Source organism: Abramis brama (genome assembly GCF_963993115.1).
Source record: "Abramis brama genome assembly, chromosome: 1".
Classification (NCBI taxonomy): domain Eukaryota; kingdom Metazoa; phylum Chordata; class Actinopteri; order Cypriniformes; family Leuciscidae; genus Abramis; species Abramis brama.
This window is the reverse complement of record NC_139963.1, coordinates 19172848-19244936: the sequence shown is the minus strand read 5'-3', so window position 1 is coordinate 19244936 and position 72089 is coordinate 19172848. Positions and strand designations below refer to the sequence as shown.

Below are 72089 nucleotides of genomic sequence, written 5' to 3'. Positions count from 1 at the left end.
AGGCTGCACTCCGCTACTGGTTATTTCTGAGATTTTAGATGAGTGAGATTCAAGTGTTTTGTTATTGCCGGAGTATCAGAAGCTTTTTTGAGTGCATATTTTACATTTTATGGCATTTTAGACAGGCATGATTAATTATCATTGTTAAAGAAAAACCTTATCACACAATATATGGGGTATTTGCAGAAATATTAGATTGTTATTTATTTTTGTAAATATTATATAATTTAATAGTATAATATAAATAATTAATATTAAATGAATTCCTGTATCACTTAATGTTTTTGGGTATACCCCATATATTTTGTATGGTATGTTTTTTATACTGCGTAATACACACAAAATAAATATATTTATTAAAAACTACTATTAATAACAATTACACAAATCCCTTTGAATTGCTTTTAATTTGAATAGTACTCAACACTAATAGAACTCAAAATATTAGTTATAATCCGTATCATTTTTTGAGTTGCCTTTAGTTTAAATTCATTTTGAATTCAGAAATGGAATAGGAATATAAAAGGCAACCTAACACTGTACGTTATACTCAATACTGGTCATTTATTAAAAACCGTACAGTATCTAAAATTTCTATCTTGGAGTGAGAAGTAAGAACACAGTTCTGAAGACGTGAACCGAAAGACCTTGATAATTTATTATTTCAAACACTGAATGTTATACGTCCGTACCTCAGAGACCAAAGCCTCGACTGCAGTTCTATTATGATCTTAATCCTAACTCTGCCTTTTTGAGTATTATACCTGACCTGTTGATTATTATAGTTCCAGTGCTAGACTCTGCAGAATCATAGATTGATCCGCTATCAAGGTCCATGGGACCTGTAAAGTGCCAGCAAACAACCGGTGCATTTCAATGTTCTCGCAGACTCCGTAAGAGAGCTGTTATATATGTTATAGATTCTGGTCTGAAACACTTTACATCAAATTGAGGAAGGTGAAGCAGTCTCGCTGTCTCAGTGGTTACACATTGTGTTTTATACAGATGACTCCCATTAGAGGTAATGACATGACCATTCACGAAGGACGGCGATTCAAAGTCTGCTTCTTGTGAGTGATAAGGACACATTAAAAAGCGTTTGAAAATAGAAATGACAAATGATAGATGAAATTGAATAGGGTGGGTAGGCGCATGAAGAAAGGGAACAAAAGAAGTAAACATTTATTTTTTTCCCAATGCATTTTGTATTTTAATTCCTGCAGCAATGGCCATTCTTAAATCTGCTGATATTATTCAACGGCTTTTAATCGCTGAATTTTAAGTAGTTTATCCACATTTAAAATGCAATGAATTGTATAATTAAAATAGCTTAGAATGTAAATCAGTGAGCTGGAAAGGCGGTAGGTAATTAAACAGTTTTCCTAGTGGAATAAAGTCCAATTGTCTCAAAAAAAAAAAAAAAAAAACAAGTGAAGAAAAATATGTTGAACAGTAAGAAAACATGTTTCGGTGTGTTTCTTGATGCATAATTTGAGTCAGTAAAATAGCTTGCATATGCAAGTACGGTTCTCTGGTAAAATCATCATCCCATCATTACTGTAATAATTTTAAAGATGCAACCAATTGTTTCCTCATTAAAAAGTCCCTACGGGAATGAATAGGAAACGTTTGAGTGCACGTAATTTTAAACATGAGATGAAGACTAATAGCTAATAAAAGCTGTTTTGTTGTACATGGACCGGGACCCTCAAGGTGGGCTTTCATGTTGAGATCACGTGACCAGCCCAAAACTATTCGTTTGTTCTCTGCAACCCACTGATCCATTCTCATAGCGAACGCCACACTACAGCATTATTCACAATCAATTTCTCGAGTGCCGTAATGTTTGCTGTTTGATGGAGTGTCTGCGAGCTTCATGTAGTTTCCTCCGAAAACATGGGCTGCTTTGTGGTCTGAAGTTGCAATTAAGATTTAGCAGATGGAAGCCTCACAATTAGTTGGGAGTGGTAATCAATTTCTGCCATTTACTAAGGACTGGGATGCTGCCATGGAGAGAAAAAGCCTGTGTTTCGAGCAAGAACCGTAACGTGATCTTAATTCTCCTCCACTTCAGTATTCAGAGCTGTGCATGTCAACCATTTCTGATTGCTCTTGCACTGTACGAAATGCATTACCACATAAAAGAGGTGCAGTTTGAGGCGGCATTGCTCTTTTTTGTTTTTAAACCAAAACCATGTATATTGGAATAGCCATTTAAATGCTTATTATCAAACCATAACAACATCTGCTTTTGTGTTGATTGCTGTGCATTCAGCATATTGATTTCCAATTACACCATTTACAGGACGAGTATATGTCGAGTAAAGGACCGTGACGTTGTCTGAGGCACATATGGCGTGTGAATTGTGCATGAGTGCATCTGTGTGTGTCCACTGCTGATGAGCAGATGTTTATGCTGATGAGAAGAGCTTTGGGAATGTGGCTAGCCCTGCTCAAGATGAGATGAGATTGGCATGGCTTTCTCAGTCTTCCACTCACGGCTCCTATGGGCCACTTGATGCCGCAGACAAGAGCGCGTCAGCATTGAATGCTACGGCTTTGTGAATGAGGGACTTGCAAGATGAATGGCCGCCCACAGAGGAGTTGGTTTTCACCTTGAACATCTCATCACTCTTCCTGACTAATCCTCCGCGCTGCTTCTCTCAGGAAGAGCCAGGTGGCGCTTATTCAATGACACATGAGAACAGGAGTCGACCGCGCATACATCACCCGCCGTCAGTTTAACAGGCTTCTGCGTGCTCCTTTATCCCGCTGAAGTGTCACACCAGACCTGAGGGTGCGTCATTGTATCTGCAAAACAGCTTTTATGCAGTTACTGACCAATCCAACTCTGGCAAATATTGCCATCCTCCATAGTGTCAGAAAAACCTTTTTTGCCTTTGACTGAGAAAAAGGCAAGTCAGATTCGAACCTCTGTTGCCCACACACACAGTAATTGCCATTACATGTCGGAGCAAAAACTTGTATATGCAAGTATAGTTATCTAGTAATCATAATCCCATCATTATTGCAATTATTTTATCATGCAATTCTTTCTTCATTAGTCATAGTCTTGCCATTACATGTCGGAGCATATGAACTTTTATATTGTAACTCTTTGGAGAAGTGTGTGTTTGGACACACTTTAAAAATGGTAATATTTTTGATGGAAATGATGGAAAGACATGGAATGTAACACTGTTAACTGTAATTTACCTCACTATATACAGTGAAAAAGTAAAAATTTATGAGTAATCATATCATTTTAATGGTTAAAATATATAATAATTTCAGCAAGAAACTGCATGTACTTTAAAAGTAAAATATTGTTGTCATCTTATAATTTATGGTGAAAAACATTAAAAGGGCATCCTCGTCCAGTGTTATTACCACAGTAAATTCGCAGTGAATTTCTGGCAACTAGCCTGCACTTCTTATCTCTTTCCACGCCAGCGTTTGTACGAATATCTGAACTTCAAAAGAAAGAGCAGAGCCACTGCTTTTACATTTACATTTACATTTAGTCATTTAGCATACACTTTTATCCAAAGCGACTTACAAACTAGGACTAGATTAAGCGAGTCATCATGAAGAGGCAAAAACAAAAACAACGCAAGAAGTGCTCAAGATACGAAGTTCAGGCATTATTCAGAGTAGCATAAGCCCGATAAGTGAGGTTTTAGAGGGAAAGGGGAGGTTTTTTTTAAGTGCTCACGGAAGAGATGGGTTTTCAGCTGTCTTTTGAAGGTTGTCAGGGATTCTGCATTCCGGATGAGGGTGGGGAGAGCGTTCCACCAGCATGGAACTGTGAATGAGAATGTTCTGGAAAGTGATTTTGTGGGTCTCTGTGATGGAACCACGAGACGTCGCTCGTTGACCGATCGTAGGCTTCTGGTAGGGATGTAGGCTCGTAGTAGTGAGTGAAAGTAGGAGGGAGCTGAGCCTGTGATAGATCTGTAAGAAAGCGTCAATGCTTTGAACTTGATGCGAGCAGCGAGTGGTAGCCAGTGCAGAGAGATGAACAGAGGAGTGACGTGGGCCCTCTTGGGCTCGTTGAAGACGAGACGAGCTGCAGCGTTCTGGATCATCTGTAGAGGTTTGGTTGCACATGATGGAAGTCCAGTCAGAAGAGCATTGCAGTAGTCAAGCCTAGAGATGACCAGGGCCTGGACGAGAAGTTGTGTTGCATGCTCAGTTAGGAAAGGCCTGATCTTCCTGATGTTGTACAGTGCAAACCTGCATGATCGAGCTGTCTTTGAAATGTGATCTGTGAAGGTCAGCTGGTCATCAAACGTTACTCCAAGATTTCTGACCGACCTTGATGGGGTGATTGATGATGAATCTAGCTGGATAGTGAAGTCTAGCTGGATAGTTAAAAGTCGTGCTTTTAAACGTAAAATGTTTTATTCTAGATTTATGCATTCTTTTATCAACACTTGATTGTGGGTAAGTTTCATTTAAAAAAAAAAAAAGCAACATTTTGAACAAAAATGTGAGAAAATCGCATTTTCTGTCAAAGACTACGCCTGGATTGGATTCAGAACGATGGTCAAAACATTGATCAAGAAAGTCGAGTCCATCAACATCTCCAAAGCTTCAGAGTCATTTCCTCTTCCTGGATCAACATTTAATTTGGAAATGTTAGGCAGATTTGGTTTATATGCTGTTTAACATTTCATGATCGTGTTATTTTACATGTAAGCAATGCTTCTATCGCTTGTTTCTGCTCCTTCTTCGGCTGTGTTTTAATCCAGACATTCTGTACTATTTCAGAATATGCGTGATAGTGCCCCCTACCATAGTACAGTGAAAACACAGATTGCCTAAATATTCTGTCACTGGAGGGGAAATAGTTAACAGAATATTTTTATAGCGTAGCAAATGCATATTTACGCAGAAACTAACCTAAAATATGGGTAGATGTTGTTGACCCAGTAAGGATGCATGTGTTTAAAGGGGTGGTTGATTATAATTTCACTTTTCTAACTTTAGCTAGTGTGTAATGTTGCTGTTAAACCACATCTGCAAAGTTACAACGCTCAAAGTTCAAAGCAAAGGGAGATATTTGCTTTTAAAGAAATCGCTTTTTAAGGACTACAACAAACGGCTGGTAGGGACTACACGACATTCCTCCCGGGTTAGTGATATCACTAACCCTAAAATTTACATAAACCCCGCCCCCGGGACACGATTTATAGATTATCAAGACAGAATATGCTAATCAATGACTAGAAGATAACTACACATCAGCTGCTACCTCTTCTTGAGTCTCTCCATCATTGTCTGACTCCGGTTTGAACATAAAAGGCTAAAAGTTTTTGAAATTTTCAGTGCATGTCTGTGTGAGGTAAAAGGACACAAGCTCTTGAAGCTCCGCCCCCTGTGCCGGGAGCAGCAGCTCATTTGCATTTAAAGGGACAGACACAAAAACGGTGCGTTTTTGCTCACTCTCAAAAAGTGACAATTTTAACATGCTATATAAAAATATCTGTGGGGTATTTTGAGCTAAAACTTCACATACACACTCTGGGGACATCAGAGACTTATTTTACATCTTGTGAAAAGGGCATTATACCACCCCTTTAAATTGTTTGGTCATTTTCAAATCCAATCTGACATATCAGGATCTGACATGAGGTGGATAAAGACACACATCACTTACATGAGCCCCAAGACTCAATGTGCAGAAATAGCATGCAAACTATTAGGCCACGCCTCCAACCTCTCACACATTCTTTCTGAGATTTTTTTTTACTATTTTCTCCTCACATGCTTCAACATCTGTTCCGTTCAATTTACTCTTTCCTTCATCTTTTTTTGAATCTGCATTCAACAAGGAGAGATAAAGGTAAGATGGGACTGAACATCGTCAAAGCGTTCATGGTGACTGTACGGCACCTGAAAAACCATAATTGGTATTCCAGATAGGTTGAAAATGGTTTTCTGCAGTCCGTCTCTAGTGGTCTCTCGGTTTTGTTTAATTTTTTTCGCCCTTTTCCCATTCTTCATTCTATCAGTTTGAGAGCAGGGGAGGCGCGGAGGAAGTGTGCTTAAAAGGAAATCCTCTCTGCTTTGTGGCAGAAGTCACAGACTCAGGCTGGCTGACGGAATGACAGGACAAAGCAGATATCCAGAGCGTGTCTCTTACCATGGCAATTGCTGCAACTTCGCGGCACTCCGTGTCATCGCATTTGCGAGTGCAGCGTGGTGTGACAGTAGAGAGATGAGTGTCTGAGGTGTTACCTTTTTTTTCAATCATATAGTAGATAGGGTGAATACAAAGCTCTGCAGAGTCTGAAATCCAGACAGAGTGAAACTGCTGAATTTGAGCTTGGGAGAGCAGAAGGTAATGTTTTCCCTCAAAAACTCGGTGGGTTTCTTATCTCAGCCACGAAAATTGATAGAACCCAGGCCGACTCCCACCGCTACCAGTATAGGCGGCAGTGATTTCTTCTAAAGTTGTCTAAACTCAGCAAGACTTTATTACAATGAGCAGCAGACGTACGTTTGGTCTTGAAGGCCAGTGTGTGTACTGCAACGTGGCTGATACACTTTTTGGCAGGGCACTTTGGGTCTGAGCAAGTGTGGAGTGCTGATAACAGGCAAAGTAGCTGCCAATCGGAGATTGCACGATTAATCCAGATGAAAAGAGAACTATGGATGGCAGTGGACGACGTAGAGCAGGGCTTCAATCGTTTGGAGGTGATAGTTTAAGCCACTCTTAACTGGTGGGATGTGATAGCGACAGCAGTGATAAAAAAAAATAAAAATGCTACATTCTAATATATAAATAATATAAAAATAAAATAAAATGTGAATTATGAAACTTTGACACAGAGATGAACCCGCAAATGCTCCACTGATTTGCACAGGCTAGCTTAGCTTGTTAGCTTCTGTCTTTTTCCCCAATTTTCCTATGCGGTCATGTTTATAATGTTGTATATTACTGCACAGCATTTTTTTCTTTTGTCAAATCAACTTAGATCATTTATGTGGTTCACATAACATAATATTTATAGTTTCTACTGATGAAACCAATCTGCTTCATTGTTTTAACTCAAATTTTTAATTTCAATGAACTCAACATTTTAAAGCCTCGCTGTGGTGAAAATCAAGCTTTTAATGTTGTTTATATGTCTATGTGGTGTTATTAATATGCTTTAAGACAAACCATGTACAAATTCATAAGTCAACACCAAAAGAGTATTTTCTCTCAGCAGTGAACCAAAGACAGTCTCAAAAAGGCGGTTTGAAATCGCTGATGTTTCTGACGTCACAAACTAAATTGTAACCAATCAGGTCAATGAGTGGATCTCTGAGCTGGTGCGAGTAAGTGGAGGCGGGACTAATTTTCATATTCATAAAACCACATATACTAAATGAGGCAAGGGTGTAGAGTTACATTCAAGCTATTTGAAGTCATTTTTGTTCACCTTTGTCTGATTTTGGTTGTTTTGCCGCCTTAAATGTAACAAACAACAACCTGAAACAAAATCAGTTGACAACCACAAGCATTAATATACATAATTTAAATATTTTTCTTATTGATCTTTCAAGTCTCGTCTGATGGCTGGGAATCACATGAACGCGTGGTTAGCATGCTTCAAAACATGTCATCTCGTGTAAAGGTCATACGACTACCTCCACTGAAATTTTAATTCACATCCCCGTCCACCCACTACCTGTTTTTCCCATCTTTACGCCTGTCCATGAAGCGCATAGTTTACTTGTATCGAATGAGCTCCGCAGCCTAACAAGATCTGACTTCTGTTGACATTCAAGTTTTGAGTTTATGCAAATCCAGCTGGCAGGGACAGACAGCGCAGGAGGTGTGCCATCCCTCAGAGCATCTGCAACCTTGTGTTTCCACAATATGTTTTTTTACAATTACAATTATCAGCTCCCTGTTACAGTTACAGCTCCCAGATCCAATTAGAGTAGTGGTTCTCAACAGGGGAATTCAGAGATCAACGGGGGGCGTTGAAAGTAAGATTTTTGAAAGTGGGGCGTTCAGGTGTTAATGGGGGGTGTTCACGAGTTTAAATATATAACGCAAATTTTTGTTCATTTACTTTTATTCATTTTAAGCATTTAGTCATTTATTTGTAATAAACACTTTAAGTAGGCTATTTAAAAAGTCTTAGGACTATGTATATGTTAAGAGCTTCAAAACAGAAATGAGAATTGGGTGAGTGACTAGTTTGAATGTTGTTCCCAGCTAGTTAGTGCTGGTGTAGTCTCATCTCCAGATGGCACACATTTACTAACCACCTAATGCATTTAGTGCACACAAAAAACTCTTTCAGGACCCAGACCTTGAAATACTGATGACTTCAAATGTACTGGAGAAATCCTGTCCAATTAAGAGGCTGTTTACATGACACCGTTTTCAACTAAAAACGTAAAACTTTTTTGACGCCATTCGACAATGGCGTTTTGGGTTTCTGAAAATGCAAAGTTCAAGTTCAAGTTTCAAAGCGCAAGTTTTTGAAAACGGTCTCCGTATAAACAACAAAAACGCGAATCCGTGAAGACGATGACGTCATGCACATGCGTATTACGTGTTCAGCCTATAGTGTTTCATCGCCATCTAATGGCCTGGCATCAGAATACAGAGTTTTTAGTCATTTTCGTGGATCTGTGTGAATGGGGATCGTTTTGACAATGGTGTCGCCTATTCGCGGAAAACTCAAAGGAAAAACTTCATTACTGAAATATATGACAGGCTTAACTTCAGCCTAGTAATCCTGGACACATTGATTAGCTAGTAAAGGTGTGTTTAATTATGGTTGGAGCTAAATTCTCCAGGATACTGGACCTCCAGGGGCAGGATTGGACACCCCTGGCATAGGTGTTTTCAAAAAGTAAACTAGAGAGAGGCTTTGGCAAGTTTTTCACTTAGACAGGTAGAGCATGCAAACAAACATATTCAGGGTTGAGTTGGAATAAAGCCCAAGCTCCAAGAGCATTCATTATCGGACAAAGCGGATGCCGCTTTAATGAGATTACTCCCGCAGACTACGCTCCAGAGACAAAGCAATCTCTGCATCGGTTGTCTTGTTTACAGCTAATGGTAACATTTCACAGGCCCTTCAGACGGACAGCTCCAGTGCATTATTGCAGTAATCGATCAGGGCCTCGACACACACATGAAAGGCCCATTCATCGCTCCTGGACCACCCGATTTCACTCACACTTCACAACAGCCCACCTCTCGGCGTTTAAAGAACCGCAAAAACAAGCCTGTCCATGCTGTGTGATCATTTCCTTCTCACCTTAGGCGTGAGGGTTTGACATCTGTCTGTCGATTCGATGTCTGGGGCAGCCCCTGTCAGTATCTCTGAGGCTGCCCCGTCAGGTCTGCCAGGGGTCAATGTGGTCAGATGAAAGTGTGCCATGGAAAGGTTAGGCCCGGAGCAACACTCTCATTTTGATTAATGGACCTCTCTGTACCCCTGAGTGAGCAATTATCAGAGGATCGGCGCACTCGTTCATCACTGTAACAGAACAGCGACACGGCCCGTGCTGCGCAACCGTACCCGAACTGCCTCCAAACAACACCACCCCACCGGTTCGGGCCAAGAGAAGAGCGGAAGAGGGGAGTTTAGTGGAGTGGAAAGCAGAGTAGATAAGGTTTCCCTCGAGGAATAACTCGGCAGGCTCTTGGATTTGCTCTCTGGCTGCGGCGTGAGCTTATAACCAAGCCTGGTGCTTTCATCTATCCTTGCGAACGTAGCGGTTCGCACCTCATTTCAGAATGCCCAAACACTATCGTCTTCATGATGCAAGAGCCCATTAGCGCAGTGTTCTTCCCAACACACCAGGTTTAGGTTACGCTGCGACCTACTTCAAAATAATCATCATCTTCACAGGGCGAGAACATGTGTCGGTGCTACAAAATGAGTCTGTTAGCGGCAGTACGCAGTGGTTGTCCTCGAGACTGTTTTGTACTGATACTGTCACATTGAGAAAAAGCTCATTATGTTAATCTGCAGATCTATTGAGGACATCTGGCAGATGACATGCATCTTTTACTCACACTGCCAAACATATTGACATTAAATGCATTATTACATTAGAAGCCAGCAATCAAATACACACTGACACTTGATCAATATGTAATTTGCAGATGTATTATTCCCCTGGCCGAGTAACACATCATCGATGAGCCCGTTTGAATAGGTTCACTTAGACAGCCCTCAGTAATTCGCTCAGACTTATCCATTGCCACATAGCAAATGCTCCGATCTGATTGGCTGCCTTTCTTCTGGGAGTAAAAGTACACAGGTTTTTTTTTTTTTCGCCTGGAAACCATGTCAGGTTTACAAATGATTGGGTTGATACAATCAGATAAGCAATGGATCTGCCAAAATTTGACAGGTTTTAATTGAATTCTGTTTCTAGCAACTGACAGCAAGCTCAACTGTATTTTCTGCATTGTTTTGAGTTTTTGTACATATTACTTTTGGACCCGCAGAAAGTCTAATCACAGAGTCTATACATTTTTCCTCTGTTTTTCCAGCATATATTGTAGGGTGAGGAAAACCGTGGAAAAATACATTTTATGATTGACCACCCTTGCCCTTAAAGTATCAGGAAATAAACAAATTTAGCTGTCATTAATAATGACCAGTATCTGCCAGTAGACCAGTAGACACATCTCTATAAAGAATATTAATCACAGAAAAACATCACAAACAGTAGAATGTTTTTAAATGATTATGGTATAAGTTAGAAAAATATGTATATAAATCTCACTTAATTATTTGTGAGAGCTTGTTTTCCCTTACGAAAAATACGTTTATTCAAGTGTCCTATTAGTATACTTCTTTTAAACTAAAAATAAGAAAGTATAGCCTACTTTCAGTCTACATTTTATATACTTCTCAAAAATATACTTTATGTACTTCTCAGAAATATACTTAAAATTACACTTCAGTGTACTTGACTTATACTGAGAGAAAAGTCCAAGTATATTTGGCCCGTACTTGTACTCAATCTTTTGATCAAGATATACTTAAAAATATAATTAAGTATTCAAAGTATACTTGGCTTGTAGTTGTGTTAACTCTTTTGATCAAGTAGCCTATTAAATATACATTTACATATATTTTCATATACAGTCTTCTGAAAGTTACATTGTTTGAAAATATTGATTAGAATATTGATATAAAACAGATGTGTTTCTAATTCTGTCATCATCTGTTTAGCTCGCCTCTGGCCCGCCTATATCAGATAACCCGATGTGATTGGTGCAGCTCGGATACAAGGGCATATTTAATGAGCATCATTACTCGACCCCAGAGTAACTCGCTGAGCAGATTCAATTTGTGCTCTCGCGAGAACTCTGGATTTCCAGGGTACTTTTCCAATAGACAGTAAGACTTTTCCCCACCATTGACTGAATTTTCCAGCTATCCATGTTTTCACTGTTATACGGTAGGGGGCGCTGTGACTAGGGGTGTGACGAGACGCTTACTCCACGAGACGAGACGAGACACGAGATTGGGTTCACGAGAACGAGACAAGACGAGATTTTTACACAATTTTTAAGAAATCCTCAATGATGAAATATATGAATGGAAAATAGTCTTTTATTCAACTGAAAATCACAAAATGCAAAACAATTTAGGTGCATTTTGAAATCAACTTGTAATGAATGTTATTTTACTTCTATTTTAATTAATTCTATGCAGTAAAGGACATGCAAACACTGCAAAATGTTTTGCTATAAACTCTACCGTCTGGCTTCTCCCCTGTACGATTTCATATGAGAAATCTAACTCCTTTCCACAAATCGAACATAAAAAAAAATAAAACAGTATAAATAAAATAAATATAAATAACTGAAATAACACTTTAAATGCAAACAGTAAGTGTGTATCCATACTCAAAGTACTGCTCTCTCAAAACTACAAGTTCAAACAGAAACAATTTTTTTCTTCAAGCATGAAAAAGAGATAAATTAACTACACAGAACAGACTAAGATTATGGTCATGTTCTTTTTCAAGAATATAAGCATGTCGACGATTTCTGGCAGCAGTTGAGACCTTTGGGCAGTAACTAGGGCTGCACGATATGAGGAAAAGCTGCGATGTGCTGACATTGTTTAATATTGCGATGTCGATATGACTTGTGATATGTGAATGTTAGCTATACTGTTCCCATGTCTTAGTGCTTTAATAGGTTCTTTGCGCGATAGGTCAAATGTTTATTACCTGCCTGGTTCAGATTACACTATTTTAGCGCGATTTTGGCACGATCCGTTTCGTGGAGATTCGTAAAGGACAACGGGCGTCGGGACGCAAGATTCGATCGTTTCATTTCGTATAGTGTGTCATAGTGGGCGACAACCTACGCGTCTGCGATGCTTCAGGACATCACGACAGAAAGACTAGCATGTTTAATTTTAACGGTCCTCCACGACGGGTTGAGTGTGTGCGAGAGTGAGTGTGCGCGAGTGAGTGAGAGTGCGAGCAACAGTGAGTGTGCGCGCGCGGGAGTGAGCGTGTGTGTGTGTGCGTGCGCGAGTGAGTGAGTGAGCGAGGGACAGTGATTGTGTGTGTGTGCGCGGAGTGTGTGTGTGATTGGCCCGGCACACAAATGATTTAAAAGTGGCAGGGGCATCTTCAATATTTCACCCTCACGCTCCATCACGCTGACATCACAACAACTCACGAGACAAAGTTTCACCTCGACGAGAAGTCTCGTCGCGTTTTAATCTCGCGAGATCTCGTAACACGAGATCTCGTCACACCCCTAGCTGTGACACATCTTCTAGTACAGAATCTCCGGATCAAAACACAGGAGAAGAAGAAGCTGAAACAAGTGATAGAATATTGCTCACTCAAATGTAAAATAACGTGATCATCAAACATTAAACAGCGTGTAAATCAAAACTGCTTAATACCAAATGAAATGAAGCGTAACCCATGAAGAGAAAACGACTGTGAAGCTTTGGGTTTGTTGGACTCGATCTACTCCATCTGTGTTTTGATCATCGTTCTGAGTCTGATCGCCTTGATCAGACTACATTTTCTCAACTTTTTTGTTTAAAATGTTGCCTTTCTTTATGAAACTTACTGACATCCAAGTGTTGATTAAAAAAGAATGCTTGAAGCTAATAAAATATTTTTAAAATTAAAGTACAGTTAAAGGTATTTTTCAAGTATAAAAAAATAATATCTACATTTGAACATAGTAGTATACTGCAAGTGCAAAAATAATATATAAATAGTAAACTATAAGTATAATGTTATGTTCACTTAAAGAAAACTTACAAGTATACTTGCAGTATAAACTACTAAACTAGTAGTTTACTGAGAGTACACTTCAGTGTGTACTTTCATAAACAAAATACTTGTATTAAAATAGTAAACTACTAGTATACTTATAAGTTCACTTGTAGTACAGATGCATTACAAATGAGAAACCTAGTTGTGTACTTAGTTTACTACTCTTACACTTATAGTACACTTAAACGTATATTTTTATATAGCCTACTAAAAGTGGGCCAATTTAGTCCCAAGCAGCATTGAAATAGTACACTTACAAGTTTACTACAAGTACACATTGATATTAGTATACTTATTACATAAAGTATACTTAAAAATATACTTGAATATTACTTAAGTATACTTCATAAAATGAACTTGAAGTATACTTCTTTTTCGTAAGGGTTCATTACTCTCCCTCTTTACCTTAGAAAAAGCGAGACAGTAGTTTCAGGTAAAGTTTGATGGATTATGATCATTAATCATCATACTAATAAAAGCTAACGTGGCATTACATGTCATATGACCATTAGAGCCTGAATTTTTCTTGAAAGTCTAATTAGCTGAGCTGTACATGAGATGCATACTATATGTGTTACCCTGTTTTACATGGTTTCAAGCTAGACCAAGCAAGTCATTTGACCAATCTTGAGTACCCTGTTTCTCATTTACCACAATCCCTGTATTGAAGAAAGCATTGACACCGTAATATTTTCAGCTGAAAAAAAAAAAAAAAAAAAAAAAAAAAAAAAAAATCAACTGAACAAGGCTTGATACATGTAATGACTCAGATGATTAATTTGAAGAGGATGAAAATTAATTACTCGCTACCTTCTTGTGGGACCACTCTCAGAAATATAGTTTTATTAGTAAACCTCCTCAGCCTGTTAGAACTGAGCATGCCGTCATCATTTCTAATCCCGAGACCCGATGATTTACCTCCTATTTACCTCTAACTATTAGTCAATTACCAGACTGTCTTCTGGACCAGACCTCTGAGTTAATGGGTTTGGATGAAGGCCAGGGTGTGATTTTTTTTCAACACAGTCTAATGGGCTGTCTAGTGATGCATTTTTAATGCACCACATTGAGTGCAAACCTCCTTTGCCAGCTATTCAGGTATTTTTCTCGCATTGATTTTGTCTTCTCTTTTCCCCACTGAGCAAATTTTGTCGCATTGAATATGCATGCAGGTGCTTCTTTAAAGACCAACTCATTTTGAGATTTTAATGCAGTGTGGGATCGTACCGCATGGTCTGTTCAATTTAACCCCTCTGGTTCTATTCGAACCGGTGTTTCCGACATAGGAGGCAGGCACACTAACAAGGACGCAGTCTCTAGTGCGCCTTTTGATGCCAGGGGAGTGAGGTTTACTTGCACAGCTCTAATTAGATGGCCTTCGTTACACTCACCCCCCTAAACCTCACTCCCATCCGGGTCACGGCACCAATATATCCCATTCGGTTCTACTCACCCCGCTACGAGTGGGATTCGAACCTGCACTTCTGGCATGGGAGGCGGATGCACTAACAAGGACACTATAACCAATAATACAGACACTCGGCGAACTCCAGCAATGACTGTGTTCATGCATGTGTATCGAAACTGCATTTAAATTATATTAATCATTTAGTTTTAGCTTCAATACTAATGGCGGTTTTTCACAGACACATTTAAAGCAAGGTCGTTTTGTCGTGAATGTTACACTTACAAAGCGCGGTATAAAAAGCTCCCATAATGGCTTTCCTGACATCTTATTGCTTTTTAAGAGTGGAGTGAAACAGTCGAGTAAAGATCTGTATTTTGAATCTACATATTGCTTTCATGTCCTCTCTTTCATCTCCGTCTCATTCCCTTTTCTCCCTCTTTCTCCTCCTCTTCGCTCACTGGTTGTCTCCATCCGTTGCTCACATCTTTATTTCATTCCAATTTTCACCCAGCACGATGGAAATGGAGTGGGAGGGCTGGGGAGCTGGATAAGATGGAAGTGGTTGAGAGGAGAAAAAATAAAACCCAATTTCAACAATAGCTCAAACCCCTGCCTCAGTGTCTACAGGAGGACGCACCAGCACACAATCAGCAAGTCCTGGAATTTTGTCTTCCACAGTAGGGATTTTTTTTCCTCTCACAGACGTCCTTGAAAACAAGGCAGACAAACAATGACTGGGGTGACTAAACAGTTGGGGCCCTTTTGCAAGCAGTATTTCAGTGACAAGAAATATTCATTTACCACCTGAAACATACCAATAATTTCATTTGGTGAAAAGCAAAAACCTTGTGAGGCACTTATACAATGGAAGTGAATGTGGCCCATTTTCAGAGGGTTTAATGCAGAAATATGAAGATTAAAATGGTACAATATTATAAAAAGAATTTAAACTTTAAAAAAGTATTTGCATTCATTTTTCTGTGAAATGTTGTGTATTATTTGAACTGTAAATGGCAAAAGAGATGCACATGAATATATAATACAAAAATAATTAATTAAAATAATTATTTTAAAGTCCCCGTGAACCGGAAGTTGCAAACGACTTTTCTCCAGTGTTGTGACGTGTTTCCCAGTGAAACGGAATATTGAACAGAGGGCAGGGTTTTACTCTAGCGCTCCTCCTCTCCATCTCTGCTCATAGCAGACTAATGCTTTGAGGGGAGTGGTTAAGCGTTTCCCAACCCAAGTCCTCAGACCTACGTCATCAGGGAAGGTCCTCCAACGCAGAGGGGAGGGGCATTTTCAGATTTTGATTAAAGATTACGAAGCCAAAAAATTTTTTTGTGTGGATTGACTTGCATGGATGAATTGTTCACCACAAAACGATCAATTTAGGCAAACAAAGTAAGTATAGTCAATTTTGATTTCATGTGGACTTTAATTTTGCCACACTAAAATCATGTTAACAGACATATTATTTATGTATTGTGGCTTTACTGTTGAAACTCTATAGACTGGCCAAATTCATTTCCATTATAAGTGTTTCACTGTGACCCAGATTTATGTTTTTTAAAGGAGGGACCAGTCAAAAATGAATATAAATTGAGTTTAACCACTGAACCTTGAATATTCCTTTAAATTTAGTGAATTTCCCTCTCTGGGTTTCTTTTTTATAGTGAGTCACTACTCGATTAGCTGTGTGCGTCCAACCCGTGGAGCCTGTCTGATGTGTATGGAAGGGATGGATTAAAACTGTTCTGTCCGTCCTGGTCAGATGGCATTACCTATCAGTGAATCAAACCTATCATCCCCTCAAATGACAGCAAATGGCTGTGACGCTGTCAGGTATGAGCTCTAATCACACACGGCTCTCCGAGGCGAATGTAATCACACCCCGGCCACACTGCAACTCAGCAACTGGCTTAAAAACTGCCCTCTGACATCCACAGAAGACCTCTTCACAGAATATATTATATGGGAAAACCATTACAGTAATATCATGGTGTTCTTTGCAGTACTATGTGTATGATTATGTTAAAGTACGATGGTGGCCCCAAAAAGTACTTGAGCCACACTTAAAATGTCCTTTGATTAGATATTAGTGGACAAATCTGCAGACGAACAATGAACTTATCTCAGAAATAACTTTTCTTACCCATGTTTTGCGGCAATGTATCTACTGTTTGACAATTTAAAACCAAACTTTTTTTTTTTTTTATGTAAAAAGGTTTCAAAAAACCTCATGCTTGTGTTTCTTTCTTTAAAGAAACACACCAACTTTTTGGGACTTTAGCTTATTCACCGTATCCCCCAGAGTTAGGTAAGTCCATACATACCCTTTTCATCTCCATGCGTGCCGTAACTCTGTCTGACGCACCCACCGCTAGCCTAGCTTAGCACAAAGACTGGAGGTAAACGGCTCCAGCTAGCATACTGCTCCCAATAAGTGACAAAATGACGCCAACATTTTCCTATTTACATGTTGTGATTTGTATAGTCACCGCATGTACAAATAACAAGGTCACATGAGACACAGCCAACCGTATACATACTGGGAACTATATTCTCAGAAGGCGAAGCACTGCTACTTGGGCGGAGGGATTTGCTCGCAGCACCTGAGAAGCCACGTTCGAGAAGTCACCATCACTAATCTTCCGACAACTCTTTCAGTTTTTATCTAAAAACATTTTTCCAGTTTGAGTTAGAATAGTTTATAAGAGCACAATTATAAGCGAGGCTGTAAAAGCGGACTGAGTCGGTGTGATGACGTCTAATGTCCTCGACAGCCTCCGTAGTCCCATTTAGCCACTTGATAGCAACCGCCTTTTTCAAGACATGTAGCAGCTTCAAAAAATCATAAGTGGGGCAATACTGATGTATTTTATGTCGTAGAATAAAACGTGAAAGTGTCTTGAGCTTGTGTTCACCACAGACCTCATTTCAGCAACTTAACCAAAACCCCATTCAAAAAACCCATTGACTTTGGGACGATGGAACTGGAAGTGCTAAAAAAAGAACTCGCTTCCGCGTTTTGGCCTACAAAGTGATGTCATACCTGCACCACTCTATAGCAAATGCACTATTCAACTTATTAAGAACTTTTTTTTTTAAACATGCAATGGCTTCAAAATGTATGTTTGAGGTGTGACTGTGTGTAACTTCTGTTGTAGAACAAAACATAAGTTTCCTAAAGTCATATTAACCACAGACCTTATTTTTGTCATAACTGCTATGCTAAAACCCCAAAGGAAATTCCCGAGGGAACCCGTGGCTTAAAAATGCTAATTTTCTCCCAGGTTTATAAACTGAACAGCTCTATATAGCCTAATTATTTATTTTCCCTTCAAAATGTAGTTCATTCAGTCTTAGAGAGATATTTCACTCGGAAATTTAAATTCTGTCGTTTACTAACCCTCGTGAGGTTCCATGAAAAAACACACAAAATAAGATATTTTGAGAAATGCCTTTTCCCCCTTCTTTTTTGTCCATACAATGAAAATCAGTGATAACCAAAACTGCTTGGTTACATTCTTCAACAACGTCATCTTTTTTTGTGTTGCAGTCTGGAAAGAGTAAATGATGACAGAATTTTAATTTTGGTGTGAAGTGTCCTTTAATACATTCAGTTCTTCTTGAGGAAAGGAACAAACACAGTAGCAACATTCTAGAAATCACACATAAAGCAAGAACATTCAATAAATTAATTAACTGTGTAAAAACAAGACTGTGATCAAATAATAGCTTCCAATTTAAGTGAAAATTAAGAGATTTAAAAAAAAAAACTTAAACTTTATAGAGGAATGTTTTGCTAAATAAAGACAGGCATTTAATGAATGTAACTGAGAAGCAGTTCTGTAATTAGAGGCCAAGCACCGAAGGCCCCGATTCGATTGCACCATATGACGTAATTTTCCGTCATGAAAATTTGTCCGCCATTTTGAATTCTCCGTAAAACCTACTTTTTCCACTCCTCCTAGGCTGTTTCTCCGATTTTCACGAAAATTTAATCAGATCATCTTCAGACCATGCAGACAAAAAGTTATGGAATTCATGTCGATTCTTCAAATCGTTCTCGAATACCGCGCAAACTAATTTTACGTAGCGCTTGCAAAAACAGACGTAAGGCTGTATCTCCGCAAAGCTTTATCGTATTCAGACCAAATTTGGTATCAAAAGCATGACCTGAGGCTACACCCTGCATTTCAGCGCAGCGCCACCTACTGGTCCGGAGATATGAAAAATGGCTATTTTTGCTTATAACTTCTGAACGGTTTGTCCAAAAATCATAAAAGTGGTCTCGTTAGATTCAGGACGTCAGGCCGACTTTTTGTAATTTCGAATTTTTCCATATTGACCATTTTAGGCATCGGCCATTTTGAATTTTGTACCAAAATGCTGTATTTTATGAACGCATGATCGTATCGTTACTAAACTCGGTATGGGTCATCAGTACGACCCTTGGTATTGGTCACAGCTCTGGGTGTGGTTGACTGATTTTCACAGGAGTCATCTCATTAGGTTCCTGAATCCTTCCCGAGTCCAACAATACCAGACATGCTAGGTTTCGCCTTACGGTTTGTGTAGCGTTGTGATTTAGCGCTTAAAAAACATTTGCCAATATCTTCGAAACCGTTAGACCAATCGAGACAAAACCACTGTCAGAAGTTTGGAAACAAAGGTCGCTGGCTAAACGCCAATGCCCAAATGTCAAAATATTAATAGTACTGTAAGTGGCATAAAAATGCAAACAAAGTCAGGTGTGGGTCATTTTTTATGTGTTTATACATATAAATGTCTATAACTTCAAAATGCTTTAAATTAATCTTTAAATGTCTTTAATTGCTCCTTGCTGCAGTTGGTCTGACACTCCCAGCCATGTTGGCATGTCTTATCGTCTTCTTTGCGCTTGGCCCCGATAATGGCTGCTTGCAGCTATATTTAAATTCTATAATTATTTTGTTCTCAGCTAAGATCAGTGGCTCTTTCTTTCTTTCTTTCTTTCTTTCTTTCTTTCTTTCTTTCTTTCTTTCTTACTTTCTTTCTTACTTTTGCTTCCAATTTCATTCTATATACTGTAAAGGCCCCTGGTGTATGTTACCCCAAAATGAGTCATTAAAGCAAAAAAAATTGATTTATGCTTTATTAACTTCAGAAGCGTGTTATGCATATGGTGAATAATTGGAGAATGATGATTATAATAAATAATAATGTCAAATGTACCAGCCTATAAAATTTAACAGATTTAGGAAAGGTTCAGAACTTAATTTACATGAGATAAATTAGCTGATAGATCAGGAAATAGATCTGGAAATGTTAACAGGTCTAATCGTGCTCCTGATCCAAATCGATGGCATTTATACATTTTAATTGTGGCGTAAACACTTTTAGGGGTCACAGTATTAAAGTACTGCCACATTTATTTCTTTTTTTGAGGGCATGTACTGTATCACAGTAGGCCAGTAGTTTGACCTGACCAGCTCTTCATGAATGTTCCAATGTCTTGAAAAATATTATTCCAGCCTAGTCACACTGCATTCATATGCACTGATCTACCGAGACTCCATTTTGAAATCAATATCCACCACTGGCTGTGGAACTGAGTAATAATATATTAGCAATGGAAATTCATAGATCTTGTGTGTGCACTTTTTCCACTTTCCAGAGAGCTGAAAGTGTTGCCCAATACTGCCTGATTGGGAATAGATGCAATGATTGACAGGTCATGAGTAGAATGGCAGAAGAATCGCCCTACATTCACTTCTGCCGGACAGAGAGAATCAAACATCACATACTGAGAGTGAAGGTAAAGATTTCATTACAGAGTTAGAGAATAACGAATCCAAAACAATAAAAAATTCATTCATTGTCAATTTTGCTTCTCTTAGACAATCTCAAGCGTATAAGAGCCAGAAGCGCTTCACCGAGAGCTCTATGTTTTGTTACACCAATGCCAGAATTGCATTATTATGATCAAAACATGTGTTAACAATTTGTGCCCTTCGCTTGTAGGTCAAGTTTTTCTTTTCTTTTTTATTTCAATGAAATTAATGTACTATATTTTAATTTGATAATGTTTTTTTATTTAATATTTTGTATTTTTAGGGGATTTTTTGGTACTAAATTATATTTACATTGTATTTAAAATCCATTTATAAAACAGTTAGTTCTAATCCTTGATTCTGATTGGTCAATAGCTGTGCTTTATTCACAATAAAACACGGCTATGACTGCTTCACCCAACGGTTCTATTTATCACTGTGCCCTTAGCAACACCCTTAGCAACCACACGTATCAACAAAAACATAAATCACTGCCTCGAATCGAGGGAAATTATGTCTGTGAGTGGACATAAGTGTGAAAGTTCACTACAGAGCTACTGGAGGCCAAACTTAAAACAAAGAAAGCACTGGAGCGACATTCTTGCTGCAACAGAAAACACTGCTGACAGTTCTGAGCCCCAACTAAAGAGAACCGCGTTAAACAGGGTTCGAAATGAATTAGGACTCTTGGGGGGTCCCCTAAAATTTAATTATTAAATTATTAAAAATTCTGAAGACTACCTTGCTTCACTATATACTGTAGGCAAAATTATATGGACCAACGCTGAAGGTGGGATAATGGTCTTGGGATGTTTTTCATGGTTTAGGCTATAGGCCCAGTATTGTAGTGGTGTCTGGAGAAGTGTCTATAATCTAACAGGTAAACCTCTAACTCTGGAGCAACAAAGTTACAAGTTCTTTTTCCTCTTTTTCTCTCCATGATGCAGGATTCTAAATTAAGAAAAATAATATTAGCTTCCTAGATAGCTTACCAAGCTCTCAAGTATATACTCATTCATGCTCAAATCACATTCACTTTAATCAACTCACAGACTTGAATTAAGTCCTGGTTATCTTTCGTAATCACTGACTGGACAAGTAGGTTGTTATGCTAGCTTTGAATAACTAGTCTAGCTGCTAGGTCTGCTATGGAAGCTTGTTTCCGCCACAGAATAAAACATTTTAAAAGATAATTGCGACTTTTTTTCTCAGAATTGCGAGATATAAACTGATATATAAAGTCCAATTCTAACGGAAAAAAAGACGGACTTTTATTTATTTTTTTACCTCAGAATAGTTTATATCTCACAATTCTGACTTTATAACATGCAATTGCGACTTTATATCATGCAATTCTGACTTTATTTCTCCCAGTTGCGTATTATAAAGTCAGAATTGCGAGATATAAACATGCAATTCTGGGGAAAAAATGTCAGAATCTCGCAAGTGCGAGTTTATATCTCATAATTCTGGCTTTATAACACGCAATTGCGACTTTATATCATGCAATTTTGACTTAATAATACACAATTGCGACTTTATATCAAGCAATTCTGAGATAAAAAGTCAGAATTGTGAGATGTAAACTCGCAATTGTGAGAAAAAGTTGTATTTTTCACTCTGTGGCGGAAAGCTTCCATAGTCTGCTGTTATCCGGCAGATCATTTGGCTTCATACACATACAGCTAGCAAGAAATGTTGACAAACGTAATCTTCTAATCATTACACAGGGTATCTAGTTAATGCAACTTTTGATATACTCAAACTCCTGATATTTTACTATAAGCAATTATGGAGATATAAACATAATCGAAGCACTTACAGGATTTTCATTCAGGATTTCACTCTTTGTGAGGTTTCGTTTTGCCGCGTTCAGCTACAGTGCGTGTCTGCGGGAGCACCACAACAACCATCTGTGACGCTGTATACTGTAGGAACTCACTCGGCTAATAGCTGCCCTGATTGCTGCCTCGCGCTAGGAAATAAATAAATTACTGTTATAAATATAAAACGTCACTAAAGACCTATAATTTTCACAATCATTTTTAATGTTAAAATATATTTGTCGGGGACCCCCCAAAATCCAAAAATAAATTCTTATGGGGGGTCCCTAATGACTTATGGAGGGTCCGGGACCCCCCAGACCCCCCTCATTTCGAACCCTGGCGTTAAATATCACCACAGTGGAGCCGATTGAAATGAGACAAATATTTAATGCGTGCACAATAAACGGAGATGTTCAAATAAATTTAAATAAACAACAATAAAAAAAGTATCTCTTGTTAGGCAGCATTTTAGCAACTAAATTAATAACATTAATAAAATAGATTAAAGACCTAACTGTTATCTATCAAAATATGTGCCCTTGTGTTTTTATTTAGGCTATGTAAATATTTAGTTTAGTGCAGAGAGAAAATAACGGAATAAACAAAAAAATAAATGTTTTCTCATGCTGAGAGATAAGCTATGCCTATTTGTGTGAGAGGAAATTTCACAAATATTGTGTTGTAAAAAATAAAAAGAATGAGACAAAGTTTGAGAACGGTTTGTTGTTTTTATTTGAGCTTTCATGCATATTACACATTGGAACGCTGTTGTTCACGGTCAGGGACTGTTTTTTTTCTAGCGGAAGGAATGCTTTTATTGATTTAACTTCATGAAAGTTGCACTAATACATTTTTTTTTAAACTTTAATATTGTGTGGTAACCGTTTTATAAAAGCAATAAGGTACTCAAGGCAAGTAATGTATCGTGAATAAGTAACGGCTGAAGGGGTTGCAGGCACTCCGCTTCGTGTCGTGCCTAACAACGCCCTTCAGCCGTTACTTATTCATGATACAGCACAGCCTCTCTACTTATTCACTTTCTGAGCATAGAACTTAAACTGTCGTAAAATCTTGAACGCTGTAGAACACAGACTTAAAGCTACACTGTTTAGGATTTTCTCCCATCTAGCGGTGAAATTGTTTATGACTACCAACTGAATATAGCCCCTCCCATTCCGAGGGCGTTTTAACTCCTAAGGTGGCTGTATTATTTCTAATCTGCCGGCAGTCGGGAGTAATCTCCCCCTCGCGTCACGGCGCCACTGAGTGTAAAAACGCAAAAGGCGAAGCTTGAATTTCCAGGTATGTCCCTCTTTGGCTAATGTATTTTCAAGATGGAGGCGCAACATGGCTGTTTCGAGCGACTCGCTCGTATGTATTCTAAATGGCAGATTCTACGCTTACGAGAATACTTGATTAGTTGGTATAAGTAATTACATATTAATGAGCACATATCATTTTGAAAGAACAACATTTTTTGCAAAGAATCAACTTAAAAGTTTAAGTTTGATCTCTTTTCAAAGACGACACTTGGCAGATTAAAAAAGTTGTACTTTTTTTTTTTTCGTTTATTGTTATTAAAAAGTGCACAAAAATACTATTTTTAATTTTTATATGAAATATATATTTTCAAAAACACATTTTACTCTAAAACTGCAAGAACATTTTGAGCTGTTCCAGTAAGATTTTGTTAGGCCGCAGTACCAAAAGTTTCCACTAGATGAAATTCGTCTCCCATTAATTTCCAATGCGGTCATTTTTGACCGCGAGGAGCACAAGTGTGACTACTTTTTTCAAGACCATTTAACCTTAATGATGTACATGATTTTTTTTGTGTGTGTGTGTGTGTGTGTGTGTGTGTTTACATAGCAAGTGCCAAAACCTTTACCAAGTGTTGAACCATTCCGAGCAAGTAAAAAATTCGAAGAGCACCAGAGGGTTAAAATCGTTATTTCTTTTCACATACTAGGCACTTTATGTACTGCACGCCATTTCGCTCCAACTAATAGCCATTGTGCTGTTACAGATGTACATTGCTTTGTTCAGCATATATAAAACCATCTATTCTATTTGTCTTTTGTTAATCTCTCTCTCTCTCGTTTATTTCATTCTGAGTGGTTTGTATCAGTGCATTTATTCCCTAGTTCGCTGAATATCTGCTTGTGTGTTTTGATTTAGATATTGAATTACCTTCATTATTCGGATGGATTCTGATTCCAGTATATGTGATCTGGACTAAAACACTGTACTCGGATCCTTCAGATTGATTACATCTTGTGTTGTTTCCCGTGCATTGAAAAAATGGGCCAGTGAGCGAGAGCAGGCAGAAAAAACCATGAATAATTATGAGCCCCAGAGAAATGCTTGACCTTTGATTCATGACACACCAAATATTCAGGGTATAATTAGGAGATAAAAAATTTCAGAGCGGCAACCATGTCATTTTAATCCCAAATGCCCATCATAAATTATTCTCTCTTAATGATAAAAAAAAAAAAAATCTGATTATGCTGCAAATTACACAAATACCATTTAAAATTACACAAAATAAAGACTCCATATTCATCCTCATTTGCTTATGTCAGATACATTAATCTCTTTATCATTTTACATATTTTAGTTAGATGAATACTTATTTACCCTGAAGGTACAACATTCCAACTGTTTTAATTAAACTTAAGGGTATTTGTTTACATACCGGCTATAAGACAGATGGAGAAGACCCTCATTTACTCACTCTCAGTCCACAGATGTAATATTTAGTGGAATTTTACTGACTTAAAGGAACATTTCCACCACAGTTTAGAAAATAATCTAGCATATTTTATTCTGACTGTGTACTCATCCGTTCTGTCTAGTGCACAGCCTTTAAAACATAAATCAGTATTATAAATGATAGCACTTTCACATTTCATAAAGATTTCTTTTAGAAAAAGTGATAAATTCAAAGTTTGGGTACCCTATATGCCACATCCGATTATATGACTGGAAAATCCAATGAACATTTTTCAAATGATTGCAACTATTTTGGTTTCTGAATTAGATAGAAAATATTAGTGTAATTATTAAACATTTTGTCTTCTTGAAATATATATATATAAAAAATAATAATAGGGTAAACTCACTATCATTGAATTGTAATCAGGCTAATCTGTTCAAAACCAAAATGGAAACTCATACTGTAAAGGTACGGTTGGTCACGTTAGTAAAAATTTTGCAAACAACAAAAATAAAGGGCCCTTGTCCATAGAGTGCAACAGTCGGGTCCTGATAGTGAAAACTGAAAAGGTTTTTAATCAATAGTATTTTTTTTCTGTTGAAGCCGTCAGCCCACATCAACTTAGTTTTAAAATAATTATGTTTTAGTGCTGGTTCATACCGAATACCGGTGTTTATTTTTGTTATGAAATTAATTTTTAATATACCGCAATACTGTATGTCGCTTTAACAATGATCGGAACGCAGCGCGCCACTGTTTGAGAGGGTCGCTTTTCACTGTTGCACTGGTGATGCACAGCTGTATGTTAAAAACAGGGGGGTAATCCAGCACCCGGATACCATCCCCGGGGGCCGCCATTGGCAAACAAGCCATCACCTGCTGTTAGCATTCCATTGACTCCCATTCATTTTGGCGTCACTTTGACAGCGAATAACTTTACATCTGAGGCGTTTAAAGACTCCATTTGTCCATTGTTTATTTCTAAAGAAACACAACAATGTATAAAAGGCTCCATTACCTTGTATCTTACGTTATGGCCCCGTAGAAGCAGTTTTTGTAAAAACAGGCTAACGATTGCGTCATAACTACGCGACTCTCTGGAAATTACCGTATAGACAGGAAGAGAAGCTCGCAGGCAATCGGGGGGACGTGGAGGCATAAAGTCCGATAAAGTCAAGGGAGAAGCCCATAGAGAGTCATAAAGTTGCTCCTGCTCCTAGCTCATGGACACATCCTACTCACACTCTCCGTCTCTGCAAGATTCGGAAGGGAATGATTCAGATTTCTCTTGGCACAACTACTAGAAGACAGACAGGTTGCTCACGTCAAATCTACGTCATCAAGCTCAGTTTGAGTCTGCGCAGTACGCTCAGCCATCAGGAAGTGAGAGCTTCTAATGTGCTTCACTTTTCTCCGTTGAAGTCTATGGGGTCACTGTGTCCATTTCTTTTACTGTCTATGGTTAAAAAGTGTGACGGTGAAGATGGATAGGTTAAACTATAATTGATAGTGTTTCCCATACATTGGTTCACAATATCAACACTGCCCGCCACAAATAGATTTTCCAAAAGGCTTTGACATCGTTGAATAAACATGAGCACTGCACGTTTCAATCGCAGCGCAGGTGTTTTTACATGAACAGGGTTCCCACACCTTTAACTTCAAATTCAAAGACCGTTCAAGGACTTTCCAGGTCCAATACCCTCAAATCAAGGACTAAATGTGGGGACACATTTCAAGTGAGAGCAAGGTTACATCGTGTTACCTTGTAAGATACATTGTTACAGTTTTCATGTGTCAAACACAACTATGCAAAAAAGCATTTTTTTGCATTTATTTTTGGCCATGTGACAGAGATCTGATATTCTATTTGTCGTATTTCTGTTTTGCATAAAACTGAAGAATATTCGGTACATCCTATACTGTATTCTAAAATGATCTGATAATAACTTTTGCATGGATTTTATTGAAAAGAGCTTAGGCTCATGTAACCAGAAGTTCTAATATATTTAAATAGGCTTTTAAAGGAGTAGTTCACTTTAAAATGAAAATTAGCCCATGATTTACTCACCCTCAAGCCATCCTAGGTGCATATGACTTTCTTTGATATGATTCTTTTTTTTTTTTTTTTTTTTTTTACAATATTCACTCACGAGTCATGACAGTAAAATAGGGCATTCTAAGTCAATCTACTGCAGTATTTCCTCTCTTAATCAGTAGAAAATGTGGTTAACACCCAGTCATGCTTGAAAAATACCGGTCATATACCGTTATAATTTTGAAAGATATACATTTTTGGTCATACCGCCCAGCACTGTCAAGTTTAACGCTGGAATTCGAGGTAAAAAACAAACAAACTACATTACACATGATGCTGCACTGAAAATTACACCAATCAGGGAGTCAAAAGAAGCAAAACGTGCCAAAAGAGCTCTTTAGCTCCACCCACTCCCATGAAGCACTTCGAATGACGTAATCGAGTCAATCTCCCTACGCTCATATATTTTATATATATATATACATACACATACACACATACATACATACACACATATACATACATACACACACACACACACACATATACACATATATACACATATATATATATATATATATATATATATATATAGTGGCGTACCATGGGGTTTCAGTCAGGGCCTTCAGTAATGATCTCAAGGGCACTAATGCACTCTATTGTCAATAGTATATTGATGTATAAAGCACATTCAAACCATGCAGCTTTCTGTTGATCAATGCAGAAAATTCCAATCGATCGCATTCTTATTGTGAAGACTTTATTTTGTCTGCAATAAATGTGACCGCAACTTAAGTGTCTAAAACATTCTACATTAGCAGCAACTCATGCAAACTTAATTAAATGCCACAATTGACAAAGAATGATTTTACAAATGATTTACATTTGTAAGTGTTTCATGAACGAGGCCAATGAAGCACACGAGAGGCTCTACAAACACAGTTGATTCCTATTGAGTTTTAGATTAGAGTAACTTTATTGTACATTCTGTTTGTCACAGAGCAGAAATATGTCTTTGACACTGGTGTCAAGCATAAATACATACTTAACAACACACATTGACAACACACACACAGAATTAAACAGAATTACACCATCCACATCATTCCTAAGATACTTCTAAACATCTGACTGGAATATACTTTGTGTTTATAAATTAGCTATACTTTGCAATTGACATTACTATTTAAAATAAATGACAATAATCACAACGTGTTCTGAGATTACCTTCTCTTTGAATGATACATGCTGCTCTGCTTACTATTTTTGGAATAGCATTGGGATTCGCTTTGGGGGAGAGCTTATAAATGTTGCAGATCAGGTTTTGGAACAGAGCAAATGCCTTTGTGTCTTTTAATTTAAGAAGGCCACCACTGAATGAGAGACCTGGAATAAATGGTCCACAAGAGACTGTGTTCTGAAAAAGAAAGAAAATACAAATTTCAGACAAAGCTATAATATAAACAGTTCTGTGCTCTGCTACTGTGATATGTTTGCTATGCTAACAAGACTTTTGAATTGTGTTTTTTAGTCTGATATAAATTTGTTTTGCAGTTCTAGGTAAACAATATTAATAATATAACATAATAATATAACAAACACACACGTTGGTATACTGGTAAACTGTGTATTCTAACCCTGCCCATCACAGAAAACTTTCTGCATTTTTACATTTTCAAAAAACATCACTTAGTATGATTTACTCATAGGGACCAAAAAATGTCCTCACAAGGACAAGGATTTTTATTTGCCCTTTTTTACTGTGCACTTGGGACAATCCACAGAATATACAATTTATTTATATTATAATAATATGCATTATATTCAGACCAATGGCTCATTCAATTGATTCATTGTTTTAATAAAGTAAAGATAATATGATGAAGTCATTTGAAGTTTTATTTGATTGGGACAGAACCAAAAGTGTTGCTACTGGTGACTTTTTAAAATGAGTAATTACTATTTGAACAAGTTTGTTCCATCCATCCATCCATCGCCTCTTCAGGCAAATACCTCCTATATACACTACCATTTCAAAATACCCATCCCTCCCTCCATCCATCCCAAATAACTCCTATATAGACTGCTATTCAAAGGTTTGTGGTCAGTTAGATTTTTTTTTAAATCATTTTAAAACGTTCTTATGCTCACCAAGGCTGCATTTATTTGATCAAAAATGCAGTAAAAACAAAAATATATTTTATAAATTACATTTTTTATTACAATTTAAAAAATTTACATTTAATTTATATCCGTGATGGTAATGCTGAATTTTCAGCATCATTACTCCAGTCTTCAGTGTCACATGATCCTTCAGAAATCATTATAATATGATGATTTGATGCTCAAGAAACATTTCTAATTGTTATCAGTGTTGAAAACATTGTGCTGCTTAATATTTTTGTGGAAACTTTAACGAACAGAAAGTTCTTTAACGAACAGAAAGTTCAAAAGAACAGCATTTATTTTAAACAGAATTTTCGTTACATTATAAATGTATTTACTGTCTCTTTTGATCAATTTAACGCATCGTTGCTGAATAAAAGTATTAATTTCTTTCTTTAAAAAAATAAATACTGACCCCAAACTTTTGAACGGTAGTGTGTAAACACATATAAATTCGTCCTCCCGTCCCGGGTATACTTACAAACAAACATTCGAATACACATGCCGCACATGGCGACCACGCTGGCGATGTTGAGCGCTCGGCCGCACTCCGGACTCATCAGGCAGTTTTTGGTGCTTATGCAACACCTGCAACAACAGCCCTGAGTCTTATCAGGCGAGCTCTGGTTAGTGTTGCTCGTGTGCTGCTGGGTAATAACTTCATCATAGGACGGTGGTGGTGGTCCCTTGTAATGCTCCTCCATGTCTCTTGGATCTGGCCTGAGGGAGGATGAGAGAGTTACGCTGGGACTGCGGAAAATCAATCGATGCTAATTACGTTCTAGTATCTGAGAGCATGGTTTCTTTGTCATTAACTGATATTGAAATAAATCGATGCTCTATGGATCTCGCGAGCTTTTATCTGAATGCTGTTGACACTTAACTCCTAAGTTGGAGATGTTTTGAACCTATAATAAAAGTTAGAAATGAACGACGGTACTTGCCTGTTTTTTTGTTTTTTTTAATTCGGTGATTACTTACGGTGGCCGAGAGGCTCAACGCGCTGCAACCGAAGAAAACACATGCAAATAGAAAAAAAAAAAAACCCTGCAAATTAAGAAAACATCTTCATTAGTTTTACAACACACGTGTGCTCCAAATACTCACAACACAACCAAAAACAGAAACGCGCTGCAAAGAGTTCACAGCACATCCAAATACAGAAACGCACTTCAAAAGTTCACAACAGAACATGCAAATAGCACTGACCACAACGGAAATGTTTCCAGGGGACCTCAATAAGTGACGAACCCGGGTTAGGACATGCTTATATTGCTCAATGTCTACTTTTATTTCATTTTATTTTATATAAATTTATTTGTTATCGCAAAACATACAGAGACGACATGTTTATGCCATACAACTTTGTATACAATATACAAAATGTATTAACAATATGTTCAGTGTCATCAGAATACAAACGAGAAGAGTTAACAAAGAGCTGAAAAAAAAAAAACCCCACAAAATAAAAATAAAAAAAGATAGAGGAAAAAACAACAGGATAAGATTAATCTATAGCCTACATCAGTTACATTGTACAATTTTTGTCATGTTATGTTTAAATAAGTTTCATAAGTAAGAAATGTTAGGTAATGCCGGTCCAAAGATGAGATCGCAAGTTTTAAAGTTGAGACACGCACACACAGATATTTTTTTTATAAAAATGTACATTTATTTGCAACAGTTATGTTAACATAAATAATAAGAAATGTTTGTCATAAGAACAGCTGATGGACACTGTGCTGCGTCGTCATGAAAACATCCCAGGTGAAAATAATGAGGAAATGACGTTGTCTTTTGTTGCTCCTTTCGCCAAGTGCGTTCCAAACGGTTACATAATGGCACACTAGTGGCTCACTTCAAAGTCCCCACTTCAAGGGCTCTTCAAAGGGAGTAGGGCATAGGGATGCTCACTTCCGTTTGGAATTTTCCCATTTTGAGAAATAAGCATGTCCCAGCCGGGTTCATCACTTATTGGGGTCCCCTGGAAACATTTCTGTTGTGGTCTGTGCTATTTGCAGTGCGTTTCTGTATTTGGTTGTGTTGTGAGTATTTGGAACACACGTGTGTTGTCAAACCTGATGAAGATGCTTTCTTCAGTTGCAACGCGTTGAGCTCTCTCGGCCACCGTGGATTACTTAAATGGGAACAATAAGTGACATAGTTGTGAAATGAATGTGTTAAGCTCAGCCCTGCTGCTCAAGGGCAAAATGCCAGCACAATCATTCACAAAGCATCGGGTTCCTCATCTGTTTTTCTTTCATAGACTCAAAGCTTAGAGCTCCTTAAGATGTAGAACGGGGGAGGACACTTTTATTACACAAAACTTTTCACACAAAACAAAATCAGTTCCAATCAAATAATTTACCCTAGGACTAGGCTGCGAGCGACGAATAGTTTCAGATGACTCAAATTATCAGAGAACAACTGCCATTTCAATTCAATGTACCTTTTCAAGTGGCTTCAGACGTTTAGAATCTTCTTTCTCCTTCAGTCCCACTTCTGCTTTTTTTCTTCACGAAATTGAGAAGAAATTAAAATCCTCAATCACTGCACTGCCACAAAAAGAGAAAAGAGCATAGAAAAGACATTCTCTGCTTCTCAGACGATCTTGTTTACCCGCTTTGTTCCTGCTGTCCTCTTTTCGCCTTTTAAAAATCAAGCTAAAAAGTCAATTTTAAAAAGTTAATTCAAAATTACCTAAGTTGTCTTGCTTGTGATGTTGACGGGTCTGGTCTGACGTACACCTGGGTGGATTCTTATATATAAATACTGCACCTCTGTGACGGCGTGTTCCACAGGGCGTGTAAATCAAGTTTTTCCTGCCTGTCCCCTGAGAGCCAGTCATTCTAGAGCGTACCTGTTGTTTTGCATGAGTGTTTTCACTCCTGAATAGTTTTACTTTTACTTAATTGCTTCTGTTATTTTTCCCTAGGATTCTTTGATGAACAGAAAGTTTAAATAATCTTTTGATAGTTCTGGTCCTTGAATCTGATTGGCTGAGAGGCCTTCCAGTAGTGCTGCCGGTTTGAGAGTCAGTCGTTCCGGAGATAATTATTATAATTTTTTTTTTTTTTTTTTTTTTGCATGAATGCACAAGTGTTTTCACTTTTGAATAGATCCTCTAGATACATTTCACAGATGACACATTTTGATAATTCACAGAATCAGTTGTATTTTTATTTATTTATTTGGGCTACAATATACAGTATTCATTGTGCAATACAAATCCTGCAGTGTATACACATTGCATCATGGGCTACAAATGCACTGTAGAAAAAAAAACATTTCCTTCATAGTTTTTAGTCCCTTGCTGTACAAAAAATGGCATCATAAAGTAGGAAACAAGTCTTCATCCAACCCATCAGCTTCCATTACGCACATCAGGTGATCTAAACCAGTTGGACTCCTTGAGAACCTGTCAAGAAATAATAATGTAACAAATAAAAAAAACATGAGTAACTTTTGATAACACACTTATTTTACTCACGCACACACACACACACACACACACAGACACACACCTCTCTTAAAAACACTTATTGGTCCACCACTGTTAATACTTTATAATGCATTAAAGGGATACTCCACTTTTTTTGGAAATAGGCTCATTTTACAACTCCCCCAGAGTTGAACAGTTGAGTTTTACCGTTTTCGAATCCATTCAGCTGATCTCTGGGTCTGGCGGCACCACTTTTAGCATAGCTTAGCATAGATCATTGAATCGGACAGGACCATTAGCATCTCTCTCAAAAAAATTACCAAAGAGTTTCAATATTTTTCCTATTTAAAACTTGACTCTTCTGTAGTTACATCGTGTACTAAGACCGACGGAAAATGAAAAGTTGCGATTTTCTAGGCTGATATGGCTAGGAACTATACTCTCATTCCTGCGTAATAATCAACTTTGCTGCCGTACCATGAGTCCAGCAGGTGTAATGATATGACGCAGCACCTGAAAATAGTCCCCAGCTCAGTAACTTACAACGTGACCAGGACTAAGTTTGTCTAACCTACTAGACCTACTTTCAGGCGCTGCGTCATATCATTACGCCTGCTGGACTCATGGTACGGCAGCAAAGTTTCTTGATTACGCAGGAATGAGAGTATAGTTCCTAGCCATATCAGCCTAGGAAATCGCAACTTTTCATTTTCCGTCGGTCTTAGTACATGATGTAACTACAGAAGAGTCAAGTTTTAAATAGGAAAAATATCGAAATTCTTTGGTCATTTTTTTTGAGAGAGATGCTAATGGTCCTGTCCGATTCAATGATCTATGCTAAGCTATGCTAAAAGTGGTACCGCCAGACCCGGAGATCGGCTGAATGGATTCGAAAACGGCAAAACTCAACTGTTTAACTCTGGGGGAGTTGTAAAATGAGCCTATTTCCAAAAAAAGCAGAGTATCCCTTTAAAGGGTTAGTTCATCCAAAAATGATTAATTACTCACCCTCATGTTGTTCATTTCACCTTCATTTTCTTCTGTGTGGGCCTCTGAGTGAGTTCACGTAGTGTAACAGCGCAGCGCTTCTGAGTTGTACGTCAGAACGTAGGCTCACTATTGGCCGACGCTGGTCATGTGTGTGATGCGTGTGATGCCAATAGTGAGCCTACGTTCTGACTTACAACTCAGAAGCGCTGCGCTGTTACACTACATGAACTCACTCAGAGGCCCACAGAGAAGAAAATTAATACTTGAATAACGTCGTTACTTTTGTTTGTTTTTGCGCACAAAAAGTATTCTCGTCGCTTGATAAACTTATGGGTGAGCCACTGTGGTCACTTGGATTATTTTAACGATGTCTTTACTAACTTTCAATTACAGAGAAGCCTATGAAGGAGTGAACCAGCTCTCAGATTTCATCAAAAATATCTTAATTTGTAATGTGTTCCGAAGATGAACGAAAGTCTTACGGGTTTGGAACAACATGAGGGTGAGTAATTACTGACAGAATTTTCATTTTTGGTTGAACTAACCCTTTAAGATTAACTTGGTATCACTTTTTAAGGTTTCATTAATATTTTCAAGAATACCCTTGTGAAAAAGTGAGCCTACACGTTGGAATATCTTTAAAAAAAAAAGTAGGCCTACTTATTATGAAAATAATATACTTTAATAAAATATACTTCAGTTCAGTGCAAACTGAATGCAACACTTAATTGCATGTTAAATGATGTATTATAATTGACATTTTTATTACTTTTATTATTTTATGTCTTTTACTTGACTATTTAGTGTGTAATATGACTGTAACATGAATAATGTTAAAACCAAAAGTTGAATCTGTTATAGTTAATAACTGTAAACAAACAATGAACAAATCATTAACTATAGTGGTGTCTCAATATATCGTGTCACAATACATTGCAATACAAAAATGCAACAATATGTATCGTGGATAGTTCACCCAAAATAAAAATGACTGTGTGAGAAAACAAATTAAACTACTATATATAATGTTGAATATAATGTATAATAATGCAATGGGGGAATATTTGTGGGTCCTGATAATGCCTGATTATGTTACCAGGAAAATGTGGCCTACATTATTTTAAATATATCTAGTCCGTGACAAAGTGCAAGCATATTCGTCTAAAATAATTATATTTTCAGCTTCAGAATCATGAATATTTTTATTCTGGTGTCACCATTGTCCTGTGTATTGGGTTACCAGCACCAAGTCCAATCCTATTCATTTCCACTCCCACAATGTAATACCAAATTTAGCATTTTAATCAACCTTTTAATAACCTTTTATCATATGTCTTGGAGTATTGCATTGAGTTTAGTATCGAATCGAATCGTGACATGAGGGTATAGTTACACCCCTAATTATCTAACATTAACAAAGATTATTAAAAATATTGCCCATTGTTAGTTCATGCAAGCTAATGCATCAACAGATATTCCCAAATGAGACCTTATTGTAAAGTGTTATCAATAACTATGAGATTACATGGAAAAATCTCCCAGTGGAGCGCTGGCATTTCGAAACAAATCACGGCAATGTACAGGTTAAAACTGCACATTTGTTACTCCTACCTTCTCTTGGTTTCTGTGTAGATCTGGGCTGCTCGGTGACCAGAACGCCAGCGCAGGAGTCGGCCATCCTGGTGCACCAGAAACACAGAGTGTATCGGCAGTCGTCCGAGCAGATGAGACAGAAGCAGTCCAGACAGAACTGACAGCACAGGTTACAGCAGCGGTCCACACAGGGCTCGTCCACGTGACAGACACAAAGACAGTCGTCCCCGCAGCTTTCCCTGCACTGAGGGCAAGGGCCAGGCATTACACAGCAGCTCAGTCCCATGTCTGCTTCAGTTAAACAATCTCTGCTGCTCATCCCAAATATGAACCCCAAAAATATGTCGTAATGAGTGCGTTTGTGACTGCGTCATTAGGAGACCATGTGAAAACGCCAATTTTCCAGATCATTTGAACTTTATGTGCTGAAGATAGGGACGACAGGCTGTGTTTGTTAGCAGTGAGCTAAATGCCTCAGGGTGGCCCGGGCCGCCCCTCCTTCTTTGCTGAGTCAATTATTAGACAGGGTCCTGTGATTAGCAGCCCAACAGAGAACAGTGTTGGGTCTGTCTCCCCTCAGGACGACTGTGAATGGGCTTGCAAAAGAGTCATCTGGGAATTCTGTTCACGCATACAATGTGCGTGAATAAATTCACTAAATGTCCGGCTTTTTGCAAATGTAGCGTAATAACCCACAGGAGACGTCACATTTGAACCAGTCTGCATGAGCCCGCTTTATCTTATCACAAGCAAGGGTGAGATAATGACGACTAGGGGGACATTTATTCACCTTAAGCACAGAACAATGTCAGGGAAATGGAGTATGGGACGCTAGACACGTTTTCAAATCCCGGCTCCACTTTTTTTTATTGTTGGTCTATTTAAACTAAGTTGACTCACTCAGTGTTGCGGTTTCAAGGTGAGGATAATTACATTTTTAGTGTGTAATATGACAACAATAAAACCTCAAGTAGAGTATAAAGTTTTCTGTATCCGCCAAGGTTTTGAAAAACCAACTTTCTGTACAGTTCATTCGATTTCTAAGTTAATAAATCTGACATTAAATTAATACACATTCTTTACAGAGTGAAGGACATTTTTTTATTATTCTTTAGATTACCATCAAAATCGACTTATGTTGCATTAAATTTATACATTTATCAGTTCATGCTTTCCCATGGGAATCAAAGCCTTGATGTTGCTAAAATATCAGTGAGAACAGAGTCAATGCTTCTCATTAGATTCCACAATATAACTGCAATATCAAGACTAGATCCTTGTGAAAAAGTACACTTTAGCATACTTTTAAAAAGAGAACATATTATGTAAATAATAGACTTAAGGGCGACCTGAATGTGATGTTTCATTCAGACACGTGTTAATTGCTGTTAAGTGAAAATGTATTATAGTTTAATTGATATTAAATGCAATTAGTCGAACTTAAGAGTACTTTTTTGACCGTGTGTTAAGTGTGTTAAGAAACAGTAATGAAAGTCTTTAAGTGCACATTAGTGGGCTTTTAATTAATATTAGATTATTTGCAAGTACAGTTTTTTTTATATATATATACGTTTACACTACAATGCACATTAAATACAATTAAGCACACTTTTACACAAGGGCCAGTTCTTCTCACATCACCCCACACCAGTAGATTTTGGCTTTATTAAAACAAACACATGAACATATTTTAACCAAATATAACAGTGTTGTCAAAACCACAGACTTTCAGTACCAAGTCAGTACTGAAATTTAAAAAATGTGATGACACCAGCATTTCCATCTAGCATTTTGAGCGCTGTTGAACAGATTCTTAAACACCTTCTAATTAGCCATTGTATAGAGAGCCTAAGTCCCTCCCCTTCCGGTGGAACACCATGGGAAAATTCGGAAAAATATTGTATGGTAGTCAATGGCGAGAGACAACAAATATTTTGATCTCGTTTGAATTGTGCCCTGAATTACACATATGATGTTTGTCAATTTAAAAGATACATTTTAAAGTCAAGAAAGTCGCAGTTTGATGTAAAACTGTTGAGGTATAAGACTGTGAAAATGCGTAATTACAGAGACTACAAACTCAAAAGGCGCACGTGTGACGTCATACCTTTTCTCTCAATGAATGAAGCTAACTTTACTGAAGCTAACGTCTGTCATTTTTTCTATAGTCTTACGTTATAATCGTAACGTTACGCCGTCATGCCTGAGTGTTTTGTACCAGACTGCACACATACGAGCAACGGATGGTGACGTACATATAGTGCGAGACGAGAGATGTAGTTCATTGAGGGATTTTCACATAAAACTAAATGTTACTCTTCTGTTTTATGACAAACTGCGACTTTCTTGACTTTCATAATTGACAAACATCATATGTGTAATTCAGGGCACAGTTCAGACGGAATAAAAAGATAAGTTGTCTCTTGCCATTGACTACCATACATATTTTTTCCGGAAGCGGAGGGGAGGGACTTAGGCTCTCTATTGACGCACCCAACCTATATGTCTCTTATTGGCCATTGTGTTGACGCGTTCAACATTATGTCTCTGACTGGCCATTGTACTGACGCGCTCAACATATATGTCTGTGATTGGCCATTTTGTTGACGCACTAAACATATATGTCGCTGATTGGCCATTGTGTTGACGCGCTCAACATATATGTCTGTGATTGGCCATTGTGTTGACGCACTAAACATATGTATCGGACTGGCCATTGTGTGGATGCGTTCAACATATATGTCTCTGATTGACCATTGTGTTGACGCGCTCAACATATATGTCTGTGATTGGCTAGAATGATCAACTCTTCAAAGACTGGTTTGGGGAAAAAAATCACACAGCGCTTACACAGATACACACAGGAGTGTTTTAAAACAGGCGTCTATGAGCGTATCCGTCAATCAGTGAATATATTAGGAATCCGCTGATAGACGCCTGCTTTCAAACGCTCCCGTGTGTATCTGTATCTCCAGCTCCAGCTTTCAGGTGATAAGTCCTTTATTGCACAAGAGTGTTGTATTGAGATTGTGATGTGCTCACATTTTTGAGTGGTCACCATTGTTTAGCTTCTTTGAAATTTGTAACTGCAGTGATGCAGTGAATCAATAAACAAAATAAGAGAGTTTGGATATGTCACAACGCTCCTTTAAAGGGGTGGTTGATTATGATTTCACTTTTCTAACTTTAGTTAGTGTGTAATGTTGTAAAGTTTTTTAAATTTTCAGTGTGTGTCTGTGTGAGGTAATTGGAGCTGCTAACATACACAAACTCCGCCCTCTGTGACGGTAGCAGCAGCTCATTTGCATTTAAAGGGACAGACACAAAAACGGTGCGTTTTTGCTCACCCTAAAAAAATGACAATTTTAACATGCTATATAAAAATAGCTGTGGGGTATTTTGAGCTAAAACTTCACATAAACACTCTGGGGACATCAGAAACTTATTTTACATCTTGTGAAAAGGGCATTATACCACCCCTTTAAAAGCCTTAAACATATGTGATCAGCGGATTCCTATCAGCAGATTCCTATCAGACCGATCAGCGGATTCCTATCAGCGGATTCCTAATATATTCACTGATTGACGGATACCCTCATAGACGGCTGTTTTAAAACACTATGTGTTTAGACATATATGTTTCCTTGCCACTGTTGCCTTTGGCTTGCTCAGTTGGGGATATTTTGGGGATATTTAATTTTATTCTAACAATCAATAAATTCCACTAGAAACAAACCTTGTTGTATTATTTTATTTTAATTGAATACTGTGAAGCTGCTTTGATACAATCTGTATTGTGAAAAGCGCTATACAAATATACTTGATTTGATTTGATTTGATGTGGAAAATTAGGTATGATGATCATGATGAAAATGAAGAGGTTTCCACACTGCCACACATCTTTGTCAGAAACACACATACACAAACAGTCTTTGCCCACAGTTCACAAATCAACACACAAGAACATGACAGGTGAATCACTATAAAGCCGAAGTGACCTTGACTTCTCCGGTAGCATATAGTCTGAGCAGTAAAAGCCAGTAGTGTGCTATTGTGGGCCCTCGGGCATCCATTAGTGAATGACATGACACATCTGTGAGATACGAGGGCATGCAGGAGATGATGGAGGCCAGCTGACAGGTCTCAGCACAGCAGCCTCCCATTTGCAGTGAATTCACCTGTACAAATGCCTGTTCCTCACATTCACATGGGAATAAATCACGGCTCTGTCTCATTACCTTATTCATGCTGTAGGGAACTAGACCCAACGGTGACTCTAGTTTACCAGCATCTACACTGGCAGCGGCCAAAGGGCGGATCTCTGATTTCATGACTACATACATCAGTGCATGTTGAAACAAGCACAAAATGTCAACACTATTGGTTCCAAATATACCATGCAAATATATAACAGAGCATTCATTTCTATTTCAGTCAGGGTCTTATAAGCTAGAAGCATAACTTTGGATGTACACAATACTGCATGTTGAAGTCAGGCAAGCTCTGTTTAAAACCTTTGTTTTCTCTCATGGATTAACTGCTTCTGCCATTGGTATCTGCCAAATGCTTTGGATGTCTACTTAATTAATACATCTAAATGGTTCAGTGATCAGATCACAAAATGTTATAGACCCTGTAAACACCTAGTGCCGTCCGCTTGTTATTGAATCACCCAATATCAATATTATTCATGATTAATTACGCTTACATTCACTATCATTTCACAGAGATGAAGTGATGTAGCAACCAATGGGATTGCAGAAAGGGATGGCCCTTGTAAAAAAGAAGTATACTTTAGCAAAAGATACTTATTATGGAAATAATATACTTTAAAAGAATGTAGTCAAGTGTGAACTAAATGTAATGTTTTCAGACACTAATTGCAATGTGCTTTTTTGACCCACTTAAGTAGAACTTAATTTAGACTTTATATAGAATTTCACAATTACTTCTATTGTCTTTGAAATTTGAAAAGGACGTGGTCAGCCCGTTGGAGTCCTCTTAGGGCAACGATGAAGTGGAGTTTGCTCTCGCCACTCTTTCGTAGTACTTCTTCTTTAGTGATACGATCATAATATCAAATATTCAGGATTCAGTTTATGCATTTACGAATCCAATGGAAGATGGCGTATATGGCTGTCAGGATCAAATATGGTTGGATACTACTGCAGCATAGGACATTTCAGCCATAATATTAGAATTTAATTTACTTGTAGATAGGAGCACTCATATGTATTGATGATATCTAGGTGGAAACCAGGAAAAAATGATCAGCTGAATTTGATATATCAACTAGGGTTTATTAAAATACATTACAGATATTTTTTTTAGACAGGGAGAAATAAAGTACCATGCAGAGTTTCAAAAATAGAAGCAACGCTTCCATCAACACGGCTTTGATTGATTATAATGTGATTGATTTTGTTTTGATGCATTATGAAATACCACTCGTGCCCAGACATGGTATTACACTCTCTGCAGTCTCTAGGGTAACATGGTAAGCTAGACAATCAGGTCACTGATGACCATTGATCAAATGGAGTCCAAAGGTTTTATTATTGTGGTAATGTAGTGAAACAATCTGAATAAATTAAGGAGTAGGCCTGTGCGTCTCTGTGCAGCTATGCTAATGCTGTATTGTCTGGAGCTGAAATGTATTTAAGGATAATCAATCATGAGGTTCCAGGTGTGATTAAAGTTATGTAATGCACTCTTTCGCTCTGCCCTGCTCCACCTATGAGGAGTGAATGGATTTCTGCACTGATAATTACACTTCTCCAGCCATTCCCTTTCTCCGACATAAAAAGAGAGGAGACACAGAGCGTGAAACGAGAGAGAGAGAGAGAGAGAGAGAGAGGGAGGGAGAGAGAGAGAGAGAGAGGGGGGGGGGTGTAACTAACAATTTATTTCAGCTCTCCATTGAGATTGAGATGAGATTAAAGATGCTGTTTCGGTGCTCACAATTACTGTAGCGTCTCAGGCTCCACATTAGCTGACTTCAAATGTAGAGTGTCCACTTTCTTTGAAGGCTAAAAAAAACATAGAATAAATAGGTTTTGACAAGTACACTATATCTCAAAGTTAGGACACGTGAGATTTATTTGAAAGCTCACGATTAGATGTTTGAAATTAAACTTGTCTGTAGACATACAAATTATGACTATGTATCAATTTATCAGCAAAATACTTTAAAGAAAATAATTATTATATTATTACAAAGTGCACTTAAAAGTGTTTTTAAATGTGTTAAGAAACAGTTATGAAAGTTTACTCTTTAAACACACACTCAAAAAATAATATTTGCCTCTTGTTAAATTTAATGAATTAAAATAAGCTAAAGTAACACGATTGTTTAATATTTTGTCACAACTTAATTTAATTGTGTTAAATCAACCTAATATATTTAAAACTGAAGTTTACTTAATTTGTGTGAAAACTACATGAATCGTTTTTGTTGACAACTAACTGGGCAGTGGATCTGTAGTTCCCAGCATGCTTTGCAAGGGACTGCATTAGGATGGTAAATTTAGGGATTAAAGTGTTATTTTATGTACTTTTCTGTAAATTGAAATATGTTGTTAGTTAATGTTAGGGTTTAATTTTCAGTTATTTTAGAAACTTAGAGGACTTTCTTTAATGTTTTTGAATTTTGTGGTTACCATTATGAGAAGAGTGGCGACTGTGTTTAGTTTAGAGCTGTGCTGGGCACTCATACACTACACATGCATTAAACCTTTTTCGCAGACCTGCATAAGTAATATTCAATATTACTCTGTAAAAAGTGGTTTTAATTTAATTGAACACTAGTAGCTTCTATCATTGGAAATAACTGTAGACTCAAATGAGCTAAAATTACAATGTTGGCGATTTTAGGCAGGGCAAAAATTAAATGTAGTCAACCTGACAAAACTAGCAGGAATAACTAAATTAATTTAAGTTCATACAACAAGATTGCAATAAATCATTTCAAACAAATTAGATTTTGTTGGAAAAATATAATTCATTTTTGTGGAAAAGTTTTCCTTAATTTAATCAAGTTCGTTCAACAGCTTATTTTTTTTGAGTGCACGTAAGTGGCTTTTTATTTCATTATCTGCACAGATTTTTTAATAAATATCCTGTTGTAATTTTGAGTGCACTATAATTGAACATGAAAAACAATTAAGCACACTTCTTTTCCCCAAGGATAGGCATGTCCAAATATGTGACTGGAAATGTACTTGTAATTCATGGAAAATTCTTTAATAATCAGAAACCCTCATTTGATTTTTCAGAGTCTGCACAGAGAAATAGACCGCCTCCTTGCAAACTTGACAAGCCGCTACTAGCACTGAAAGCACAGCATGGAGCAGCAGCAAGTTAGTGTGGTTATTGTTATGAGAAGAACCTGTTAAGAACCTATTGTTAAGATTTAAACCAAGCTAATCTGAAAAAAAATATGTTCAAGAATTAAAGCTTGCTTTCTTTCTTTCTCTGCAATGTCAAACAGACACCCGAGACAGCTAGAAGGACATTGAGGGCAAGTTATTTGACATCAGTGAATCTAACAGCTGGGGCATGTTCATATTTTTTGTTTTTATTTTTTATTTGTTGGGACACAGAGACACAACTCATGAAACCGGGTCTGTCTGGACATCTGGTCACCCTATTCAAATCACACACAGCTGCATCCGTGTTTGCATGAACAATAACATCACAGCTGACTGGAATCAAGCACATGAATTTAAAAAGTATTATAGCGATTATGAAAGCAATAGATTTCAGTTGGTTTCTCTGGGTAGTCTGCCATTCCACATTCAGGATGCATAGAATGTGCTAAGGTTATGCTTAAGAGTTTACTTAGTAAAAAAGTGTGTTAGATTTAGAGCTGCTGCCAGCAGTGGGATGACAACGAAAGGTGAAATATAGCAGAGAGCCCTGTGTAACCAGCCGCATAGCATTTCATTTGGATTGGCAACAAGCCGTCAAGACACTCATATTTTATCCCACTGTTTCTACAGGTTGTGCTCCAGAACTCAAAGTCTTTCCATCACATCTGTCAAAGGAGCAAAAACTGGGAGGTAATTGGTGGTTGCAGTTCGTAAGAGTACGTGTTTGTATTTTATGGCATGAGGGTCCTATTAAGAAACTGTGGCGTTTTAGAGTACTTTCAACTTCTAACTGCACACTAACTAAAATGGATTTTAAAATAGTAGTAAAAAAATACATTTTTAGAAAATGTTTAGGAAATACTAAGAAAAATCCAGTGACTATTTCGAAGAATATTTCAAATGGAAAAGTAATATCAGATCATATTATGAAGCTCTTCTTTTTTGTTCAAAATGTATAATTGTCTTTAGAAAAGCACTTTGCGAGTAATTCAAATTTGTGATTACTCATTTACAAGTGAAGTGTGACAGAACGTGTAGGTTTTAAATTCCTTTAAAATCAATGAATAAGGTCTTGAAAAGGCTACAACACTTAAAAATAGCTAGCTATTTTAAAGCTGGGACAAAATAATTGCTCGTTGGTTAGAACATGTCTTAAAGTCTTTTGCAATTTAATTGTTCTTGTACATAAGTTTATGAGAAAGCCACACCTATGTACCAGTCTTACCATAGAAACTGGTCTGTATAATTTCAATTTTACTCATACTGTACCTTGACCATACATATATATTTTAGGTACTCACTCTATTTACCCACATCACTTATGCCAGGGAACGGCAACTGGCGGCCCGCGGGCCAAAACTGGCCCGCCAGCAATATTTTCTGGCCCGCCGGATTATTTTGGAAGTCCTAAATGCTGCACAAAACTCTTCCAATACTTGAGAAAAGCCGTAGTCGTGCGGCGATTTCACCGCCGTGTGCAACGCACATATAGGGAATCATGCGGCGCGGGATTACAAGTATAACTGTGCGTTCACACCGGACGCGAATAGCACGTCAAATTCGCGCCTGCCGCGTCTAGTTATACGCTTGACCACTTTGTGTCCATTCGCGCGTCAAAAGATGGTAGCGGTCACAACTCTGGTGTACTTTGGACGGAGCGGGCGGTCTGACTGACAATAGCCCATCCATACACCTTTGGACAGCGCATCCACACTTAATTCTGACCACCTGTAGGCTACACCTAGCTCTGAGGAGCAACAAGATTCTTTTTTTTGCAAGGATGTTTGAAATAGTTCGGCAGAAAATAGCCTACTTCATTTGTCAGTAGGGCAATATGATTTTCGTTTATGTTGCTTAGAAATTTGAGTGATAGGCTTTGTCCTATTTAATTTATGTTATTTATATTTCCAAATTTTTTTCTGTGGCATTTTTTTCTCTGCTGACAGTAGGCCTACAATGTTAAAATAGCCTAATATTTATATTGACAGACCTCCTTAAACCTTAGGTGTGCATGTGTGCCCCCCGAATAAATAATAATAATAATAATAATAATAATAATAAAAGGAATAAAGTTCAAAAGTCGGACTGTAAGCGAATGAGGCATGATTCTCACCTTTATTAAAATGGCTGTAATCTGTTCTGTTACCACAATAGTACTTGATCTGTTTAAAATGATTTCCTTGATATATGCCTAAGGTGTTAAATTCAAAATAAAAATTAAAATCTGTCTAATCCAGTAATTCATTTTTTCTATTTTTGATCTGAGCACAATCAGAACATCAGAAAACCTGTCGTTATTCGTTTTTTTCATTTTAGTTCAGGAAATAAATAATGGAAAAACAAGTCGTTTTTCATCTTTTTATTTTTGGTTTTAATTTAAAAAAAAAACGATTGAACGAATGATCCACGGACGGTGACGGACCCATCATATTCTGCGATTATAGGCCTATATAAGAGTATTTAATTTGTATCCATAGGCCTACTCTGTGTAGCTGGCCCGCCATCTACTGGCTAAAAAAAATATTGGCCCGCGGCCAAAGTTACTTGCCGACCCCTGACTTATGCTATCCTTGATTCCTAGAGCAATTTGGATATCTCTCAAATAGATTGGGTGACACTCATTGGGTGACACTGTATCATCGGTTGCACTATACTGCTTCTACAGTGGATGATTGTCAATGTTAAGGCTTTATTTACTAAATTAAGTGCTTCAATATCTTTAAATTGTTCTTGATCTATCAGGGACTTGACACTGCATTACTAAATGAGCAAACTGCAGATCAGAGCAGCTCTGGCTGATTGTGAATAGTGGTGTACCTCATGCTTATATCCTTGGCCCCAAACAGTTTTTACCTGTGACTGTTATACTGTTAAATCAAATGCAACTGACATCACTACAACTGCAGTATGCAAAACACTGACAGAACAACATACAGAAAAGAGGCAGTTGACCTAATATACTCTCCCTTGAATGTCAACAAGACAAAGGGGTACATTGTGGAGTTCAGCAAACTAACATTATTATCTGTGTTAAAAAAAAGAAAAGCAGAAGACATTGTTTTCCTCTTCATATTCTCCATGGCATATTGCACAGATCATCTGACATAAAGGTCATTCTGTTGCAACCCTGTATCTTCTCAATGAGAGTAATTAGATTACAGAAACTTGAAAGAAGGGAATAACAGGGAATACAGCCTGCACCAAAAACTTAAATATCTTAAAAATTCTGATCACAAATAGTTTTATATGTAGAGCGATATACAATATGTCAGTGTTTCTCCACTCTCTCACCACCATTTTTTGTCTGGTGTATCCCCACAGCCCCTTCAATGAGGTTCTATTAACCCTTCATTGACAAAAAAAATAATAAATATAGCTGCAAGCAGCAATACGGGGCCAAGCCCTGCAAGGCAGAGCAAGCAACAGCCGCTGTAGCGCAATGCGGAGCCAGAAGAGCAAAACATCAGAAATTTAATGTACATCAAGCACAGTAAGCACATCAATTACAGCAGCACAGCTAGCATTTAAGCACCAACAGCAGTGCAGAGCCGGAAGGAATTTAAATTATTATTTTATACACAATTTCAAAGTCGCCCCACACTGGTCTCGAACCCACGACCACAATGGTTCGGGATTCATGACGCATGGTTGAACCACTTGCGCCACCCAGAGGACATGTTTTACAAAGCTGCAGAGGAGAGGCTTCAGTGTGTGAATGAGCACACAAAATCATGTTAACGAGATTAGCATGCTAAGCTAACTTAATGCTAATATAGCTTATGATGTGGTACATCCAATGCTGGCAAAATAGATATCCTCAGATTCGACATGACGCAAGGAATCGATAGACACCAATTTTATGATTTTGTGACAAACTGTTCACAAGTTACAGCCTCTGAACCAATTATGGGTTGACCTCATTAAGTTTGCGACATCATAACTTTTTTTTTCCAGTATAGCAAAAAAATCGGGGACAGTACTTTTATGCGGCTCAGTCCGAAGATCATTTGAGTACATGTTTGGACAAAATTAGACCAATTTTGAAGGAGGAGTAGCGAAAAAACTGTTTTACATTCACTCCAATATGGCGGCCAGTCACATTGTTGATAAATAACATATGAGATATCGTTGAAATCGGCATAAGCCAAGGAATATATTGACATAAAGAAATCAAATTTCAAGCAATGTTAGCAAAAGTTATAAGCGTTTTTTCAAAAAACAATGATATCTCTGGAACACTAGGTGGCGCTGTGATCAAATTTCTCAGGTACCTTCGGGCCATGCTAATGATGATCCATACCAAATTTGGTGAAGAAATTTCAAATAGTTTAAAAGATATTGCAAATTATGACATCATTCAAAATGGCGGACACGTGGTACATCCCATCATGGCAAAATCGATATCCACGGATTTGTCATGACCCAAGGAATCGATAGACACCAAGTTTATAATTTTCTGACAAACTGTTCATAAGTTATTGGCCAAAATATGCATTTTCCATATCTCATGACCCGTAGGTGGCGCTGTTCCCAACTTTGGCATGGAACCTCAGATCATGCTTCCGATGAAGTGTACCAATTTTCGTTTCGATTGATCAAAGTTTGGCCGAGCTATAGCTTCTGAACCAATTTTGGGTCGACCTCGTTAAGTTTGCGACGTCATAACTTTTGATCAGAGAAGAATAAAAAAAATCGGGGACAGTACTTTTATGCGGCTCAGTCCGAAGATCATTTGAGTACATGTTTGGACAAAATTAGACCAATTTTGAAGGAGGAGTAGCAAAAAAACTGCATACTGTACTTTTCAAAATGGCCACTACTGTAATGGGCGGAGTCTTAATGTAAGATATTGGTTCTAATCAGCATGATGAGATGAATCAGGTGTACTAAGTTTCATTTTTCTAGATCAAAGGGTTCAAAAGTTATAACCATTTCAATGTTGAATTTTTGAACTGCTGGTGGCGCTATAGAGTTGGACCTAGAGACTCAAAAATTGCTACAATTACTTTTCATTACCATCACTACAAGTGTGCCAAATTTCATCATTTTCCTATGTATGGTTCATAGGGCTGCCATAGACTTCAAGAGGAGGAAGAAGAATAATAATAATAATAATAATAAGAAAACTAACAGATACAATAGGTGCCATAGCCCCTTCGGGGCTTGGCCCCTAATAATAATAAAAAAAAATACAGAAATGTGCATATTTTAATTGGATATGATTTAGCATAAACAAAACAAAAAAACATTTTTCAAGTACCTCTTGGTTTACACGTTCTACTGACGCATCATCATCAGTTATTATGCATTTTATTGCAATTATTATTACATTTTACACTGATGGCAATGCACTAGTTAAATGTACTTAAATGTAATTAGTGGGCAGCAATCTTAAAGAGATACTATTTTGCCCTTTTTCGAAGTCTTGATTTTGATTTTGGGGTCTAGAATAGGTTTTCATGCCTAACTGTTTGAAAAATACATAATTTTTTTCTCGCATCTTACATTGTTGCTGCACCTCTCCTCCTGTCAGAAATGCTCTGTTTAGTTCATGTCTCTATGAAGTCCCTTCTTCCGAAAAAGCATAATGCTCTCTGATTGGTCGGGTGGACCAGTGTGTTGTGATTGGTCAAGGCAATATGAAATACTTTGCAACCCATTGCGCTTCTGTAAGGTGACACATTTCTGAGTAAAAAAAAAAATTCAATGTAAAAAATGTTGGGGGGAACTTGATTTTATACAGGGAATGAAATTGAATGTAAAAAGTGGACATTATCAGAATGTCACCTGGTGGTTTTAGAAGAAGCGTAAAACATTAAGAGGGATGTATGACATCATATGTAAAGGAGAGTCACTCATATTGTCTAAATATTGTCTTGAATACTTAGAAAGGGAATGACTTCTGATCGTTTTTCTTTTCTTTCTTTTTTTTTTTTTTTTTTGCTGCAAATCATTGTCAGCATAAATGCCACTTTACAGGGACAGACCCCCTGGAGTAACCTGAGGTTAAGTGCCTTGCTACTTTTTGGTTACAATCTGATGTTAAGACACAAGGGACCCTATCTTACACCCGGCGCAATGCAGCACCAAGCGCGACACAAGTGTATTTTGCTAGTTTCAGCCTGACGCAGTTATCATTTTCACATCCTACACCACATTGTTTTAGCATGCATTTGCGCCCATTTGAGCGCCCATGGGCGTGCTGGTCTGAAAACGAGGTGTGTTCTCGCACATTGTTGGCGCGTTGCTATTTTGAGGCAACAGAAATAGACTGATAGATTTTTTTTTTGTTATTTAATGAGCACGTTAGTAATATGCGCATATAGGCGGGTCCACAACGCGCGTGCACTCTGCTTATTAAACACACAGGATGCACGGCAGCACACAAACATGCCAAATATTTAAAATAAAAGGATTACAATGTAAAAGATTATTATTGTGTACATAAAGATATGGTGGAATCCGGCTTGTCCAGTAGATGGTCTACTGGCTCACTTTTACCTCGCACACGAGCAGTTCCGTTTGCGCTCTGGAGACGCATTTGGTCTTTCCACTATCAAATTCCGTCATGTAAATAGCGAATCTGCCATGGCGCGAGCGCAACTGGCATTTAAAGGGAATGGGAGATGAGACTCTGATTGTGAGTCTACAAGACCATTACTCGTTATGAGAATAGGGACAACCCTTTTAGACCATGCCCCTGGCGTGCCGACCATTTTTTTCAGTCGTTAAACTAGCAAAAGTGGATTCGGACACGCCCTAAGTGAACTTGCACCATGCGCTTTAGATCGTTAAATCGTTAAACGATGCGCTTAGATCGTCAAAATAGGGCCCAATACCTCCTTAGATAAAGGATAGGAACAAGAAAGGAGACAAGATAGGTCGTCAACTGTCTGGAAGGCTTTATGCATCGGATCAATAGTCTAGATGAAACTGCAACATTTTCACCCTGTCAGAGAAGTGCATTCTGATCATTAACCTTTGTCAACATATTTTGCTCAACCAACTATTCATCATGAGCAGCTCGTATGTTTGATGCTTGAATCTCTGAACTTCCTTTATTTGTCATCCATTTTTGTACCTCCCGGTCTTCTTCACATGTGTGCAAATAAGGATCTCAAAAGAGGTCTAAAATTATGCCTCTCTCTCAGCTGCCTGGCTCTCCAAAGTCTCCAGCCCGAGCTCCAGTTACGTCGGCAATCAACAGACCTCATCCATCAAAGGGGAGAATGCGCCTTTAGTGGGGGATTTACAGCACTTGCACAGGAAGTGCAGAATCACTCTTGATTTATGCTCTAAAGACTGAGAGTTGCAAGGCGAGTGTTCTTTTTGCTGTCGGAAATATGAAATGGATCGGCCTGGTGGATGGAGGATATTAACCACTTTGGGTGCCTATCTGTCCTAACAGACAGAAAGATGGATCATTTAGCATAAATATTCTACCATATATCGATAAGATTATATTTATTTTTGTGTTATTGGCCAATAACCGATAACTCGCCAAAATAAAATAAACTAAAAACTAAAATCCATTTTTAAATGCTACAAGTGAGTTTAATTATAATGTACAGTATGTAAAATGGATCTCATTTTGAGATTTAATGAAGATTACATTTAAGAGTGTTATAAAATGATTAATAAATAACTTTATTTATAAATAAATAAAAAATATTTATAAAATAAATAACTTTGAACCTAGAACACTTACATTGAGTTCTAAAGTGTTATGACAGCAAAAGTTATCTAAATGTAAAGTTAGGAGAATAGAGCATGTACAATTTAAAATACCATATCGATCAATACTGATTAAATATAAACATTGGCTGATATTGGCCATAAATTATATAGTACTACATTCTATAATGAATTTAAACTCACGTAGCTGTTTGGCATGAAAATTCAGCCCAATTTTGCGATTTGTCTGTTCAGATCAATTGTCATGTTCAGGTCTTTTGATTAGTCATTGATTATTTTGATTAGTCATTTATACCTGTTCTGTTTTCCCCTTGATTACTCACTGTGTTTATAAGCCCTGAGTTTCCTTTGTGCAGGGTTCGGTCTCGTTTGCATTTATGTTGATGTAATTGTGACTTCTCGTTTCTGTATATTCCTGAGTTTTTGCAATTAAATATAATTATTTTTGAATGTTATGACAACAACTTGTGAAAACAGGGCTGAATTAAAATGTAAATTCATTCTCTGACAGTAGGTGGCGCTTATGGAAGCACTGTGCAACTCAGTGTTGCTCTTAACTTTTAAAAATTGTCAATTAAAATAAAGCTGAAATACTTGTTTTAGATAAATTAAGATGAAATGAGGTGAAATTTTAAAATAAATTTGATGAAAAACTTTAAAAATGTAAAGGAAAGTTATAAAATGTTGCCTTGGCAACTAACTAAAAATAAGATAAGTTGATGTTTAAGTTAGGGGTGTGCCTTATTCGGAAAGGCATGGATTATGGCTTCAAAATGAGTGACAAATAATTCTCAAGCCGCTGCAGCTGCTTTAAGATCCAACATGCTCAAGGCATTTCACTGTTGCTGGTAAAAGAAAACTCCAGAACAGCAGCATTGGACGTCAAGCTGCTTGTATTTACACACCTCCTAAAAAAATAAACCCTGTCTCTTTTTAAGGTTTGCTAATAATATGTGCACATATTATACATGTGCATATATAAAGACTCCACTCAGATGTGTATTTCTGCACCAGAGCTCTTTTGCATGCACAAAACAACCATTATATTTCTCAAACTGCATAAAATGGAAAAGCAGTCCCTGAATGAATGTTACCCTGACAATTTAAAAAGAGTACTTGAAAAGTACTTTGGAAGCTGTCAAGACTGTGAGCCTTTGAAACTGTGCACTTTTTCAAATTATTCTTTTTTTGTTAGTACATTATTTAATGTAAATTTAAATCACTCTGCCTTGCCTTGTATATTATCCTGGCATTACATGTTCAGCATGTACACAATACACAGGCGGTGCAATAGAAATTACACAGAAGAGAATGAAACAGTTATAGCTCCAAATAAGGTGAATCCATTAATATGTTCATCCTCAAGTGATAATGCTTTTATTTTGATGCCAATAGAGGTATATAAATGTTATTGGGACTTGTGACTTTTTGGTATTGGAGAAGAGCTCTTTATCTTGCTAGACTAATATTTATGTCAGTATTGGTGTGAATAGACCTTTTGGGTGCGATTTGTCTTTTCATATTCAGTGTAAAAGCCATAACTTGACTATACTTTGTCGTTTTGTTTTACAATGTAAATTACACACACCCATGGCGAAAAATGTGCATTTTGAAGCAGTTATTGTAACGCTTGGCTGTAGTGAAGTGCACGACTCAGTGAATAACTCAGATAAGAGACTTTAATATGATAATCCACATAATACAAGGGCGAATAACAGGGAGAAACACATCAACTAGATCGGACAGAAAACTGAAAGAACACAGGGCGTATAAACGCAAGACGTAATCAAGGGAGGAAACAGAACAGGTGTGAACTAATTAACTAATGATCAGGAACACAGCCAAACTGAAACAGAGTAAACAAAACCAAAACAGAATGAAATCATAACAGTAACTCCCCCTTCCGGAAGATGCATCCTCGCGCATCGGGAAGATGAGGAGTCGGTGGATACGGATTCCATGGTGGAGTCGACGGTGGGAGGAGCCAGGGTGGAGCTTTCGCTAAAGCTTTTCCATGCGGGACCCTGGGACTGACTCAAGGAGGCGGACTTAGGTGCGTGGAGTATCCAGTGTCACAGAGAGGCCGACAGACCAGGGCGACATCCACAGCCCGAAAGCCCAAGGTGGAGTTGCTGGCTCACAGGACTGAGGCATAGACGGGGACTCGGCAGACTTGAGTGATGACGGAGTGAGGATGATGGGGAAGCCGGAGGGAAGGAGAAGCCGGTGGAGCCGAATGGGTGAAGGGTCAAAGTGCAGCCGGAGACACGGAAGTCTGTGGTGGAGGCAGAGCGATGACTGACTGAGGCTGATCCGAAGGTACGAGGGAGCCCGGAGGAGTCCTAGGGCTGACGAACCACAGGGGAGTGGAGGGAATGCTGAGCCAGGGTGGAGCCGATGGGCTGACAGGCCGAGGTGGAGACATGGGTCTGGAGGGCCGATGTGAAGCCGGGGACTCAGTTTCACGCCACACTGGTGGAGGGGAAGTCCGAGGCAGTGCTGACGAGATGCATGGAGCTGGCAACGGGGGCAGAGCCGAGGAGCTGGACAACACCAGCGGTGCCAACGGATCCAGGGGACTGGACATAACCAGTGGAGGGGATGAGACCAGGCAGTCGGGCGGGAACATTGGAGGAGGAAGATTTGCGGACGGGACCTGGAGCGTCCAGATCACCGGGTGAGACCGGCGTAGAAGGCGAAGACTCGATGGTGGGGACTCGGGAGGGAACTGGTCCACAGATCTATAAGGCCGATGTCCGCTCCTGTCTCTGGGATGGACTAAGCAGCGCGTGTAGACACCGGGACCCTGATGGTAACCGGCTCTGGTTCCAGGACGAACACTGTGGCTGCCTCGGGCTCGCAGGCCGTGATGGAAAGGCCTCAAATACCCCAATAAATTCTGGTTCTCAGGGAGGAAGAGGAGATGCAATTCTGGTTAGTCCATTATTTTTTCTATCTCATTTTTGAGGGTCCAATCTTCTGTAACGCGTGGCTGTGGTGAAGCTTACCATTCAGTGAATAACTCAGAGAAAAGTCTTTAATATGATAATCCACACAACACAAGAGCGAATAACACGGAGAAACACATCAACCAGATCGGACAGAAAACTGAAAGAACACAGGGCTTATAAATGCAAGAGGTAATCAAGGGAGGAAACAGAACAGGTGTGAACTAATTAACTAATGATCAGAAACACTGCAAATCTGAAACAGAGCAAACAAAAACAGAATGAAATCGTAACAGTTATGTTCATTTTTGAGACAGCTTGAGATGTGAGTGCGTGCAAAAGTGTCAAGTTATGTTTACCACAGGCTTTATTTTACTCATAAATTGAAAAACCCTGTTACAATAGGAATATCTCAAAGGAACCAGCGCCGAATTAGACTTCTTGGTTCTGACGTCATACCTGCACCACTGGCTTTAGGCCAGTAAAGTTTTGCAGCTGCTTGGTAATTTATGTTGGTCTAATCTGGTCTTTTCAGCAGGACAGATATATAAATAAACTTTAGCATGAAATATTGAAATTCTTGATGCAGTCCTGATGAGAAGTTTAGGGAGACTGCCAAAAGAAAAGTGGATATATATATATACTGAAACTGAGAACAGGCTGATAAAAATATTGAAACAGAAAACTAAAGAACCCCAGGCTAGCCTCTTTAAACACCTCCAGGGTGCTACAGTTTCATATTTGTGCATGTAATTCATCTCTACATTGGAATTCTGTGGGATCTTTCAAGCAAATAGCCGCATGAGCAGGATTATATTGCCGAGGTCTGGTTTTCTGACATAAAACTGAGTCATAACGCTGAAGTAATACTGTAAATGGCATGTGTGTGTGTGTGTAACTGTATAGTGCTGCGTAGGAACAATCACACTCAACCTGCTGAGTTAATGACTGCAGGTTTTTTTTCTCAAGCTACTTCAGACCCGTTCATATCTCTGCATATTTTGCTCATTAAACACTAGTTAATTTCAGCTATGACATAATCAACTCTGAGAGGCACAAACACGCAATTGAAAAATCTCCTGGAGGAGTTGGAAAAAAAAGTGATTGCCATAAGAGCATTTCACTGGAAATGCAATACAAACAAAGGCTGCTGTTTACAAGAGAGACACTTGTCAAGAAATAAATACAGACAACATTTGTTCTTTTAGGTTGCAACTGTACTTCAAATAAACTCTCTTTATATTTCTACCCTGACATATGATGTATCTAGATTAAAGCCATTATAATGCTCCCATCCATTATTAAAGTTACACATTCAGTTTAAGCAATCATCTTTATAGATAATATTTTAGACTGACATTTTGTCAGTCCGTTCTATCATATTGTATTAACCTTCTATCGATATTAAACTTAAAGTAAATTGCATCTTCATAATTACATATATTTAAATTTTTTATTTAACATTATATATATAAACATGGAATATGAAATAAAACGTTCAATGCGAATGCAATAAAGTATGTTTTAGTTTTCCATTAATGCTTCATTCGAAAGTATACTTTAACCATATTTCAGATATAACAGAAATAATTATGAAATTTCATATAAAGATGTACTTAAGTCCTTCTTAAGTGGGCCAAACAAGCACTCTTAAGTTCAGCTAAATAAATGTAATATATTTAAGCTATAATACACTCTCTTTTAATAACACTGCCTCATCTCACATGACTTTGCTCTTGTTTTCGTTTGCATTTTCAAATTCACACCGCATTTTATGATCACGATGGGAACACAAGGGAGGCAAAAGAGACATTGCCTCTCTCTGAACCCTTTTCCACTGGTGTTCATGTTAAACAGTGTTGGAGCTCAGAACAAACACAGTCTCCCCCTGATGACAACCCTGACTATGTTCTCCATAATATTTGTGCTTTATTTTTGTACTAATTAATTTTTCATCTAATCTTTTTTTTTTTTTTTTTGAGGAGGCACTGCCTCTGTTGCCTCCCCTGATAAAACTCTGTTATTGATACTGCATCATTACTTGTCTCAATAATATGCAGACAGCTTAATGGTATGGAGGATGTGACACAAGCGTCATTAGCAAGACCACACCAACGCAATCACACAACAGCGCACTGTTTGTCTCCGCTCACGACATCGTCCGACTTACTCAGTGGGAGATTAAAAGTCTCTTCTGACAACACACATGATGTCTTCACATTAAAAACAAGGGCAATTAAATAGGCATTATTATGTCAGCCTTTCCATTTCACTGTCTCTTTCGAACTGATTCAAATGAATCTTCAAAACGCAGATAGGAAGGCCCACCCTCAAGCTGATCTTCTGAGGCTCTTTCGCTGTTTTATTCAGTGAACTATGAGGAAAAGAAACACGAGAGAACAGAAAAAAGCTCTGCGCTCAATCCCTGGAGGCCAATAAAACTCAAATGAGTCAAATCTATTAACAGGGTCAAGCGCTCTAACAACTAACCCTCTAATTCTTACACCAGCAAGACATCAGACACCTTAAGAGATAAATGATCTAATAAATGTGGCTAATGTGTCTTAGCACTTCTCCAGTGATGTGACCCTGACCTGCCTCTTTGACCAGTCAATGTTGCCTGTACTTGAGCTCGGTGAACACTGTACACAATCTTGACCCTTATTTGAAAAAGAGAGATGTTCAGGGCAAAATGATGATACTTGATCAGTTATGTGTTAACATTGAAGGGGGTGGATTGGAATCCACTGCTCCTACAATGTATATGTAATGAGTGATTATAATCAAGGTATTAATCAATATTTTTGTTGAATTACTTCTCTGGAGATTTTACTTTGTTATAGAAGTTACCGGTGTCATTACTGAAATGTTCTTTTCATGTATTCTTTAATGTCTGTATTTGATATCTGAATGCAGTGACAGTGCTTGCTTATTTATCCCGGCTTCCAGAAATGAAATAGGGACTGGTTTTGTATTTGAGAAAGGTCTTCAACGTGTTAAAACATATAGGGGTTACTGAAGCCAATAGTTTAAGGGACCATTTCTTTGGTAAATCCTTACTTTCCAGTTAGACTAAAGTGTTGCTCTCCTTGAGAGAAAGAACGCATTATCTTGATGTTTTGAGAGGACTCTCCTGTTTATAGTTAGAGCCTGGAGCCAAATCCATCCATGGAAAAGCTGTGTGTCGGTGTGTGTGTTAGTCTTCTTGGTTACAGGTTAAGGAACCACTGGCATTATTGGAGATTGACTGAGTTGTTGTTCTGGACATGCTGGCACCCAGCAATCCAAATCTGAGAACTGGAAGGTCACGACGTGCCTGACTTCAGGGTCCGAGTGTCAGCTGCATAATCAATGGAGATATGCTTCCGTCTATCTGTATATGTGTGGTTTATAGTGTGTGGATTTTTTTAGCCAATCAGAAACTGCAACCTGAAGCAAGGACATAGCTTAGACCTTGGTGAAGGGTATAACTGCTGTGATCTTTGTAACTGTAAGCGGGGCGGCCTACGAACTCCTGTGTGAGTCTTGAAGCTGACTTCTGCTGATGAAATTGCAAACTATCTTCAGTAAAACTTTTCTTCAATTTTTTATAATTCTGACCCCGGGTCTTCTTTCAGACATCTGGTCCTTGGGTCCTAAACTGTTAACCCCTAAGAACATAAATATCTTACTAATTAACAATCTCTTTATGTTATGCTAATACTATCAAAATTACTTGGTCTTCATTCTAAATTATGCTTGGGTTTCTGTGGTACCATTTCAGTTCTGTGTGTCAATGAGGAGGTCAGGATGTCATGATGCAATCAGTGTTCAATTTTCTTTTCTTTTTTTTCTCCATAATTTTTATCTTTTGCTAAAATATTTAGTAAATGTAGTCAATATTTTGTCATGTCATGCTCATTATTACTAATTAGTATCTATTAGTGATTACATTTTCTTTGGTCAATGTTAAAAATAACTTGTCAACTATAAATGAAATAAGATTAAATTGTACTACAATTGTTAAAACTAAAACTGGAATAAAAATAAATAAGGCTAAATAAAAATATAAAAAATAGAAACACAAAAGCACAAATGAAAACTAAAAATATAAAAAGAAAAGCAAATTCAAAATATTAATAAATTCTATATTAGTAGATGCATAATGCTAATGTCACAGTTTGCGTTGGGACTTCATTTGAATTTCTTTCTGTTCTGTTTTGCCTAGTTTCCCTTTTCCTGTTCCTTGGTTGTCACAGTTATTCACTGGCTCCATTTAAAAGCGTATACTTCCCTATATAATAGGTGAAAAACAGTATGTGACAAAAGAAGTATGTCAGAATTCACAGTACTCATAAAAGAGTAGGCAACAAGTACCCGGAGGGACACTTTACAATCCTATGAGGCCACGGGAGATGATTTGTGAATGACAGTGAAACTGACGCTGGTAGGTCACATGAAAATGACCACATGGCGAATGTAGTATGTCTGGATTACATTCATACTACACACATTCATACTGTATAGAACATACTTTTTCATAATAATTCACAATTTTAGTTGTGTTTTCACACTTTTTAGTATTGTTGATGGAAATAAAATGATGCCCTTTTTACAAAGTCTTGATTTTTTTTTGTGGTCTACTAGAATAGGGTTTTATGCTTGAATGATCAAAAACATATTTTTTTTCTTCATATTTGACCGTTGCAGCACCTCTCTTCCCAGTCTGTCAGTAACACTCTGTTTAATTCCTGTCTCTATGAAGCCCCTCCTTTTATGCACAATGCGCTCTGATTGGTCGGCTGGATCAGTGTGTTGTGATTGGTCAACCGTTTCGAGCGTGTTTGGGAAATGTCACGCCCCTTACCAAAACTGTTTTAACACTACTAACTAACTCAACCAGGACCCGCCCCTTTATTTTGCATATGCCTCAGGCAAGAATTATTTAAATGAGGAATATTGTGATGTGTTCGATCCCAGAAGAAAACACAAAGAGTGCAATCGATTCTTTGGAGTGACTTTGTGCATTTTAACTTTGCAGACCTTTTTCATGATCACACAGCAACATTACACACTAAAGAAAGTTGAAAATGTAAAAAACAAAAAAAACAACAAAAAAAAAAACCCATATATTTCCGTCAATATTTTTGTTGACAAGATTAACACTGGACATGCCTGATTGCTCAGTCCTGAGATGTATGTCATAAGGTCAGGCATAAATGGCCTTCAATGTCACACAGCCTGACTTGGCATTTACCCATGATCTCACTGGGGTCATATTGTATCCACCTTATTCCTACGAATTATGGGTGTAACTTCCGTTAAGTTGTAAACAATCTGTGAAACGCTCTCTCTATGAACGCAATACGTTAAAAAGTGTCACACTGAGATGACATTAATCTACTCACCCTTCAACCATCGAACATTAAAAGGAAATTCAAAAGTGTAAAAGCATCAACAAGGTATTTCAACAGACCAAATAACCCCAAAAGTGCGAGTCTTTCCACAGCAATAACGGACGGGTTAAATATCACTATAGTAATATACAGTGTCTGTATTATGTAACTTATGTTGCCTTAATAAAAAAATGTTCATTAACTTCAGCATTCAGGATGCTATTTCGAAGTGATTTCCGTTATTTTGACAGATTATAAATTGCATTCACCTGTGAAAACAAACCTGGAAAGAGACGTGAGGATTTGAGGAGAATATGAGAGGTTCTTCGTGCATTCCAGTGAATTATTAATAGAATATATCGTAAATTAAATTCGGGAGTATAACGTTATTCTCATGATGTCTGAAAATAAATCATGAAGGAAAATTGACAGCTCATCCAGTCAAACTGACGGATAAGCTTTATTTGTAGGGCAACCTTATGATTTGAAATTATTCGTCTCAGCCTTTTTGAATGGAAGTTCCCCAAACCGGAAGTGCCACCCATAATTCAAAACGCAGTAAAGTCGTCAAGAATAAGGTGGATAATCTGACAAGCAACAATCACAGGACAGGAAAAAAAAAAATACACCGTGTACAGTAGATTGAACACACATACACGCACGCACGCGCACACACACACACACACACACATATGAGGTGTGATTTGTGCATTTACTTTGCAAACTAAGCAATCATCGTGTCAATCGTCGCGTACCTTGCCGTGACCAATGACGTATGATATCGTGCGTGTGGATAAACGTCTGGATAAGGTACGTGTGAATAAACGTCTGGATAAACGCCTGGATAATGTACGTGTGGATAAACGTCTGGATAAACGCCTGGATAACGTACGTGTGGATAAACGTGTGGATTAATACTTAGGCTATATTCTATTATCTTTACTATTGTACCTTTTTAATTTGGGATATGATCATAAAACACACGTTTTCATGTTTTTGTGGGTTGGGCAACAGTGAAGACACCAGTATGACAATAATTAGTATAATTATATTTACGCAAGATTTAAGATTTTAATATAGTAGGACTGCAACAAGTGTTAGCTATATTACTTAAGGCTGCCAGTTAGAAGAAGGTAAATCAATTAATTAAATCTTGCAGTTGGTATTTGACAGATTTTACTGCCTAATTTTGTACATTTAGTAAACATGTCTAAATGAAATGCCTATGTTTAAAAAAAGGTGTTAAAGGGGATGGGATCTGTATCGGGGTGTTGGAACATCCCAATATAACCAGCCCAAACAAACAACACTCATTTACAGATTACAAATCAGTCAGACGACTGGTGAGCGTATACACGTTAGTTCACCTCTCAGTTTGCTTAGCGATCGCCAAAAAGTGCACAAATCACACCTCATACACACACACACACACACACACACACACTTCATCAAGACGTCGGCAAGAGACCAAATATGGTTGCACTTCTAGATTTTAAGCATGCTATTTATGTGTTCTGCTAATCAGGGACATAAAAGAGCAGAGCCTCTCCACTTTATTAGGCCAAGAACACATTGTTCTTCTGCTTGCATCTCTGGCGACTCCCCGAGTACAGGACCTGCAAAACTGAGCTTGCTCTGTCTTTGCAGTGCATTGCATCAAAGTGCTAACTCGCTGTCCGCGGTCTCTTACGCACATGATGGCAAATAAATGTCTCATTATGTGCCTTTTGAAGAATCTAACATTTCAAAAGGAAAAAAAAAAAAAAGCGCAAAAGAGAAATAGTATATGAGGTTTATACAATTGCTCAGAGTCAAACGTCTGTTGTTTGTAAGCCAGTCACCATTGCTTTGTCAAGGCTATAAAACCTTCAATTTACCTGCTCGTGTTTTCTCAGATGACGGCTTCCCTCAGGTCTCTGAAGCCGGCTGCAGACAGTATAATACAAAGCTCCGGCCTGGAGCTTTTAATTAACACAGAGATTGCCAGAACCGGGCTCACCATGGGAACTAACATTACATTAAATTGAACCAGGTATTGATTGTTTGTACTTGTGCTGCTGTTTCATTTTTGAAAATTTCAGTAGCTAGCATGTGGTAGGATAGACTTTACTGATTTTTGCTAAAATGTAAGAGCCTCTCTTCAGAACTAATGCTACAAGAAAGGAAAACGAACTTCACTTGATAAAACAGGATCAAATAAGACCAGCGAAATAAATACAACAGCTCTGTTTGACAGCCGAGACTGTGCAATGCGACATCATATACAGACATAAAGGCTGTTTCAAAGCAAAAGGTAGAAAAATTTGAGTGCTGTAGCCATTCTTTCTCTGTCTGTTGGAGCATATATAGCGACAGTGTACTCAACAAAGTACAATGGGTGGGTTTGAGAGAGTCACCCTGTTGTTTCAAAGCAGCTATACAGAATAATAGTGCAGTAACAGTTAATGTTTTGAATTCCATAAGGTCCACATTCAGCAGTCATGTATATACCCAAGGCCACTGTGGAAAGGAAGGAGAAATTGTAAAATAATTATAAATTATATTATGACTCTAGAGTACTGAGAAAAAAGTCAGACTCTCTCTTCTAATACAGAGTCATGATGACACTCTGATGATCGTATTAGAGTTTAGAAAATCAGTGTGTGACACACTTCTCACGGAGGCCACGTTTATGACAGAGCGCTTAGGTTTGTTTAATAACTGTTATCTGACCGTGTCAAAAAAGAAATCCAAAGCTACTCTTTGAGTTGCAATCTCTCTAGCCAGAGCCACGCTAATTATACAGGGTTTAAATAGCCATGACAGTTTGCTACATAATTTCAGGTCCTGCTGTGGTGGGTTCTTGAATGGACTGCTAATGAGTTTTGAAATAATAAAATAAACACACATACAGCGGACTCGAAAGGTGTTTGGGCACTTGAGACACATTTAAAAGGGCAACGATTTCTAAATATAACACATTATCAAACCAAAGGGCATCTGCTAAGAAATCATGCAGTCCTTTACTTCAGAACTAACTTTCTAAGTGGGTGTTTAAAGTTGTTTGACATCAATTTGTATGGTGCAAAACTTGAAGGCAACATATCGTTGCTTTCAGGCACCTAGGGTGCATCTCAATCAGTTTCCTAGTTTAGTAGTCAGGGCACTGATCTGGGAGTCAGACATTTTAAGGGCTGTCTCCATTGCAAAATCCTGCAAGTGCACTGAAACGTTTGCTCCCTAAAAAGTTCTAGCGTTTGCAAAGTCCCACTTTTCTTTGCAACCGCTAAAGTACTTTATATATAGTGTGAATGTGTGTAGTATGGATGTAATCCGGACGTACTACATCCGCCATCTTGTCATTATCATGTGACCTACCGGCGTCAGTTGCGTTACTTCACTGACATTCACAAATCCTCTCCAGTGGCCTCATGGGATACTACAGTGTCCATCATATGCACACTTCAGAATCTCGCCGGAAGAAGTAAGTTATCCAGGTAATTTATGCCTACTCTTTTATGAGTACTGTGAATTCGGACATACTACTTTTGTCATATACTGTTTTTCGCCTACTATATAGTAGGGTAGTATCCGATTTCGGATGTAGCCTTTGTTCCCTTAACAGAAGTTCTGAAGCATGAAACTTAAACCAGGTGACCCAACTCACTAAACATAATGTAATGCAATAGATGATTATAGATCATATTTTAGCATTAACATGCATTTCTAGACAGGCAATGACCATAATCTAGACAACTTTTATAATTTATTTACAGCTGATATGTTAATCATAATGTACTTTAAATAACATTACAAGTAATGTCAGAAAGATATCAGTTCTGCTGTTGTTCATAAATACTAGTAGTTGTCATGTCGCCGGAAATAGAGTCATCAGTGTCCCAATGTGTAGTGATCCAGGGTCCTTTGCTGTCCTTACCAGTGCCTGAATTCGTGTACGCAATATACTGATTCATGACCTTGGGAGCTAGGGATCTGATTGAGACTCGCCCCTAGTTTCTCCATATTTTATAATTTTTAGTTGTATTTTTTTTATAAATCATTACTATTGGTCAACCTTCACGCCTGTCTTTGGGTTTTGCAAGTATTTAACCAATGAAAAGGATTTAAAAGAGCTTGTGACTAAACCTCGTAACTCCAGTGGATCCTCAAAGTGTCGGTCAAACCTAATAACTTACAATGGCTGCCGTGTGTGTGTGTCTGTTAAGTCCGTGAGACCGTAGTGTGTCCCATTTGTCATTTTAGGTTTCAAGCGGGTGCTCGTGAGTGCCCCCTTTGCGGTCGATATGCGCCCTCGATTCACACTTTTGCCGAGCCCGCACTGGTGCGAGACTTCTTCCCGATAGTCAACGTGGCGTTACTTCACGAAAGTACAGACTCGTAGGAAGACCGCAAGTATTTAGGGTGCCATTTGGGACTGGGCCAATTAAGTGCCACAGTTCAAATCAGTTACTCTAAGGCCTGGTTTCACAGACAGGGCTTAGATTAAGCCAGGATTAGGCGTAAAAGTAGCTGTACTTTTACTCAAGTATGGTTTTCAGGTACTCTTTACTCCTCTGAATGTGATGCACTAACTGCCTCAGATGCAGCCGTTCTAATGACGGACAAAACATGTACTGTATGTCCAACATTCGCTTGTCAAAAACTTGATTTTGGTATAATGTTAATAATATAATGACACATGCATATATGAAGCCACAATATCAAATTTGATGACACAGTGTTTAATTATTTAATTAATAGTTTTTTTTTTTCATTTCTGAAAAGTAGCAGTTTTGAATACACAAGGTTTCCACCTGACAGCGATGATATGAAACAGGTGCATATTGACATTCAGAAGAAATCACACTGTATTTTCCTCGACAAACAAATAAAACGCACTGATTCTGATGGAAACCCTGAATTTGCTCTTATTTTCCTTCAGCAGGGTGCACGTGTTTTGCTAAGCTACATGAGACTCTAGCCTCTAATTTTCCGCTGTTTATCTTGACAAGGGATACATAAAAAACTACAAGAGATATAAAGGAAGCAGTGTTCTTTCTCTTCTCTGTCTCCCACTGGATACCCACTTTCAGCATCAACAACCAAGAAAAGAGAAACTTCAAACGGCAACACTGCCGACAGCTGCATCTCAGAGCGCCAGAAAGAGAAAGAGAGAGAGAGAGAGAGAATGATATAGCAGAGAACAGAAAACAGAGATCATGAAAACTAAATAACAACACCAGAAAAATTATATTGGGTATACCACTTTCACCGGACAGAAAATAGCTGAAGGTAATGCAATGACTCCCCTGAGGGCGTATCTGCAGTATCCTTCAGTGAACCTGCTCGCAGACACTTTGCACTTGGCAATACACCTGAAACTGATTCCTGTGAAATGAGGGAGAGATGATTGGGGGCGGCTGGTACAGAGGGTAGTGAAAGTAAAAAAAATATAAAGAAGGGATATATCTGACATCATTACAGGGTTGTGTTTTTTTCTTTAGAGGCAGGAGCAGCATGATTAAAAATTGCTGTTGACTTCAACTCCTATAGTAAAAGCCAACACTTGCCATTTGGAACTTTTTTTGCAAAGTTCATTTGTTTTTGCAGAGTGCACTTAGCTTATTTATGTTTCACTGGCTGATACCGCAAAAGGTCTTCGACTTTAGAAATGCTGATAATAGTTTTTTTCACCAACTGAATGGCTGCATCTTAAATTGCATACAGTACTTTCCTACTATATAGTAGGTAAAAAAAAAAAGAGTATGTGAAAATAGTGAATAAAGTACCCGGATGACCAACTACTTCTGAAGTGCACATGTGAATGATACTTTACTATCCCATGAGGCCACAGGAGAGGATTTGTGAACTGCAGTGAAGCGACACATCTGAAGCTGGTAGAAATGACTTATTTAAAAGAAGTACCTACTCAGAGATTATGTGATTTCAGACGGAGTCAACGTGTTTGATAATAGCAATGTTACAGAGATAAAACATGTTACAGGATTCAGCTGGTCATGTGATCTCAAAATGGCAGCCACCATGAGGGGGCGACCCTCCTTCTGAAGAATACAACAACTTTGTTTATACAGAGTCTTCATCTTAAGTTAGTGTGTTTCATTGTAAACACATCTGCCAAAAGTACTTTTCATTTTTGAAAAACTTTTTGTACTTGACCACATTAAGGGGGGGGCGGGACTTGATAATTTCCAACGTGAACTGATTGGATGGTGAATGGTTGTTACATGCAGGAGTGAAGTCGGGATGTTGATCAGCCAAAAAAGAAAGTAATTTCAGTGGCAAGTTTTGATAAAAGGCTATAAAAAGAAAGCCTTTTTCTTTGGAATGAAGTACATGAGTGAATCATGAACAATTAGATGAGGAATTTTCATTAGGAAAGTAAATATGGTCAATTTTGTTTTCATGCTGAATTTAAGAGGAACATTCTGGTACAGTTATGACAAAATAGCCAAACTATTTCAGCTACTGTTGTATTTATAGACCTGAGATTTCAGTGAGTGCACTTGAAACTAAAGGACTCTGCACAACCATAACACAGAAAGACAGTTTTATCACCATACATTCAAAACCTCTTTGCATTCTCGTATCTCTTTTTGAATAAGTTGCTTTGCCAGACGTTAGGCTGCTTGCGGGGTGACAATGTGTTCCAGCACCGCCGAATGGGATAATTTGAAATTTCTGTTATGATTCATTAATATCTCTGTGCTCTGAATGTTAATTTATTCAAGGGCTTGACATGTGCCCTTTTTAGTTTTATACATCTGTCTGAGTGCCCTCTGAGGGCAGATGCACAAGAACCCTTTGTGCTGTCTTACTGATAATTTGCCTCCACTCTTTAGACATCGAACTATCAGATGCCCTTTCTAGGACCCTTTCCAACTCTGAAAGTCATTTCAGAGCTGTGCCGTCTGGCCATAGAGGTTTAAGCCAAGCGCACTAAACAAGCCTGGTGCTCGTCACCCTTTCATGCAACAAAAGCCCCAGATTGCAGCCATGCAATCGCCAGTGCTTCTAGTGCCTGTAGCAAATGCTAGTACCGCAGTGTAGGACTGCCTTGCTGTTTGAAAATGTCACCAAGAATTAGCTCCCACATTGATATGTATGCAAGTTTGTGTGGGAACGAAATACAGTGTTGTAAAGTAGCTACTGTTGGGTAGGAGAATGATCTTATAGTTGACTTAGTTTCAGTCCTGTACTTTTCAAGGAGTAGTTTACCCCAAAAATTTTTATTTATAATTTCATGATAAGTGCTTTCGAGACACTACTTTGTGATGCTTTGCAAATAATTTGTGATTCGGAGTCCGTATTATATTGAAAAAGTGAAATTATTTCAGTAAGTGAGGTCACAGGCTGCATCCGAAATCACATACTTCCCTACTATATAGAAGACGAATAACAGTATGTGACAAAATTAGTATGTCAGAATTCACAATACTAATAAAAGAGTAAGCAAAAAGTAACCAGGTGACCTACTTCTTCCGGCGAGATTCTGAAGTGTGCATACGATGGACACTTTATTATCCCATGAGGCCACAGGAGAGGATTTGTGAATGACAGTGAAGCATCACAACTGACGCTGGTAGGTCACATGATAATGACAACATTGCAAATGTAGTACGTCTGGATTACATTCATACCATATAGAACATTTTTTTTTTTTTAGCAGTTGTGTAGTTCCTTAATAAAAAATAATTTCCTACTCAAGAGAGTATGCAATTTCTCAAACTCATGGCAACTATTTAAAGGTAGCCCAATTCCGTGGAAACAAACGTGGACTTGGAAACACTGGAACAAATATTTAACACTGCCTTCTTCTGGTATTTTTAGATGACGACATAAAACTTACATTTCTGCCACCTACTGGACTGGAGTGCAAACACTTTCTTGGTTGCTTTATTAATTGAGGCATGATGTACATTGTACTGACATCACCCAGCCAGATATTTATTTAATCATTTTGTTTTGTTTTCTACAGAAGAAAGAAGACTTTAAGAGATATAAGACTTCATGCAGCGCTGCGCAGACCGATCGGCGGCTGACTTGAAGCAGTTCGAAATTTTGCCTGACTTGAGACAGCGCCGACGCCACGTGACTGTGACGTTTGCCATCAAAGTACAGCAAGAGCGATTCGAGGGCAGACGGCTGACTCAGCAGTTTCTCCAGAGCGACTGCACAAGCTCTGATGACGACACAGCTGTTCCACGATTGGCCGGATTCACCGCATGACAACAATCACGTGTGTTTCGTGTTTACGCTGACACCTTCAGTTCCACTAATGCTCACAAATCCACATTGATCTTATTATGAATGATTTTGATCTTGTAATATTTCATCTGAAATGTCAAATCTCGATCTTCCGATGAAATGTTAAACTTATGCCGGAATTCTCCGATAATTTTGTCCACTTAACTCCGCCCCTTTCTTACAGTTGACTGCAAGTTCATATTCAGATCTGCCTCCATCCAATCAACAACCGCTGGATAGAAATTCACCACCCTACATTTTTTCTTTTTCAATAAACCATTTCACTCAAGATCTATCACTACTTCTGTTTCATTGTACCTTTTGAGTCTAGATGTTGCAGGCACTGGTTTGCCATAAATGAGATCTCCTTGGAGGTGTTTAGATTTTAGATTTTAGATTTGGGAACGTATTCAGGGCAGAACTGGACACTGTTGTTGGCTCAACACGAGTGGGAGAAATATGTATCTGGACGATACATATTTCATGGTCTGAGCTGCACTTGAGGATGTTTTATCCCAGAGAGGTAGCATTTTTCACGTTTCAATCTACTTGGCTTTACAAGCGTTTCAGGGACAGGGATGTGTCTGTGAAGGATGATTTCTCTCCGCGGGGAAATCAGATTTTCCCAGCTAGACATCCTGTTTAACAGCAGCTTAGTAAAAGTAACGCTGTGATATCATATAATTGTGTGCATGTGTGTGTGTGCCAGTGGACATGTGGCGAAGACACTCTCAGGAGAAGGGGCTTATCAAAAGGAACGTATGTCAAATTAGGATAGTAGCCATGGTGGGAGGCAAACCGCAAAGCCCCGGCTCTAATAAGCCTCCAATCCAGAGCATCACAAAAGCCTACAGGATCCCGTTGAACTCCAAACACTGCCAATCAGACTCAATGACCAGGGGACCGTAATGTATCTCTTATTTCCCAGACTGAGCCAGTGAATACTCAAAGCCGAATGAAATTAAGCTATTCCGCTTTGGTTTGTTCAATCTAGTGCGGAGGAGGAGTTGAAGAAATGCGAAACGGTTTCCCTCTGGATGGAATGACAGTGCTACGGTTTGACAGGCGCAAGATTGAGACGAAGCTGAGAAATAGCATGTAGGCTAGCGGGTCATATTATGTGGCTTGATTTGTATTCTCGCTCTGCAGTTAATAGGCAGGTCCGATTGGCATTCCTGAAACTTTTGCTTGACGTGCGGCATGGAGCTGTCACTACACACAGGCTCAAGCGTTTTCTTCTAGGCTTTAGTTTCATGGGAAATATTAAACAAGAAGAAGGGTCTGCCTCAAATTCAGAAAGAAAATGTGACATGCATTACAGTGAAAAACCAAGAGAGAGTCTGCATTGTTGATAAATGATCCTGCACATCGTTTCAACTATTTCTTTATTTGAAGCACCTTATGACGCATACGTGTCAAATAATAATCCCCAGTGATTAATGACTAGTGTGTGGTATCAACTCGAAACTAGGCTAAAAAACAATGAGAAATGTTCTGAGATGCACTATGACTACATTGAAACGAGCACAAATGTAAACATCTAAACAAAATATGGATTAAGGCTGGAAGGTATGACTGTATACTGTGCAGCAGAGGATATGTCAACATTGAAGATATTGTGTGATGTGTGAGTCCTATTCAAGGAAAATCAGTTCACTCGGCGGCCATATTTGCAACACCTGCGGGCAGTTATTTTGTGCATGCAAGAACAACTCCTATCTAATAACACCAACATTTCCGCATGCCAAACTCACATTTTAATAATACATTTCACAACAAGTCAACAACAAAATATGATTTAAACTGTCAGTTTCTCCCATTCACTGAACTGTCTTGGTGTATGTACAGTATGTGTGTGTGTGTATATATATATATATATATATATATATATAGTTATCATTAGTTTTTGCATAGACTAACATTAACTAACAATGAGCAATACATTTGTTACAGGTATGTTAATTAATGAAAATGTTAATTGTTAGTTCATATTAGGTCAGGTTCTTTAAGTAATATTAACAAATACAACTTTTATATGTAATAATATATTATTAAATGTTGAAACTAACATTAAGGAAGATTAATAAGTGCTTTAGAAGTATTTTTCATCGTTAAATCATGTTAAAGGTAGGGTAGGCAATTTCGGAGAGGCTAGCAATAGCAAGCTAGCTTAGAAAGCATAAGATCCCACCCTCCCTTCAGAGCGTCTCCAAAGACATGCAAAGAGACAGCGTTAAATTACCTCAGGTCTCAAAGCACATAACATTACAATAATAATGAACATAAACAACTTACAGAGCTTGGACTTGTACCACCTGACTGCTGCAGATTAATTTGGGGTCTGAAGACGTGAACAGCTATGGGTAGAACATCACGGGTTGCCATCTCGTAATTACAGTCACAACATGACGTGAACACAGCAAAAGCTTGTTGTTTTGGTTCAGGAGGAACTGTAAAAGGTGGCTGCTGTTTGTTTGCAACGCTCTGTGACTTTTGTCTATAACTCTGCTTAGCCTCATAATGGCGCTGATGACGCGCTGATGACGTGTGATGTCTGCGTGAGCAGGTGCGCGGAGGAATAAATACATGTGTTGACAGGCAGGTAGGACATCCTATCACTGAATTCAGACCGAATGCAATGATTGGTTGAACATTTTTTGGTCCTGTGACTTTCACAGAAGATATATTTACGTTTTAGTAATTAGACCACTTCTATTATTGATTACTATCAGGATGTGAAGAGATGTTTCAACCAGTTTCAACAAAATATTTGAATGCATTTAATTGAGATTATCCACAATAGAAAAATAAAGCCCAACTAGCTCAGAGTTATATGTGTATATATATGTAAATAAAATTATTCATAGCATGATGTAAGATCATTCTAAATCAGGGTCAAACAGAAAGCATATAGCAAAACATGGTGCACCATCTATTGGCCATGAGAAACGCAGCTCAACGGGAACCCTGCTGTTGAGGAGCTGCGGTTCTGAAGAGATGTCAGGAGAGCACGACAGACCCACTGCGGAGCAGTCCCACATGCAGTGAGCTCTGTTTGTTCATTAATGGAGAAATGCTTTTCTTGAAAGCTGGAGCGCAGCATTGTGTGTGTTAATCAATACGGTTCACTTCTACCTCATCCACCTTCGCAGCCAACAGTTCAAGGCCCAGTCAGCATCACTCGTGAGACTTATTTAGCTTCTGTTCTCTTTCTGCCCCAGCCCACATGTTCATCATGTCAAGTGGTGAATGTTGCTTAATTAAAAACCATAGGCAAATGGTTGAACATGCAAATGTTTACTCCGAGGTGGCTCCCCTGAGGGCTGAAGAATATGTGTGTAGATATTCCATGTTGTAATGATCATCATATCAGCCTCATTCATCAGTATAATCTATTGGCGTCTGATCACTGCCATTGTTGTCATCTCGATCTTCATTCTTCATTGCCATCATCTTCCCCACCATAATACAGTGTACAGTACAACAGTGTACAACGTACAGTGTAATGAAAATAATATAAGACATACTCCCTGACATGTCCCCCAGTATTCATAATAATTTTTTTAAAGCATCACTAGCACCATCATCACTGTCGTAACCACCAACATCATTACAACCATCAGCAGCAGCATCATCATTACCATCATTATACCACATACATATCAGTGCTATCTTGTTTACCACCATCATCACCACCACAACTATCACCAACAGTATATCCTTTACCTCCATCATCACCACCACCACCACAAATATCACCAACATTATCTCCTTTACCACCATTGTTATCATCACCACAACTATCATTAACACATCAACAAAGCAAACACCTCATGATTACCACCATCACCACAATAATCAGTGCTACTTTCATTATCACCAACCTTATTACCATCTTAGAACCTTATGCAGAGTCTAAGCATTCAAGCACAATTGGTGAAGAAGGTACGCTTCACATGCTTATATTTAGCCTGCAAGTTATCATTTTGATTTTTGCCTCCTGCTCAGTGTGGGAATGAATGCGGTTTCTGGATATAACTTGAACAGTTGTGCAGTACGTGAGTCATAGCATGCTTGGGTAACGAGTGCGGTAGTCTGTGGATCTGTTCGGAATTTAAAACCAGATTTGTGTCCTCAGGATCAAAGCTTACACTGAGCCTGCGGTCTCAGGGAGAGATAGAGAGAGCACTAATAATATTGTTGCTCTAGGAGTTCGAACTCTCTTGGCAAACAGAGAACTTGCTCTGTGGAGTTATAAGGAGTTATAACACTGACATCCTGATAATTGTGGACCGCTTGAACTATGCTCGCAAATCTATATTAGGCCTAATATATAAAATGTTCAATCAGAGCTAGCAGCGTGTTTGAGTTATAAACCCTTGATATTTTCCTAAACATGGTCTCGCCGCAGCATGAATAATGACCAAACTTTCAATAATGATCGATGGATACCTATTTTACGAACAAGTCGTAATAAGAAGATGCAGTTCTCTCATCCGCCGCGTGGTGGCGACATCCCGCACTAAAGGAGTTCTTCCTTGGTCCTGAGTTGTCGGGCACTCATACATTGTTGCTCGCAGACCTGAAAGGACACGGACACTGAATTTGGGGGAATACATCCAAGATACCGGACGGAATATTTCCTCATCGAGACTCCACTACTTCAGCCTTTACTTTTCTCGACCACTGGATTTAAAGTGTCTCTTTGCAGAGCATCCACTTTGAGAGATGCCTCATGACGCGCAGAGATGCAGAGGGGTCGAATCACTCCTTTGAACGCAAATGACTGAATTCATCTGAACCCACTGCTGAAAGGTTTCCGAGATTAAAAATTAGCCATTTTGTTCTTATTGCCTAACTTTTTTTTTGTGGACAAACCTAAATAAATAACCAAAAGAATTAACAAAAAATAGAATGATTGTCAGTTGAATTTGTGCTGTTTATGCTGTTACAGTTCATAAACTTTGCTTCATCGGACTTTGCAGCAGTTTATTGGTGTCTGACGGGTATCGATTGATTTATAGACTCCTCCTTATTAAGCGCTGGTTTTGGACGCGCGTGAGCAGCGCGCTCAGTGTCTCGCATTGCTCTTTGGAAACCGGGACTACGGCGCAACATGTATCCAGCGCGGCGCTGGCGAACGCGTGCTGCGGACTCACA

The 72089-nt window shown here is 38.2% G+C and overlaps 1 protein-coding gene and 1 long non-coding RNA gene across 2 annotated transcripts in view; one reads left to right on the top strand and one right to left on the bottom strand.

Annotated features, from left to right (window-relative positions):
* Positions 1–27857: 27857 nt before the first annotated feature.
* LOC311067937 lies at positions 27858–32010 on the bottom strand. The gene is made up of 4 exons (XR_014603305.1): positions 31973–32010; positions 31722–31827; positions 29754–29992; positions 27858–28523 (listed from the first exon to the last, which is right to left on the bottom strand). It is a non-coding gene; the product is annotated as an uncharacterized lncRNA (long non-coding RNA).
* Positions 32011–71491: 39481 nt separating this feature from the next.
* Positions 71492–72089, top strand: part of sdk2a (sidekick cell adhesion molecule 2a) — a 143927-nt gene continuing 143329 nt past the window's right edge. The window contains exon 1 of the mRNA XM_084117027.1: positions 71492–72089. This exon is cut by the window's right edge and continues 98 nt beyond it. Within this exon, the coding sequence (XP_083973153.1) occupies positions 72046–72089 (44 nt within the window). The 5' untranslated portion in view covers positions 71492–72045.